Raw genomic sequence first — 72089 nt, forward strand, 5'->3', positions numbered from 1 at the left:
TCCTTGGTGTCGTCATCATCGGCTGCGGCGTGCTCGACCCCGAGGAGGTCGCGTAGCTGACCTGCCTCCCCTTCCCCCATCTCTCTATGTTGACATTCTGTGGGCCTCGAGATGGCCTGGCCCATTGGTCATGGCATGCTTTTTGAACCAGCCCGGTATGAAAAGCGGCCCGACAGGCTATGTCTGGGCCGTTGGCTAGGCCCGTGGCCCTAACAGGCACGGCCCGAGAGGCACGCCATGCTGTGCCAGCCTGACCTGTATCGGCCCGGCCTATTGGACATCTATAGTTCCATGGTTCCTTGTAGGCCCGTGGCCCTAACGGCCCAGGAGGCACGTTGTGCTGTGCTAGCCTGACCTGTATCGGGCCGTGCCTGGCACAGGCCCATGCCAAGCTAGATCAGGCGGGCCCGTTGGACATCTATAGTTCCATGGTTCCTTGTGGAATGAGACACAAGTCATCTTGAATCGCGTCCACTTCAGCTATCAATGCCAAGCCCACAGGGCTCAGCCACCGGGTTGATGTTGCAGAGAAGTTGCCGCTGCTATCACAGACCACAGCCCTGGCTGCTCCATGCTCCAGTACCGTGATCCTGCAGGAAGGCGCCATTGGAGTTGATCTTCAGCATACCTAGAGCCAGAGGACTCCATCGTGTTGACAGTGGCCTTGTGTTGTCGCTGACGCCACTTCCACCTAGAGCCCCTTGATCATTATTCTGTGTAAGCAAGTCTCTCTAGTGCCCAGTTAATCGCCAGACAATGATCAAGGGGTGTTTTCCCATGTCGTCATAGGATTATTCCTCGGTCCACCTATAGGCAATAGAAATTATCTAGCTAGGAGATCTCTTGTCCAAGTCTCCGGGTGGAGACGCTGGAGCTTGAGTGCTTGACGACGTTAGGGATTTCAGCATATCCCAAAAGATGCCTGCTGTAGTGCACTGTGTAAGAGCAGGAATGTGGATTTATATATCTTCGTGCCGCAGAAGTAACAAGTTCCAAATGGTTCCAAGTGTCGACGGTGAAGGTTCTCACAACATGGATTAAAATATGAAATCATGAGATACTCGCCACCCAAACACTCTCACCTTTGGAGGCACTTTAGGCCCTGTTTGGTTCCCCTTGCTAAATTATAGCTAGCTAAATTTTAGTCACTTTAGTAGCTAAAGTACCAAACACATTGACTAAAAGGTGCTAAAATAATTTAGTCCTATTAGTCATCTAAGAGTAGCTAAAATAATTTTAGCTAGCTAAGTCATTGCTGGCCGGTGAGTGAGCAGCCCGGCCCGCGCCATCATCCCTTTCTTGCATATCTAATTTGGCCAACATGCTGTAGGCTGATCGGACAGAGTATAGTCCATGTCGTTCGCCCGACCATGCATGCCCCAAATTCATCTTGTCTCCTACCCAACGGGATACATTTGACAACCATAGCATCCATGAACAAAAGGTTCTCGTCTAGCGTTGCCTCATCCCATCTTCTTCCATCTGCTACAATGAGCTCATCACTGACACGGATTCTCGAGGCACATGGTTTTAGACAGATCGGCTTGCCACCCATAGCACTCCATATCCATCGATCCTCCAAAACATTGGTACTTTCACCATCACCAATTCAGCGGTTAAGACTGCACTGCAGAGCCTTACGGCTCACGATGCAGGCGGGGCGGGTTGTGGCCAACCGCAAACCCACAAAGCTCGCCGCAAGCAAATGCCTGCGGGTTTTGTGGCTGTCCGCAAACTAAATTACATGAGTAACAAAGTTTTGTGGGCTTTGTGGCAGCAAACGTAAGTCCCATAGAGACCCCCAAGGTGCATAACTACGTCTATAATAATGCTTTGGTTGTCGGCCGCAGTTAGCCTCATCTCCATAGAAGTTGAAACCAAATCGCCAAATGAAAAAACCGCAGCCCTGATTAGGCGTCTGCATCCTGCAGAAGCAAGCAGCAAGCACTAGGATGGCAGTATCTGCCATGTTGTTCTTATCCTCTCCTGCCTACTACTCTTCCTCCACTTCGGCCATGTCTCCAGCGCCTGCCATGGCTGCAAGGCCCGCAATTTCATCTGCAGGACATAGCGCAAGCACAAGGAGAAGCATATAGGAGGGCGACACCGACAACACCGGTGGTTGCGATAGGGATAAGCAAGGAGAGGCCTTTCTTGCGGGTTTTGTGGGTTCTTTACGGACTACAAACAATGTCCAGTGGACTTTGCGGGTGAACAATGTTTAGGCCACAAACAACTTGCAGCTGGGGCACACGGTGACCACGCAAACCATGATTCTGCGGGGCAGGCTGGTGGGTAGCGGTAACGACCCGCCCCGCCTGCATCCTGACTTACGGCCATCTAAAATAGCATGCCAGGTGTGGGATGAATTTCATTAGTTCCTCGCTGCCATGAAGTCTCCATTCGGAAAATATTTTCCTTTAAGCAATCTGGAGGCATAGTGTATCTGGCGATGTCATCAGTTGCATTGCCATCCCTGTTTTTCAAGCATCGCCAAATTAAACAACTTGATACCTTCGGAAGCCCATCCCTCCATGACACTTCAGAAGCCGTGTGATCTATTACAATTACTCTACAGCTACCCCGAATTGTCACCTCCACATATAGATGACATTTACTTGGGCCACACCAAAAAATGCACTCAGAGATACATCCTAAAAACATACACACCAGATCATCTTGAACTCATTCCGTCTCCTTACTTCACCAAATCCAACGGCCATTGTTCAATGTGTCTCCCAATTCACTAAAATTACCCACCTGCCACTAGTTACAAAGGTAAAAATTCATTTTCACCCTCTACCCCCTTGGTGACACCAGAGAACACACGCCTTCCCCCAACATGGCTAGGGTTCCCCGGGTGCGCGCCGCCTCATCTGCTCGCTGGACTGCCTGCCGTGCTTTGGCGTAGGAAGGAGTTTGTTCATGGTGGGTGTTGTTCATCCCTCATCGTGGCCTAGCTCAGGGGCTGTTGCGGATATTTGGCTGCCACAGCCTTCCATCTCGCCCTACAGCAAGCGGCATCGACACCACCCTCCACCCCCGGCAGCAATGTTGGTGGTGGTTCCTTCTACCTATTATTACCTCGAGCGCCGGCAGTTGGGGCTCCTGCACCCCATTCTCAGTTGTCTACTTCATTTTTTTTTGTGAAAACTAAACTGGACATAGCACAACAGAACAATCTCTGCAAAAAGGGGACAAATCCGTGAGATCCATGTACTAGACTACCACAGTGCCAGGTGTTGGAGCAGGATCACCTGGGAACGTCCCAGCTCGACGACGTCGGACGACGGCGTGGTGACCGCGGCGAGATCCGAGTAGATTCAAACGAGATAAGTAAAACTGGAAAGCCAAGAATATGATTGCTGCCAAAATCGCAGCCCAATCGGTCCCTTGATACTTCTATTTATAGTCTCAAGATTACAAGACTCCCACGCCGTCACGAGCAGGTGCGCGCCACCGTTTCACCGCGGGACGCGCCACATGCGCCGTGCGCGCCACGGCGTGAATAGACCAGACACGGACTCCAGGCCAGGCGTGATCGAGCATGCCTCCGATCACAGCCTCCTGCTATCCTAACTGACTCTGGACTCTAACTATGACAAAGATTACATGATGAGATATCGCAACAATTAGCTAACAATTCTCCCCCTAAGTTGTTGCACCTCAACGACGCCAAGAGCGCTCCTGAGCTCCACGAACCTGACCCGGCCGAGTGACTTTGTGAAGATCCGCAAGCTGATCCGCTGTTCCAACATGCTCCACCTCCACTTTGCCCTCCTCTATGCACTCACGAATGAAATGATACTCCGTATCAATATGCTTGCTGCGATCGTGATGCACAGGGTTCTTGCTCAACGCTATTGCAGACATATTGTCCATTAGCAACTTCACTGACGCCGCCTTTGTCCCCAGTATGTCAGCTATCAAACGACTCAGCCAAACACCTTGACAGGCCGCTGCAGCCGCTGCAACATATTCAGCTTCGCACGAAGACAGCGCAACAATCTTCTGCTTCTGCGAAGCCCAGGTCACCAGACTACCACCGAGGAAGAACACAACACCCGTAGTGCTCTTGCGATCCTCCACGCCTCCTGCAAAATCACTGTCACTGTAACCCAGCAATATTGGCGACAGTGCAGTCCCCTTGCCATACTTGCAGCCGTAGCCTATAGTGCCCTTCAAGTATCTTAGTATGCGCTTGACAGCTGCCCAGTGAGCTTTTCCCGGGGCTTCCATGTACCTGCTCACCATGCCGACCGAAAAAGCTAAGTCCGGTCTAGTGTTAACAATGTAACGTAGGCTCCCAATAATGCTCCTGTAAGTTGTCGGTTCAACCACCTCCCCCTCCTTGGTCTTGTAGAGCTTCAGCCTTGGTTCCATCGGCGTGTCACAAGCATTGCAGGTCACCATCCCTGCAGTCTCAAGGATTTTTACTGCATAAGAACCTTGACTGATTACAATCCCAGCATCTCCTTGCTTCACCTCTATTCCCAGATAGTAGCTTAGGAGACCGAGATCGCTCATGCTGAACTTATTTTTCATCTCAGCTTTGAATTGCACAATATCTTGCACGTTTGGCCCCGAGATAATCAAATCGTCAACATAAACCCCTACAATGAGTGGAGAAGTCTTGCTGTTTCTCTTGTATACAGCATGATCCATGTTGCTTTTCACAAAACCGAGGGCTAAGAGCTCTTTATCAAGCTTGGCATTCCAGGCTCTTGGAGCCTGCCTCAGGCCATACAACGCTTTCTTCAGCCTTAACACCTTGTCACTGTTGCCGACTATGAAACCGGGAGGCTGCTTGACAAACACAGTTTCAGACAAGTCTCCATTAAGAAAAGCACTTTTTACATCCATGTGGTGCACTTGCCAACCTCCCTGAGCTGCTAGTGCCAGTAGCACTCTGACTGTCTCAATTCGAGCAACTGGTGCAAAGACCTCATCGAAGTCCACTCCTTGAACTTGAGCATAACCTTTAGCCACGAGTCTTGCTTTGTGTTTAACCACATTGCCTTCAGGATCCTTTTTCACTTTGAAAACCCACTTAAGGCCGATTGCCTTGTGGTTCCTCGGAAGATCACTGACCTCCCAGGTCTTGTTTGCCTCAACTGCCTGCATCTCAGCTTTCATGGCATTCCTCCAACAGAGCTCTGACAAAGCTTGATCAACTGTGCATGGCTCCTCAGCTGCTACTAGGCACACCCCGCTGTACTCGAGCTGATATGGTTCGGTCGACTCCAGCAGGTCAGGTATTGTTCTGTACCTCTGAGGCACCCCTTCTGAATCCACTTCGCCACCAGTAGGAGGAGTTGCCCACTGGATTATGTTTTCTTGATTTGATCCGCTGATAGACTATCCCGGAGTGTGTGGTGATGCATCGCCATGTCCTCCGTGGGGTGGAATTGAATGAACAGGTGACCCCGGCTCAGAATGTTCCGCCGGCTCAACTGCAGCTTCGGGGTTTTCAGAAAAATCCCCATCAACGCCTGTTGTCGGATGCGCTACAGTAGCCTGTTCTTCATCAGGGTAAAACACACTGAAACTCGGTTCCGTTTCAGCTTCAGCAGGCCCGCCCGCAGTTTCAGCTGTTCCTTTCTCCCCCCAATTCCAGCCCTTTCTTTCATCAAAAATGACATCACGAGAGATGATCAACTTCTGTTTAACTGGATCAAAAATTCTGTAGGCTTTTGAACCTACTTCATACCCAAGGAAAACACCAGGAGTCGATCTGTCTGACAATTTCGACACCCCTGGTCCGAGCTTCTTCGCATAAGCCAAACATCCGAATGTTCTCAGATGTCTCACACCCGGTTTCCTTCCGTACCACGCTTCATAGGGTGTCTTGCCCTCCAAGCTTTTCGTCGGTGCCCTGTTTAACAGATAAACCGCCACAGACATTGCTTCTCCCCAAAATCTCCCGGGGACCTGCATACTCTTCATCATGCACCGTGCCATCTCCACGACTGATTGGTTTCGGCGCTCAACGACGCCATTCTGTTGCGGTGTCCAGGGAGCCGTCGTGTTGCGCTTCACGCCTTGCTCATTGCAATACACCGTGAAGACACCTGAGTTGAACTCACCCCCCTGTCAGTTCTGAATGCTTTCAGGCGCTTGCCAGATTCAGACTCTGCTGCTGTTTTAATTTTCTTGAAGTGTGCAAAAGCTTCATCCTTCGTCCTTAACAGTTCGATCCACATGAAACGACTGTAATCATCGACGATTAACAAGAAATACAGCTTACCACCAGGAGTTGCCGGGGTTATAGGTCCACACAGGTCGCCGTGCACCAGCTCCAGGCCCGTGGACGCCCTGTATGCCGATGCGCGTGGAAACGGGGCTCGGTGATGTTTCCCAAGTGCGCAGCCGTCGCACACTTGTTCGCCGTGCTGGATCAGTGGAATTCCCTCCACCATCTCTTTTCGACCCAAATCACGAAGTGATCTGAAGTTCAGGTGTCCGTAGCGTGCATGCCATAGCCACGCCTGGTCATCCATCTTCGCTGTCAGGCACACCGGAGTTGTTAAGTTGACTTGCATGATGTACAACCTCCTCATCCTCTCCGCCCTGATCAGAACGTTTAAGTTCCCGTTGACGCGCTCGAACACCTTCATCACGCCATGGTCCATCTCGACACGACAGCCAGCCTCCTCCAGCTGGCCAAGGCTCACAATGTTACAGCGGAGCGACGGTATGTAGTACACTTCTGTGAGCACACGATGGTCTTGATTCTTGCCGGCGATCGCGACTGCACCGATCCCGCAAATCTCCACCTTCGACCCATCTCCAAACCGCACCGCTCCCCTTACTGTCTCATCCAGTGATGCCAAGGCTTCACGGCACCCTGTCATATGGTTCGTGGCCCCGGTGTCAAGAACCCACGCGCCCACGTCATAAGATGATGGGTACACGCGTTCTTGGTTCAAGAACACCTGCTGCGTCGACACTCCCGTGGATCGGACCACGTTACAGACTTGGGCAACCAGCAGCGCTCCATTGTCACCGTCGGTGTTAGCATGATGTGCAACCTCATGACGATCCTTTTGAGGTTTGTTCTTGCACTCCTTGCCCCAGTGGCCATAAACACCACACTTGCGACACTTTCCTTTTCGGCGTGGCGCACCCGTGTCAGGGTCACGTCCGTCTCCGCCACCATTGTTCTTCTTCTTCCAGTGCTTGTCCTTCTTGACATAATGTCCACCGCCTCCACTGCCCTTCGTGACAGATGACGACGATTCAGACACCATCCGAGCCTTGTTCCTTTCGGCCCACTCCTCCTCCGTAAGAAGAAGCTTGGAGGTTTTCTCTGTCACCTGCTCCAATGCAGGCTCAAACCTCTCCTCGGCCGCGCGCAGGTGGCCGATTAACTCTTCCATGGTCAGAGTCTTCAGCTCTTTAAACATCTCGATGGCCACTGCCACTTGGCTGTAACGAGGTGGCACCACACGTAGGAATTTCTTCACCACCCGTGCATCGGTGACACTCTCCTCCCCGAGGCCGCGCAGATCAGTGACGAGCTTGGTGATTCTTATAGCAAAATCATCAATCGTCTCGCCCGGTTTGAACGTGATCGCCTCGAATTCAGCCAGCAGCTTTTGGGCGTTTACCTCCTTGACACGATCCGCGCCGAGGCGCATGGTTTTGATGGCAGCCCAGGCTTCCTTCGCCGTCTTCTTGTTCAAGAGCATAGAATGCATCTCTTGTGGCACCCCTCGAAGCATAGCTCCCAGCGCCAACCGATCTCGGCGTCGTTCAGCCTTGTCATCAACGATCGCGTCCCAAAGATACAACCCCTCGAGATTGCACTGGATGTGTGACGCCCAGCCTTGATAATTGGTGCGAGTCAACATCGGCCACGTGAGATTTCCCGAGGCTTGGTTGAAGGCCCACTCCATCATATCCTGTTCCTTGCTAGTTTCACCCATGGCGGCTGATTCCGGCAACAGCACAACTTTCCTTCGCTCCTCCCTGATGGATCACACCAGCAGGCTTCCTCTACTCCTTCTCACCACCGGCGAGCGTCTCCTCCTTGGCTCTGATACCACTTGTTGGAGCAGGATCACCTGGGAACGTCCCAGCTCGACGACGTCGGACGACGGCGTGGTGACCGCGGCGAGATCCGAGTAGATTCAAACGAGATAAGTAAAACTGGAAAGCCAAGAATATGATTGCTGCCAAAATCGCAGCCCAATCGGTCCCTTGATACTTCTATTTATAGTCTCAAGATTACAAGACTCCCACGCCGTCACGAGCAGGTGCGCGCCACCGTTTCACCGCGGGACGCGCCACATGCGCCGTGCGCGCCACGGCGTGAATAGACCAGACACGGACTCCAGGCCAGGCGTGATCGAGCATGCCTCCGATCACAGCCACGTGCTATCCTAACTGACTCTGGACTCTAACTATGACAAAGATTACATGATGAGATATCGCAACAATTAGCTAACACCAGGCGGCCAGATGCAGATGCACCGGCTCAGCGTGGCCTCTCCTAGAGTCTGGCTCGGTGCGGTGCCACGTGAACAGATATAGTGCACGTACTATGCTCCAAGTCTTCACCGCACTGCTCCATGGTCTGCTGGAGCTCACTTGATCCACGCTGCTCTGGTGCTTCTAGGTCGGCTTTAGCTCCTGCTCTTGCCGCATCACCCCTTGCACACCGTCATCGGCGGCCAGTCACCGCAGGTAGGGTTAGGGTTTAGCGAGTAAATGTGGGAGTGGACGAGTGGGTTGGGTCAGGTGGGAGTGGGACAAGGGTCCAGGGAAGAGGGAACACTAGGGTTTGCTGATAGTTTGGTTTTCTCATTTTTACAGTACTTTGGTTCCATGTGAAATTTGAAACCGAATGCAATGGCCAAAGTTCTATAAAATTCAGTTTGGTTCGGTTTGGGGAGAAAATTGCCTGGCCCTAGATAAACTCCATCTGTATCATCCATCCAACTTGTGCGCATATATATTATTGTTGGTCATCAAATCGTGTTTTTCCCAGGCAAATGTTACATATAGAACTGACTTGGAATAGGGGTGGTATTATTGAAGTGTTTCCACGTCGTCCTTTCTTTTATTACAAGAACACGAATGGCTGGCGGACAGTAAACCAAATTAAAGGCAAAGTGAGACAAGGAAATCGAAAGGGTGAATCAACAACGCGGAACACATGCATGCGCGTACCATGCATCCTGTCCAGAACGAACTCGATCATCAATTAAGATGCATCAGCAACGAAGTCCCTTACGACGGTCCGAACGGCGATAGGGATCCTCACCGAGTGCTTGCCATCGTCCAACCATGTCAGGCTCCCAAACGCGTAGCCGCCCTGCACTCTCTGCTTCGCCATGAACGTCACCTTAAATGTCGTGTTCCTAGGGCCACCTTTCTGGAAGGCGATCACCGGAGGCTCCACGCTCATCTTCACCCCCGCCGGCGCCTCCACCACCGCCCGGTACGTCGCCTTCGCCGGCCCGACGTTGGTCACCGTGCGTGTGAGCGTGACGGACTCCTTGAGGTCAGGCACGGCGATGGATGGCAGGTTGAGCTGTTCAATGTCGAGGTCGTCGTTGTTGTAGTCGTCTGGTTTGATGTCGTATACCAGGCCAGGATCCATGGCCCTGTCTGGCTGTATGTGGCCGCTGCCGAAGTCGAAGGGGTCGGCCGGTTTTCTTTGCACTGAGTTGGCTTGGATTGGCAGGCCGAATCGATCCGTCACCGATGCTGAAGGGGACATGTATAAAGTGGTAGTAATAGGCTGCTACTGGTTAGTGTGGGGATAAGAGGTTTCTTGGTTGAATCAATCAATAATTACCTGTGGTAACGATGGCGGACTTGATCATGGCAGGCGACCAGTCCAGGTGAACCGACTTGAGCAAGGCAACGATCGCGGAGACATGAGGGCATGCCATGGATGTCCCGGACATGAGCTCGTACGAGTCACCCTTGGCTGCCAAGATGCTCACTCCAGGGGCAGCTATGTCGGGCTGTCATCCAAACACAAACAGAGAAGCCAAAGATGCTATCATTTCATTCAGGACAAAGATCGTCAATGCATCACCCAATCAAGAGAAGGTATATACGCATATCACCTTGAGTATACCAGGGAACTGTGCACTCGGGCCCCTGGAGGAGAACGTGGCGACTCTCGGTGAGGCAACCTGTGCTCCGACCACCGTCGCCGCCGGAGATATCTTGGCTACCACACTGGCAAAAGTTACACAGACAGGAACACAGGGGAGGGTATCATGAGAAGAGGCCGGAACAGGAGAGGCCATCATTGGAGGACTAATAACTGAAGAAGAGTGAATTAGACGTACCTGTTGTTACTTTGGATGATCCTGAATATGGTTTCTTTGTCCACCACGACGCAGGGCATGTGGCCTTGGCAGTACAGCTGGTAGTCGAGGATGTCGGTGCTGTACTGCTCGAAGATTATGCCCTTCGCCCCGCCGGCAATGGCGGCTTGTGTGGCCTTGACAAACTCCGCCCCTGGAGAATAGGTGGACGGGATTGCCGGTGCAAAGCATACAATGATTTTCCCGGTGATGTTTCCAGACCCCAGGTTCTTCCTGTCGCACCTGATGCCGGAGAGAATGTGTTATTTAATTTTCATTCTCTCTATGTACTATGTAGTAGTACATCATTTTTGTTATGTAGAAAGATACAAGTTATATATTATGTATCTAGAAAAATAGAACACATTATAATTTAAAACGGAGGGACATAAAATATAATTAAGAGTCTTTGACATTTAATTTAGTGCCATATTAAGTAGGGACTACTACTACATAAAACCTTTACCATGGCCTTTTGTTTTGGCCCTCGGAGGCGGGCAGCGCCTCGGTTAATTCAGGTCGGGCTGCCAGCCCAGCAAATGTCTCGGTTAAAAAGTTAACCGAGGTGGTCACTATAAGACAATCGCCGCGATTAATAGATTAACCGAGGCGGTTGCCCTAAAGCGCGCAACCGTTACACTTAATTGATTAACTATGATCTTTGATCCGAGGTGGTTACTCTGCCTGTCGCGATTAAAATTACTATAGTGGTGGGCCAAAAACCCCTCCTGCTCACCCAAAAAAATAGTGCAACTACAACTTACTATTACTACTAAGATAATTCTTTTTAGGGCCTCCACCATAATTCTCTCGAGAGAGTTAAAAAATAAAAAAAGTAGAAACTCTCTCAAAAGTAAAAAGAAAAGCATCCGATCATCAATTTTGTATGTTATAATCTACTCATCATCATAAAAAAAATTCTCTTAATTCTAAATTATTAGACTTTTGGCTTTTCTGGATATGTCACTGGAGTCCAATTTTAGCACTTCAACTCAAAACCAGATATCATATCGACCATCAAGATTATTTTAAAGCTAGATTTAAATATTCCAAAAATAAAATTCATTTTCTAATCTCTAATAAAAATTCATGAGAAAATCATTTTCACCACAAAAATATGACTCCAGTACCATTTTTTTTCCTAATAAAGTCTCACCCGTTCCTTGCTTAGATTATATATATGTATTCTTTTGTGGCATAATAATAACATAATTTACGAAAGCCAAAGTGCATGTGTTACCCAGTAGCCGCGAAATGGAGCGAAGTAAAGCCGTTGTTGCTCTTGGATGCCGCTGAGCGGTTGTGGTAGTACAATGATTGACCCTGCAAATGACTCAGGATTAATTTTTTCCCCATCACGGAAATCATAAGAAAATCGCATATATAATAACAAATAAATATATACAGTGAATGAAAGAAAACAAAAAAAAAACGTCATGATAACGACTGAGTGCTTGGTAGATGGTTAATGGTAGGCGTACGAACCACCATCTTCTGTCCGTCGCCGAGTGTGATGACGGTTGGGAAGGAGCGATCCACGGTGGCGGCGGCCACCGTGATGACCCACGGCAGGGCGTTCTTGACGGTCTGCTGCACGGGGCCTTCGTTCCCCGCAGCGAACACCACGGTGATCCCGGCCGCCACGGCGTGCAGCGTCTCGGGTTTCTCATTGACGCCTCCCAGCGACAGGGACAGCACGTCGACGCCGTCCCCGATGGCGTCGTCGAGGGCCGCGAGGACCGACGCGTCGCCGCAGCGCGCGTCGAGGCCGACGGCGTGGCACGACTTGTAGATCGCGAGCCGCGCGCGCGGCGCCCCGCCGCGCACCAGGCCGGCGGCCAGGCCGCTGCCGGCGTGGCTCGCGTCCCGCACCGGCGAGCCGGCCACCGTCGACGCGGTGTGCGTGCCGTGGCCGTTGGCGTCCCGCGCCGACCTGTACTCTCCCTTGAGGTCCTCCTCGGTGGCGTCCCCGGCGTACCACCGCGCGCCGATGACCTTCCGGTTGCAGTTGCTCGCGTTGAACGCCTGGCCGGTCTCGCACACGCCTTTCCACCGCTTCGGCACAGGGCCATACCCGGTGTCGTCGAAGCTCCGTGATTCCGGCCAGATGCCTGCGTTGCGCAGCATGTCACCAAATTTTGAAGCCTATCGAATGAGTCAAATTATCAAAATCAGAACCTGTGTCTATGACGCCGACGATGACATCCTCGCCGTACTTGGCCTTCCTAAGGAGCCGCGACGACGACGACAATGACGATGGCTGTTGGCCGTAGCTGATGCCAAGAAAATCCCAACTCCGAGTCGTGTGCACTTGGTGGTAAGTGTTTGGCTTCACGCTCACAACTCCATGGTGTTCTAGTGAGACATTATATGTTGCAAACAAACTCGTTACTTAATTTGATCAGTTCATACCTCGAATACTACTTGCGAACAAGAACATTATTGCAATATTCATGGAATTTTGTTGGCTCGGTGAGACTACACACTCTTAAGCTCCTCCGCTTGGGGCTCGGTAAGCTTCGCCGCGAAACCGGAGAATCCGTGCTTATAGCTGTAGACTATGGACTTGCGTGCTTCATCCTTGCTGCTCCAATGATGACATGAATGGCAAAATCAAGGTGAGCTAGCTGAAAGCCAGCTTACATATATTTATATAAATGTACGTGTGCAGAGTCATTGTCACCTTGAATGAGCTAGATGGGTGATTTTATTACTAGTAAGGGAAAGTACCTCCCAAGAATGGAGGTCAGCGCGGCGTGGTGCGATGCCATGACCACGGAAGGATCATCGTCCTTCCTCTCACCCATGTACACAACGTAGATCGTCGTCTGGGTTTTTCAAGAAACAGCATCAGTGGCAAAGCTCCTTCGTTCATGGAGAGACAGAGAGATACATGAAGCTTCAGAGGAAGAGCAACAGGAAAACAGAGTTTACTTGGCTTGAGGATGCATCAGCAGACAGCAGGGCCAGCAGTAGCACGAGGAACTGAAGGAGTAGTACCGATGGTGAGACAGACACAGCTTGTGATCTCGAGCCCATCTTTGTCATATTCTTTCTGATGAGTGCACATCCTCTTGTGCATGCCTGTGTATATATAGCAGTCTTGGCACATTAAGGTTCTTTTTTGTTGTTTTTTTTTATTTTAAAGGAACGTGTTGCATCACTGGCTCACTGAATGTCTGATTTCACAATAAGCAGACTCAAACTGCAGAAATCTTTCAGCTACTCATAAGCTCGGCCACTGTGAGGGTATCCAATGCAAATAGGCAAGCCAGTAGGTGCACGGGGCCCATCTCGCACCTCTCTGCAAAAATGGGAATCATTCGGTTGCTGTATTTGGATTGTTTTGCATTGGTGTGCTCTTTCAATAATTGAGCCTCTCAGATGTAGTTAGAGTGAGAGATCAAGTGATACAGGAGAGGAAGTGAAAGAGGTCATATCGTGCACCGTATCGTAGAAATAGCAATTAGTAGAGGCTGGGTAGGAGAGGAATTGAAAGAGGTCACATCGTACACAGTATCATAGAAATAGCTATTGAGAAAAATAGGCTAGTAGAGAATTGCTTTATAAGAGTTTAAGATTTGAAATGCAATTAAGTCGATATGATGTGAATAGCCTGATAAAAGTTTGGAAGTTAGTGGATGACATAACTACTAGTGAAGATGACGTGGATAGTTAGTAAGGATGATGTGGATGTTAGAAATAAAAGCAATTTAGCGATGCATAAATTAATTCCGACAACAAGAAAAAGGCTAACAACATGTATCACAGATATATGAATCGAAACTAGCACTACGATTTGAATCAAGTTCACGAGATCTAATGCTAGCAACAGAAAGAATATGAAACCGAATAACAGAGAGAGGATAGACATCCTTACAGTGGGGTTGTCGGCGCGAAGGAAGAAGAAGAAGAAGAAGACCGTCGATGGAGATCGGCGAACATCGGGCGTAGTGGGAAGAAGACGTCCAGCGAGCAGTCGCGACGGCGCTTCCCAAAAACCTGATACGCCCCCTACCCCGTGCAGGGACGCGAGGAGACGTAGGCTTCGGGCCTGCTCTCCCGACACCGATGGCACGTCGGCGACGGGATGGAGAAGACGGCGGCAGCGCAGTAGTGTGGCGAGGAAGAGATGAATCTCATGTACAAAGGACGACGTCTTGCCCCATATTTATACACGCGTCGCACGTAGCAAATAGGCAAGCAATCAATCACCGTATTATAGAAACTTTACCTGCCATTTACGCACTTGCCATAATACAAGAATAATTGCTTACCAAATAGGCCAGCGCAATCTCCTCCATGCATGCAAAACTTCCAAGTAGCAAAAGGAAGCCGCGCACCCGCAAGGGTTGAAGCGAGAAATCGCCGGACCATTCACGCGCATGTCGTGCATGCGCGCCCATTGGCCCCGCCCCGCCCGGCCCGGCCCGGCGAGGCGAGGCGAGCGAGCGCGCGCGTGTGGTTCTTCCTTTTCCTCTCCTCAATTGCTTCAATAAGATGGAGATAGCTCAACTTTTTAAGTTGGCCTCACTCCACTTGAAGTAGCAAGGTGGGGCTAAAGTCCCCCACCTTTCCATATATACATGCATGTATGAGTGGGTCTTTGGGATTTATTTGGAATTATTTGGCCCAAGGCTCTATTCAGTAGAGACCGGTTAAGGTTGAACATCCACCTAGAACAACAAAATAGACCCATCCGCAACTGCTAAATGGACTAGGCCTTGAATTGGCAGTTTGGTGCGAATAGGCTTCACTCAAAGTCTTGATTGGTACTAGGCTGCCATAGCCAACCCCGCGAGTGGAGCGTATAAGTCATACTCCTAACTCACGTCATGAGCCTATTAAAGAATACCTAATTCTTATAAACTGCGACTAACAGTTGGGCCCACATAGGTGTGTTCTTACAAGAATACTCTGTAGGACAGTATCTTGCTATAAAGCCTCAGAACACATTAAGACAAAGTCAACCTGCCTTACAGAAATGAGAGTACTGCATCTCCAACGGAGTGGGTTAAATGAAACGGTTGTACTCTCCCATTAACCAACAACTTGTTCTTCCCAGGTCCTAATTCACGGGATCTCCAATCACATAGGTTGGGTTACTGCTGAGGTTAACTCACATGGGTCTCAATCCCATCTCCTTCGATGCATTGTCAATCACGGTTCGTGATAGTCCCTTTGTGAAGGGATCTGCCAGGTTTTTAGCTGTCTGGATGTAGTCCACAGCTATTACTCCGGAGCTCTTTATTTTCCTGACAGACTTCAGTCTACGCTTTATATGTTTACTGGACTTTTTCCCATTATCCTGACTATTCTTCACCTTTGTGATCACTGTTTGATTATCACAGTTTATGAGAATAGCAGGAATTGGTTTCTCAACCAACGGCAAGTCCATCAACATATCTCTTAGCCACTCAGCCTCAGTAGAGGCTGTATCTAGAGCGGTAAGCTCTGCCTCCATTGTGGACTTTGTAAGTATTGTCTGCTTACAAGACCTCCAAGAGACAGCACCACCACCCAGAGTGAATATGTATCCACTAGTGGCCTTAAGCTCATCAGCTTCTGAAATCCAGTTTGAATCACTATATCCTTCAAGTACCCCTGGGTACCCTGAATAGTGAATTGCATAACTCAATGTACCTTTTAGGTAACGCATTACCCGATCAATACCACACCAATGATCACTTCCTGGATTAGAGGAAAATCTACTCAACTTGCTTACAGCAAATGAGATATCAGAGCGGGTTGCGCTAGTTAGATACATCAATGAGCCAATAATTTGAGAGTATCTTCTAGCCTTTTATTCTTTCGAAGTATTAGACTAGGATCGTAGGGTGTTGGAGAAGGTTTGCAATCCATATAACCAAAACGGTTCAAAACCTTTTCCACATAATGAGACTGCAAAAGAGTAATCTCATTCTCACCCTTATTAAGTTTAATATTGAGGATCACATCGGCTTCTCCCAAATCTTTCATGTCAAAATTTTGGGATAAGAATGATTTAACATCATTGATCTCATCGATGCTCGTCCCAAAAATTAGGATGTCGTCAACATACAAACACAAGATTACTCCTTTGCCCCCACCATAACGGTAATACACACAAGTGTCGGCTTCATTTATTGCAAAGCCAGCAGAGGTCAACGTCTTTTCAAACTTCTCATGCCACTGCTTTGGTGCTTGCTTTAAGCCGTACAAGGATTTGAGTAACCTACACACCTTGCCCTCTTGTCCTTGTGCTATAAATCCATCAGGCTGATTCATATAAATTTCTTCCTCTAACTCTCTATTAAGGAAAGCCGTCTTCACGTCCATCTAATGGACAAGAAGCTTATGGGAAGCAGCCAATGATAATAGCACTCGAATTGTAATTAATCTGGCAACAGGTGAGTAGGTATCAAAGAAATCCTCATCTTCTTTCTGTGTAAAACCTTTAGCAACAAGTCTTGCCTTGTACTTTTCAATAGTACCATCAGGCCTGAGTTTCTTCTTAAATATCCATTTACAGCCAATTGGTCTGCAACCCGTTGGTTTATCTACTACTTCCCATGTTCCATTTGTAGTGATGGAGTCCATCTCACTACGGACTGCATCCTTCCAATAATCTGCATCTGGTGATGCATATGCCTCTGTAATGGTTGTGGGAGTATCATCTATGAGATAGACAATGAAGTCATCACCAAAGGATTTTTCAACCCTTTGTCTCTTACTCCTTCTAGGAGCTACAACATTGCTATCCTCTTCAATACCAAGTGGGTCTATAAATGGCTCTATCGCAGGTGTGGGCTCAGGAATAAATTCATTAGACGAACTCGGTAAAGAATAAGCAACATTCATCGGGAAAATATTCTCAAAGAAAGTAGCATCCCGTGACTCCAACAGTGTATCAACTAAAACATCAGGCGCTTTAGATTTTATCACTAAGAACTTATAAGCCGTGCTATGGTGCGCATAACCCAAAAAGATACAATCAACTGTCTTTGGTCCAAGCTTGCGTTTCTTATTAATTGGTACGCTAACTGTTGACGGTCCTTAAGTATCAAATTTAATTATCAAATAAATAAAGAAAAGGATCCAAATGAAATCAACATCCAGACTTAGGGTTTTTTTTAGATCAAAGGTATTCACCCGGCTTTATTAGAAAGCGTAACAAACACCCCCGATCCGAACCTGGGGTTACCAGTTTACAATAAAAGCAGCACCAAAACAAAGTACCAACAAAAGAGAACTCAACAGAGTACCAGAAGCTACTAACAAGTTTCTCACAACCCACTCAGCAGGACTAAAGAACTCTACTAAGAACCAACTAGCGAGCAGAGGTAGCATTCGCTGAAATTAAGTTCATCACATCGTCAGCCATTGGTTTCATCTTTGTCTTCAACAGAGGGCTCCAGGACTTGATCAGCATCAGCGTCTTGTGGATCAGCAGAGCCGGCGACGCCATCACTTTCTTATTGAAGACTAAATCATTCCTGGATTTCCAAAGAGACCACAAGGCACCTGCAGACAGAAAAAGGATTAGCGTTTGTTTCTTACCTCGAGTTTTTTCCACGATCTCTAAGAACAGCGACAAACAACTTGTCGGAGCCACGTCCCAACCCAGGGAATCTCGCAAGAAAGCCCACAGGAAAATAGCTAAAGGACACTGGAAGAGAATATGATCAGAAGTTTCAAATTGATCACACACAAAACATTTCTCAGGGCCAGACCACTTTTTCTTTTTCAGCTGAACTCCACATTGGATTCTATCATGCATAGCCATCCAAAAGAAGATTTTAACCTTTAAAGGCACTGGGCTTTTCCAAATTAGCATAGCTCTAATATCTTTCACACCTCCAAAGGTCATAGCTTTATATAATGAACTTGTACTATATTTTCCAGATTTTTCCAATGCCCATCGCACTACATCAGGACCATCTGAGAGCTGGACCACATTCAGCACAGCCAACAGTTCTTGCCACTCTTCACACGAACTGCCATTAAGTTGTCTTCTGAATGATATCTGCCATTGACCCTGTACAAAGGCTCTGCCGACCTCTATATCCGGATCAGAAGCAATCCTGAACAGGTTGTTGAATCTAATCCTTAGAGGACATTCACCCAACCAGCAATCATGCCAGAATCTCGTTTGTAGCCCTGCTCTAATCTCAACTATCCTCCCCATTTGGTACCATTGTCTCATGTCCAGCAAAGATCTCCAGAATTGTGAACCTTTCCTATTCTTGATTTGAAAAATACTTTTCTGTCCCAGATACTTCTTCCTTAACAATGTACAACACGGGCTAACATTCCCCCTTTCTAACTTGTCAATCCATTTCACCAACAAACATTTATACATCACTCTCACATCTGAGAAACCCAAACCACCAAACTCTTTTGGTCTGTTGAGAGCTGACCACTTAACCATGTGATATTTCCTCTTCTTACCCGTGCCCTGCCAAAAGAATCTAGCTCTAATAGCATCGAGCATTTGATAGTTGCCCTCGTAAAGCTCATATACCCCCATAGTATACATAGGGATGCTGGATAAGGAAGAGTCAATCAAAATGGATTTACCACCTGAGGAGAGGTCTGACAGAATTCCACGAGTTTTGGTGTTTGTCTATTTCTGTAGGGGGTTATCAAGAAATACGGAAGAAAGGCCCACACGTCGGGATTACATAAAGATATTAACGTGCCGCGCAATTATCTTACATCTAGAAGACTCCAGAAGCCACGAGACCGAAGCGGAGGCGAAACGGGGCCTGACCCTGGGCGCCCGCCCAGGTGATCAGGGCGCCCGCCCACCTCCTGAGTCCAATCAGGACTCTGCTTCGTGGGAGATCTCCACCGACCTAAAGGATGAATCTAAACCATACAATCTAAGTCGGTTTGATCCAATGGCCCATATTCACTTGAAGGGACTATAAAACCAGACCCCCTGGCCCCTGGAGGAGAGAGCCTCTCAACCCTAATTCATTATTTCTCAAGGGAGAAGAAGCCTCTGATCAAGATTAGAGCCACCACATCAATTAGATATCTAGATTAGCATAGCTACATAGGATTAGAACTAGAAGGAGTCAATCTTCGATTGGTTTCCGGATCTGTCAAGAGGATTCTTGGTAATTCTCTAATTGTGCTTCTAATTACTTTCTAATTATCTTCGTTCTTCAATATTATGAATATGACTTTGTTCTACTTCAATATATTGCTTATGACTTTGCTCTACTTGCTTATATTTAAGATTATATTGTTCTTAGTTTATCATAGTTATGTACTTGGCTTAGTTAGATTCGATCTATATACATGCTTAGGATCGTATAGCGTTTATCCATCGGATCCATGGGTAAATGATAGATATTGTGTAGGCGTGGTGCTTATACCGTATTTATCTGCGATTGTACCCAATATGCCAGATCGTGGGGTGGTTCGTGATAGTGACAGCTTCATTGATTCTTATATAGTCCCCCTCTCGTGTATTGGGCTGGCAGAGCAACATTATTACAGGGGAGTGATTGCTATGTTTCTCATTTACCTTGCTAATATCACTATGCATGGGCGTAGTCTTGTCTCGCAATGATTGCTAAGTATGCTTGCACTAACTATGATAATGCTAGACTATATAGTTGAGAATAACTTAGGGAATATTCTTGTAGTTCATTCTAATACCATGCTAATGGCTTTCTAGAGTATCTAATTGAGGTGCTTATCATATTTATTATGTGGCTAGATCAGACTAGTTATCCTTGTCACTATTCGTTATTTCATATATCTTTTATGTGACACTTATCCCTGTATGAAGAGTTAGATATAATGTTCTCAATTATACATGCAATGATAGATGCTCAATCTCATATTCTATTCTGTAATCAATATTGATGATTGTTAATCCCTTCCCAGTGGTAAAAATATAAATAACGATACCTGGAATACTTCCCGGTTAAAATGCTGCATCGATATTAATCTGTGCGCTTGCAGATCCCATTCATTATTTATTTAGAAGAGCAATTGCATATTTCAATACCGCGTCTCTTATATCATGCTGGGGATGACAACTTGGCTTAAGTGGTGTGAGGGATAGGTTTGGCATTTTTGGCACCGTTACTAGATTTAGAGAACTTAGTCTACTTTTGGTAATGATGTTAAGAATACCCAACACTAACCATGGCCAAACAGCCCCACGTACGCAAGTAATGGAGTGATGGTTTCCTTCCTTTCCATCCTTCATACGGAGTAACTTCACTATTCTTAGTTGGAACTCTATTTAGAACATGACATGTTGTTAAAACAGCCTCCCCCACCATGCTTTAGCCATACCGGATGTTCCTAACATAGCATTCACCAAGTCCATTAATGTCCGGTTTTTTCTTTCGGCAACCCCATTAGATTGGGGCGAATATGCTGGTGTCCGTTCATGAATTATTCCATTCTCCGCACAGAGAAGATCAAACTCATTGGAAAAATACTCCCCACCACGATCAGACCTAACACGCTTGATTTTCTTTTCTAATTGGTTCTCTACCTCAGCCTTATAAGTCTTAAAACATTCAAACGCCTCATCTTTAGTTTTTAGAAGAAACACATAGCAATATTTAGTTGCATCATCAATTAAAGTCATGAAGTATCTTTTTCCTCCTTTTGTCAACATACCATTCATTTCACAAATATCACAATGTATGAGCTCTAGTAATGTTGTGCACCTCTCGTCTACAACCTTGTGAGGCATACGAGGTTGCTTCGCTTGCACACATGCTTGACATTTAGAGCCTTTGACAATAGAAAAGTTTGGAATTAAACTCATACTGGATAAACGCGTCATACAACCAAAATTAATGTGACACAAATGTGAATGCCATATATCAGCCACTGAATTGTTTGAATCACACACATGGTTCACAACTTTATTACAGAAATCAGAGAGTGAAAAGCGGAACAAGCCTCCGCTCTCGTAGCCTTTGCCAATAAATTGGCCATACCTCGAGACGACTACTTTATTTGACTCAAACACCAGCTTGAACCCATCTCGACACAAGAGGGATCCACTAACGAGGTTCTTCTTTATTGAGGGCGCATGCTGCACGTTCTTGAGCCGCACGATCTTTCCCGAAGTGAACTTCAGATCGACCGAACCAACACCAAGAATAGAAGCATGCGAGCCGTTCCCCATCATAATGGTTGAACCTCGTGCGATCTGGTAAGATGAAAACATAGAAATATCAGTACAAACATGAATATTGGCTCCTGTATCAATCCACCAATCATTAGATTGAAATATAGAAAATGCACTAGGTAAATAATTACCGTACCCAGATCCGCTAGGATCACCAATAGTCACATTGGCAGATTTCTGCCCCTGCTGATTCTTCCTGCCTTTGTGGTTCTTGCACTTCTTGGCGAAGTGTCCATTCTCACCGCAAACGAAGCACATGTCACACCCATATTTTAAGAACAAAATAGGATGCATAAAAGACTCATATGTGCCCCAGAAACAGTCGCATACATAAGTAGACAAATCTCAAATGTACCATTACAGTGTTTATTACATAGCGGAATATATTATATCACATAGTCTCATACAAAAATGATAACATAAAGTGAACAACGCTCTCGACGGAAGCTCCACATAGGGACACTGCTGAATGGTTGACTCCAAACCTAGTACACATAACGATAATCCTCATTCCAATCATCTTCATTATCATATCCTGAGGTGTTGGGAAATTGCAAGAGTGAGCACATATCGTACTCAACAAGTATAGCAAGGGGTTCATGAGGCTCAAATAGCTGACACTGGTGTGACTGCATTTAGCTTTTAATAGTGGATAGTATGTTCATAATTATATAACGAAGGTCAAGGTAGCATAAATAATCCATTAATCCCATGATCAAGTGTAAGCATAATTAATTCATAGCATAAACGATAATCAAATGAACATAATAACATAATAAGCTCATCATCTTAATATAGATGTCCCCAAGGCCGCTCCTGACCGTGAGCTCGGCTAGTATACCAGTTTTACACTCTGCAGAGGTTGTACATCTTTACCCATGAGTCATGATTTACCCTTTCGCCCGAGATAGCTAATCTCTTAACCCCCTTCCTAGGGAGGTCGGCAGGGATCACTATGAAGCCTTTCAAAAGTTCGTCTAACATGTTAGGGTCGCAAGGTTTCCTTTGCGAGCAGATATAGATACCCCCTTCCGAATGGTACAATGACGCGCAGCCTATACACATAGGGACAGGGGCTCGCACTATACCCGTGTCGGTTCAGCCCCTCCGCCCTTTCGGGTAACTGCTAACAAGCTAGAAAAGGTCTCCATACTGAGCTAAAGCCAGAGCCATTATAGCCCTCATGGTTGCACTGTTATCTCGGGTGATCACGTACAGACAAGATCTCATACAGTTATTTGTCATTCTTTTATGTTCATTGCATAGCTATTAATCATCTTACAAGATCATAGATTATATCAAGCACTAGCACATCTACACCAAATGCATATCAAATAGGTAGCAAGGAATCCAGATAACAATCATCTATTATTTTGCTAAGGTCGACAAGGTGATACCATGCATATGATATATATGTAGTTAATAGTGAATAGGTAACAAGGATGATCCCAAGTTATACTTGCCTTGCTCAAAGCTCTCCTGAGCCCGCTGGTCTTCAAAAGCTTGGTCTTGATCACCAACGTACGGCTCACTGTCTATTCCCAAACATCAATCAACAACACGCAATCTAATATAGACAATCATACACAAAGCAAACAAGCTATAATTAGAACATTACACCAACAGTGAGAAATCAAAGATAAAAGTTTATGAAAATATTCTACGCAGCGCTACGATCACGCGAACGTAAAGTTCACGAAAATCGGAATTAAAACGAGAAAGATATGAATTTTCTAAGATTTCCTATAGAGAAATAATTAATTAAATAGTACTGCAGAAATAAAAAGTTTCAAAACAGTAAACTAATACTTCTAACATATAGAGATCGTAAATATGAATCCAACAAAATTTGAATGGACAAAAACGGAGTTAATATGAATATTTTATAAGCAAAACAAATCTAGTGGCAGTTCTGTAATTAACTGAAAACGTATTTTAGATTCAGCCGACCATAATACGCTTTCTGAAAAGGGAAACGTAAACTTGAAATACGTAAAGGATGACGGGTTGAATAGCAAAAACTCCAGGGGCTCTTTAACAATTTTTCCTGGCGAAGAGGTATGTTTTAATCTGGGCCCTTGATCTTCAGATGGACGGTCCCCAGGCCACCAGGGAGGGGCCAGGCGACGGCCGGCCGTCTGCCTCCTCTCCGGTGCGGTGGTCGCCATGGACAGAGCTCCTGAGCTCGCCGGTGTCGACGGGCTTCTCGATTCCGAGCACCGTTTCAAGAAAGAAAAACACCGGGACGCGGAGAAGCTTCACGCGAACTCACCTAGACGCTCGGTTCGCGCTGATTGGAAGGAGATAGTGCTCGTCACGGTGAAGGATGTGCGCGGCTGTCGGTGAGATCCAAATCGCGTGGTTTAGGGCGGCTAGGGCTCGGTTTCGTGATTAGGATGCAGAGGAGGGTTCGCTGCGGCGCTTAGGGCTTAAAAGGGTGCCGTTTAGCCAAACTTGGCAAGAAATCCCGCTTCCCAGGAATCGGTTTCGGTGCTGGGAGCTTTCCCAGCCGAGTTCGGCTCGACCACGCTGGGGAGAAGAAGGAAGGCACCGCCAGGTGGGGGCCAGAGCGTCAGCCGGATAGGGAGAGATAGGGAGTCACTGCCAAGCGGGACCGAACGGTCAGTGGCTCAGAGAGCGGGCCAGGCTAGACAGTGAGAGTGAAAGAGGAGGGGGTGCGCTGCTGGGCTTTGGCCTGCGGTTTGCTGGGCTGCGGGGGAAAACAAGCAGGCTAGGGAGGGGGCTGGGCCGAGGGGTGAGAGGGGGGTTCGGCTGGGGTTTTCTTTTTTTTTCTTTTTTGTTTTCTTTTCCAAACCCTTTTTCAAATAAAAAAAATCTTGAATGCAAATAAATTCAAACAAAAAGGCAACATCACAGAACTAAATATGCTCCAGCATGAAATGCACCAACATTTTTATTGAACCTATGATAAATTTTTATTTTCCACAAAAATTATTTAAGTGCTAAATTTAAATGCTCACAAAATTACTTAATTAAATCAAATTAATCCCTATTTATTTAAAACAGATTTTTGGGTGTTACAGCACACAACTTCATCCATGTTCATCTTCTTCTTCTTGAACTGAGTAGTCTGAATAGCCTTCTGTTTGTTCTTGCCAGCATGCTGCATCACATTGGAACTAGACTATTCTGGGGCTTTTGGTGGAGCATCCTTTGCCCGAGCCTTCTCTTCAACATCAAGACCGGCCAACAGATCCTCAACTGAGATCTTCTGTCTTTTATGTTTCAGAGCTGTGGCGAAGTTTCTCCATGACGGAGGCAACTTGACAATTATACCACTAGCCACAAACTTGTCTGGCAAGACGTGTCCGAGTTGTTCAAGTTTCCTCACAATAAGTTGGAACTCATGAGCCTGTTTCACGACTGAACGGTTTTCAACAATTTTGAAGTCGTGATACTTCTCCATCACATACAACTCGTGCCCAGCGCGTCTGCAGCACTGAACTTATGTTCAAGTGCCTCCCATAGTTCAGCAGCACTTTTGATGTTCATGTAAATATCACACAACTGGTCAGAGAGAACGCTAAGAACGCATCCGACGAAAATCATCGTAGCCGCAGTAAACTCCTGCACCTCTTTCTCAGATCCGAGAGGTAGTGCGGGAGGATTACCCACGATCCAAAACACGCCCATAGCCGTGAGCCACAACTGGGCCCTCGTCTGCCATCTCTTGAAATTCACACTACTGAACTTCTCCGGTTTCAACGCATCAGTATATCCCTTAGTCATCGCTAAATGCCTATCAGGTTTTTGGATTGTTGGAAATAAAAGTAATTTAGCGATGCATAAATTAATTCTGACAGCAAGAAAAAGGCTAACAATATGTATCACAGATATATGAATCGAAACTAGCACTACGATTTGAATCAAGTTTACGGGATCTAGTGCTAGCAACAGAAAAGATATGAAACCGAATAACAGAGAGAGGATAGACATCCTTACAGTGGGGTTGTCGGCGTGAAGGAAGAAGAAGAAGAAGAAAAGAAGACCGTCGATGGAGATCGGCGAACACCGGGTGTAGTGAGAAGAAGACGTCCAGCGAGCAGTCGCGACGGTGCTTCCCAAAAACCTGATACGCCCTCTACCTGTGCAGAGACGCGAGGAGACGTAACCTGCTCTTGCTGGACCATTCACGCGCATGTCGTGCCCATTGGCCCCGTCCGGCCCGGCGAGGCGAGGCGAGCGCGCGCGCGTGTGGTTCTTCCTTTTCCTCTCCTCAATTGCTTCAACAAGATGGAGATAGCTCAACTTTTTAAGTTGGTCTCACTCCACTTGAAGTAGCAAGGTGGGGCTAAAGCCCCCCACCTTTCCATATATACATGCATGTATGAGTGGGCCTTTGGGATTTATTTGGAATTATTTGACCCAAGGCTCAAAACATCTAACAGTGGATGGCTTGCATGTTGAGATATGTAATGACAACCAAAATTGTCCAAAGAGCATAATGGACAATATCATCATGTTTCTGTCATCAATATGGCAAGAAAGCATACAAGGATCATCGTATTCGGCGCTTGGGTGAGGTAAATGACTTTTCGTGACGTTTGATCAACTTCCACAAATGCAAGAATGGACTTCAGCATCGAGTTGACCAGATTTGGAGTCTTGATGAATTGATTATGAATTTTAGAAACTTTTCGCTGGAATTTCCAGCAGCTAGTCGGCTTAGTTGAGTCCCCTAGTCGGCTAAGCCGACTCTCCCTGTTTTTAGCCCATAAACAACATCCCAGACTCGTGAAAGTTGGCCAAACTGACTTGGGAGTTGGAAAAGGCGACTTCTGTTTGTTTTCTGAGCCGGTTTGACCTACAAGTCAGGTTTTGACCTATTTTTGACGTGGAAAACTTAAAGATGAAGTCGTGGATATGTTTCCTACTAAGATAAAGACCATCCTCTTGTACCCTCTTCTCCATCCCCTATGCTGTTCATCCCTTGATCTATGATCAAGGATGGCGCCCTAGGCTTGCCAACCGACCTAGGGCAACTTGGCGACTTCCTTGCCTCTCGGGTGAGAGTTTTGATAGGCGGTTGTCTTAGAAAATCGTTATGTTCTCAATTAACCGCTAGTGGAAAGATCCATTTCCACTGGTTTCCTAGCGCTGGCGGTTCTGAGAAATATCTATAGAAATGGTCCTTTTTCCACTTCATGCTAGTGGAGTCTTCAAGTATTAGTGCCAAATAGTACGAATATTTTTTGAATTATGGAAAGTATTAAATCTCAGCTTTCTTCACCTTTTTTCATGGATGTAATTATAACAATGTGTTGGGCAATCTGGTCTTTGCGCAATGATAAAATTTTTAGAGGCTTTCACAATTCAATTCGCCGCTGCAAGGAGATCTTTAAAAAAGAGTTTGCTCAGGTTATTCTAAGAGCAAAAAGTGATATGCAACCAATACTAACGATATGGCTACAAGCTTATGTATAATTTATTTTATTTTTTTCTATTCTTTCTTCGTCTTTTAAGTGAGGCTTGTAACATTTTGTACATTTTATTTAAATTTTCAATAAATTCCAGTAGGGGATAAACCCCCTCCTGTTCTCTTAAAAAAACATGACACAACTGTCATCGTATTCCACACAGCCAGAATCCGCCGCAATCTTCTTGTCGCCAAAGCCGAATTATCAGAAACATTACACGGCCTCTCTTATCTTCTTGAGGCGCCTTGGTATGAAACAATGTACTAGTAGCCAATAATAATGCAGCTTCAGACAGACAGCAACTGCTGAGATGACGGAGACAGATGAGAACAAGCCTACTAGAGGCCGAAGTGCATTCCTCCGAAAAGGAAACTGATCGAAGAGCTCACGGGCTAAACAGCCATAAGGCCATTTGAATTGAAGCACGCCCCGAAATCAAAGTACTGCAAATTCATGCAGGCAGACAGCGTCCATATATATAGTGTCTAATGGCTCGATTTGACGCCCTAAGTGTCTCTTATGCCATTTGAATTGAAGCAACCAAATGTAGTGGTCACGACCTGTATAGTACCCTAAATCATAAAAACACTCAAGGGCTACTGTAGGAGTTATATAACCGGGGTAACCCAAAGCACGGTCATAAGAGACACTTACGGTGGTCTAGCTAAACATAGCTAGATACAACCTACTCAACCTCTCTTGACGGGCCATATGAGCCATGCCTCGACATCTCCCACCTCTCGACCACGCACCATGCGGTGCCCCTGAGCCTTAGCTTCTAAGGAAGGGACGATAGGAGGGAGGACGCATTAAATGCCTCAGCACGGATGGGATGCGCATACATGCACTCCACCAGGTACAAGAAAAGATGTTAACCCTCTGACCGCCAAGTCCTAGGGTAGAGCGTCTCCTCAACTAGCACCCTGCTGACAGACAGACAACATAGGACTCAACTATGTCACCTCTTGCATGGCTCAGCGCTACCCAAATCCTGTCTAGCCTGATGGATAGGCATATGGTCACACCTACTATGGTATGGGAACCATGATCGAGAGCCAACTCTCCCATTGTTATTAGATCCTATGCCCTTGACCTAACCATAGGAGGTTGGGGCAACGAACCCATGGCCGAGGGAGCAGGAAGCCCGCAAGGGACACGTGACATCCTCGTACATTGACATCACGACCTGTATCGAAGAAATGGGTGCTAGGACTAAGGCCATGACACCCACAATGAGCCCGTGCTGACTTGGGTAGTTGTTGAACAACCACCACTCCCATCATGCCACATCAACATAGTGTTGCCACAACTAGCACATTGCCACCATCGTACGCCAAACCTTGGTGTGTAAGGAGCAAGCTTACAATGACCTTGCCTAGATCATGCTGACTCAGGCCTCCCTTGGGCTCCTAGCTACTCAGGCCAGGAGAACCCCAAATTTCTGCATGTAACCTAGCTCTCGTGACTATATAAGGGAAGACATGCCTTCTTCAAATGATCGATTTCCTCTACCTCGATCTCTTCTACTACCTATAGAACCATAACTTGCAAACCTCCTATTGTAAGCCTTTCGAGCACTTGAACATTGAGGAACTTGGACTCATAGTCTGTGACACTAGACGTAGGGCTTCGTCTCGAACTAGTATAAACTCATTGTGTCTTGAGTGCTAGCCATCGATTCTTTTGAGCAGCGTGGAGCTAAATTTAGTCGTTGGTTCTCAAAACACCGATACACCGGCTTTGCGCGGCCGCTCCTAGCGTCTTGCTTGCCATGGCAACGCGCGACCAAATATAGATTTTTCGGCGCTGCCCCTTCTCCAAGTCCACTCGAGCTGCACAAATGTGTTGGCACCGCATAGCTCCAAGGTCTGCAGAGTTCGGTTGATCCATGTTGTTCCGGTTCTCCTAGGACGGCTCAGCTCCTGCTCTCATGGCACCACCGCCGCATGTAGGGTTAGGGTTTAGTGAGTAAATGTTGGAGTGGACAATGCAAGTGGGTTGGGTCTGGTGGGATGAGGGTCTACGAACACTAATATCAATTATGTCCGTGGGCTGCCAAGTCGACAGGACACTATTGGGTTGGTTCAATGGTTTGTTGATAGTTCGGTTTTCTTATTTTTCGATTTGGTTTGATGTGAAAATCGAAGCCGGAGCTAATGACTGAAGGTCTATAATGCAGACCCGAAATTGAAAATGAAAACCGAAAACTTCGACTTGTCTGCTGGGTTCGGTTTTCGTTTCAAAAGTGCCCGGCCCTAGACAAACTCCATCTTTGTCATACATACAACTTGTGCACATTTATATTTCAGTGGTCGCCAAATCATGTTTTTCCCAGGCAAATGTTACATATAGAACTGATTTCGAATGAGGTATTAATTATTGAAGAGTTTCCACGTCGTCCCTTTCTTATTACAAGAACACGAATGGCTGGCGGCTTGGACAGTAAACCGAATTAATTGCAAAGCGAGAAAAGGAAATCGAAAGGGTGAAGAATCAACAACGTGGAACACACATCCTGCCCAGAACGAACTCGATCATCAAGATACATCAGCGACGAAGTCCCGGACGACGGTCCGAACGGCTACAGGGATCCTCACCGAGTGCTTGCCGTCATCCAGCCATGTCAGGCTCCCAAACGCATAGCCACCCTGCACTCTCTGCTTCGCCATGAACGTCACCTTAAACGTCGCGTTCCTAGGGCCACCTTTCTGGAAGGCGATCACCGGAGGCTCCACGCTCATCTTCACCCCCGCCGGCGCCTCCACCACCGCCCGGTACGTCGCCTTCGCCGGCCCGACGTTGGTCACCGTGCGGGTGAACGTGGTGGAATTCTTGAGGTCAGGCACGGCGATGGAGGGGAGGTTGAGCTGTTCAATGGCGATGTCGTCGTTGGTGTAGTCGTCCGGTTTCAGGTCGTATACCAGGCCAGGATCCATGGCCCTGTCTGGCTGTATGTGGCCACCGCCGAAGTCGAAGGGGTCAGCCGGTTTCCTTTGCACTGAGTTGGCTTGGATTGGCAGGCCGAATCGATCCGTCACCGATGCTGAAACAGATGTACAGTAGCTTGTTAAAGTTAGGCTGACATGGAAATATAAATTGGTTAATTAGTGTGGTGAGGTTTCGGTTGAATCAGTAATTACCTGTGGTAACAATGGCAGATTTGATCATGGCAGGCGACCAGTCCGGGTGAACCGACTTGAGCAAGGCGACGATCGCGGAGACATGAGGGCATGCCATGGATGTACCGGACATGAGCTCGTACGAGTCACGCTTGGCTGCCAATATGCTCACTCCAGGTGCAGCTATGTCGGGCTGTCCAGACAGATCGAGTGCATATATCGTGTACTAGTCAGCTACTAGGAACCAACAGTGGACTAGTTGGTAATTATATATACAATCACTGCGTAGCATGCCGAGATGGGCCACCAGATGGGCAATTATTATCTACGAAGGCGGACCTCGTAATTTATGCCACAAGATTCGATGTGAAGGGAAATCTTGAAAATTTTTTGGTTTTGAGGTAGAACTAAACAAGGCCTTGGCCTGCCTCTGCCTAGCTACACGCCTACACCCAATGGCAGCGCTCTGCAAGTGCAGACCAGGCCACGACAGAAGGCGGCAGCACTAGCTAGTGAGCAGGATGCGGCAGCTGTCTCGACCCGCTCTAGCACGAAGCAGGACGCAGCCACTGAGTGCTCATACACGCGATGAGCGCCATGAGGCGCCGATTTGGTCCGGGAAGAATGGATCTATGTGACATCGATTGAAGAAGGCTGGTTTGCATGTTAATTATACGTGCATCAAATCATTGTACTAATTTTTGGTTTCGGACTGGGAATTATTTTTTGGGAATTTGTTGTTGGGTTATTGCTTGATTGCAATTGTATTCTATTTTGTATTGACGTCGGACTAAGACTTGAAACGGACCAAAATCAGGGGAAGAGAAACTAAAATTAGAGAGGGAGAGAGAAATTTTATCTTTTTACTATTAGGTATGTGTAGAAATTAAAATTAGAGGGAGAGAAACTAAAATCAGAGAGGGTGAACATGATGGCTTTTTTCCAAAGATATTGTATTAAAATATAATAGGTGGATCAAAATTCTTCAATTTATGAGATGTTGCTAGTATATATTATTATTAAAATACAAATACATATATATCTTACATGTTCTTTACAAACAAAAATGGTAACGTTGCAAGTTTCTGTAAGGTTTGACCGTTTGGCTATTTTTTTTTCTAATCCATATCAATATCCACACCTCTTATAATCCTAAACGTTACTAGCGATATATCTCAACATGCAAGTTGTCCCCCTCAGCAATATGCACTATCAAATGTAATTAAAATCCACTAGCACATACAATTACGATATCCATATACCCAGCGCTAATCACAAACAATATGATGTATCTCAACATGTAAGCTATTCACCTCAACAATACAATATGAGATGCTACTAACATCCACTAACACATATAACTGTGATGTCCATAAATATTAAAAAGACACATAAGCATTTTGTTATTCTATCAACATGCCACGCAATCCAATTGACATTAATTAAATCATTATAATAGTTTATTCATTCATACTAATTTTATTCTAAATCATCTTCGGTTCCTGCAGCATGTACCTGTAATTTATTTATGAATTTATAACAGCAGAGAGAGTACAGGTACCAATCACCTTGAGGATAGAAGGGAACTGTGCACTCGGGCCCCTTGACGAGAACGTCGCGACTCTCGGTGAGGCCACCTCCGGCCCGACCATGGTCGCCGCCGGAGAAATCTTCGCCATCTTGCTGACAAAAGTTAATTACACGGCAGGGGATAGATCAGATCAGACATCACCGTACGTACCATTATATATATTACTGAATGAACAACGGTGTAGTGGATCGGAGCATGCAGATTGTGCGAGACAAGATGATGATCGAGATGCATGTATATGGCCGGCGCCGGCCGGATCACCTTCTGCTTTCTAAGATCCTGAATCTGGTATCCTTGTCCACCACAATGCAGGGTATGTGGCCTTCGCAGAACATTATCTGGGTGTCGAGGGCGTCGGTGTTGTGCTGCTCGAAGATGATGCCCTTGGCTCCGCCGGCGATGCCGCCTAGCGCAGCGCTGGCTAACCCCGCCGACGGTTCAATGCATACCACGATTTTTCCGGTGATGTTTTCGGACTCCAGCTGCTCCTTCTCGCAGCTGATGCAATGCAGAGGAGTGATGATGAGATTGAGTTATTATATATTCAATTAATCCAGCTTGTTTAATTTGGCAAACTATGGGGTACATATTACTGAGATAATTCCTTTTAGTGCCACCACGGTAATTCTCAAGAGAGCGTCAGAAACTGCAATAAATTTCAATTTATACAGCTATATGATCTGTTCTATTCTTTTTTACAGGAAAAATTTAGCATTTTGTGACACATGCATACATAGCTATGTTATCTAATCTTAAAAAAAATAACACGATGGAAAATTGCATACCACTATGTCCAATAGAGTACCCTTGGTGCCCAGACCTAAAATGGATGTTCGATGGTTCCAAGAGACCCATTTTAGATAGTAGGAGTGGCACAATATTAAATATTAGCATTCTCTCTGGTCCTGTTGTTAGGTCCACCATTTGGTAGGCCTTCTTTAGCGACTTCAGGTGCTATTTGAGCTGTTTTCTGCTAAATGGGCTAAAATAAAATGGCTCCACCGATAAAGCCTTTAAAAACATGCTCTCGTAGAGCTTTAGGATGGGAAGAAGCTAAAAATAGTCGCTTTTCCAGCTTCATCTCGTTCTACATGGCTTTCTGTGAGAGCATATTTTGAAGAAGTCTACATGTAGAGTTGTTTTACCAAACAACTTATCAAAACGACTCCACTGGTAAAGCTGTTTATGAAGCTGAAGCTCAAAAAAATGACTTCACTGATGAAGTGGAGCCGTGTCAAATAAGGCCTTGGATAAGACTAAAAATAAGTATTAAACTCTTTGACTATAGCGCTACCAAAACGTTAAATGTGTTGTGTATTTTAGGTGCGTTGTTGGAGATAATCTTACCCGACCGTGAAATGGAGCGAACTAAAGCTGTCGTTGCTCTTGGATGCTGCTGAGCGTTTGTGGTAATACAATGATTGACCCTGCAATGAAAGTGACTCTGCTTTAATTCTTTTTCACATCACACTTTGTTGTATCATATATTATATTCAGTGATCGAAAGAAAACAAAAAGAAAAAAAAGGTATGGAATAACAGTGACGACGAATGCTCGGCGTACCACCAGCTTCTCTCCTTCGCTGAGTGTGACGACTGTCGGGAAGGTGCGATCCACGGTGGCGGCGGCCACCGTGATGAGCCACGGCAGGGTGTTGACGACGGACTGCTGCACGGGGCCTTCGTTCCCCGCGGAGAACACCACGGTGATCCCGGCCCTCACGGCGTGCAGCGTCTCGCGGATCTCGTCGCCGCCTCCCAGCGAAAGGGACAGCACGTCGACGCCGTCCCCGATGGCGTCGTCGACGGCCGCGATCACAGACGCGTCGCCGCAGGCCGTCTGGATGCCGACGCGGTGGCACGCCTTGTAGATCGCGAGCCGCGCGCGCGGCGCCCCGCCGCGCGCCGTGCCGGCGGCCAGGCCGCTGCCGGCGCCGTGGCTCGCGCCCCGCACCGGGGAGCCGGCGACCGTCGACGCGGTGTGCGTGCCGTGGCCGTGCGCGTCCCTCGGCGACTTGTACTCGTCGACGCCGTCCCCGGCGTACCACCGCGCGCCGATGACCTTCCGGTTGCAGCTGCTCGCGTTGAACGCCTGGCCGGTCTGGCACACGCCTTTCCACCGTTTCGGCACGGGGCCGTACCCGCTGTCATCGAAGCTCCGTGATTCCGGCCAGATGCCTGGAAGTACACATGCATGCATGTCGCCAAATTCTGTGAACTGAAAATCCGTCTCCGTGAGAGATTTTACATGAAGCTGAAAACTGATCAAAACCTGAGTCTATGATGCCGACGATGACATCTTCGCCGTAATTGGCCTTCCTAAGGAGCCGTGACGACGACGACGACGACGACGATGCCTGTTGGCCGTAGCTCATGCCAAGAAAATCCCAGCTCCGAGTCGTGTGCAGTTCATGGTAAGTGTTAGGCCTCACTCTCACAACACCAGGGTACTCTACAACATCATTATATTGCAAACAAATTCTTTATTGTCAGTTCATACTGCTAACGCTTGCGAGTAATAATATAACATGACTTTAATTTGTTCAGGCTTTTATTTTGTTGGCTCTACGCACTCCGAAGTGCCTCTGCCTGCGCCTCGGTGAGCTTCGCCGCGAAACCGGAGAATCCGTGCTTGTAGCTGTAGACTATGGAGTTGAGGGCTTCATCCTTGCTGCTCATCGATATATATGATGATACATATCAATGGCAAAAGGTGAGCAGAAAGCCAGCTTGAAAATATATAAATGTGTGCAGACTGCCAAGCCATTGCCAGCATGTTTACCTCCCAAGAATGGAGGTCAGCGCGGCGTGGTGAGATGCCATGACCACGGATGGGTCATCGTGCATCTTCCTACCCATGTACACAACGTAGATCGTCGTCTGAGTTTTTCAGGAAGCAGAGCATCAGTGACAAGCAAGGCCCCTTATTAATGGAGAGAGACCAACAGAGACACCAAGATTCAGGGAAATGAAGAGGGAAAGGAAACCACACAGCTTACTTGGCCTGATGATGCATCAGTGAACTGCAGGGGCAGCAGTAGCACGAGGAACCCAAGTAGTAGTGCAGGTGATGAGATTGTTTGTGATCTCGAGGCCATCTTTGGATTATGATTACTGATGAGTGCACATATTCATGTGCCTGTGTATGCTGCTTGCAAGTGTATATATAGCTGTTTTGGACCAATGGTGTATCAGTTGTGTCATAATCTGTCTTATGAGCATAATGTATGGTTTCAGATAATGTGATGGAGACAAAGAAAAAGGAGAGGCAGAGGTCATTGTTCCGCAAAGAATTTTGGACTATGAAACTATTCTGCATGAACTCACAACATTCATTTTGTTTCAGGGAAAGTAATTGTGGGATTTGAATTGTCTGATCGTCTCAAGATTTGCATCACTGCATAAAGCAGCCTATTTTGCAAAATATATGTGAATCAACAAAGCAGTTACTAACTTATTACAAATACGAGGACACTATTATTCCCTATTCTTTTCAGCTGAAACACCTAATATTCCTAGTAAAGGCTAAAGGCATGAATGATGTGTCCCTAGCACTATAAAAAGCAATTTATGGGGGCATCTGGTTTAATTTCAGGCGGAATCCTAAAATGGACCATCTCTCAATATAAACCAATTTTCATAGGTGGCGTCATAAACAATGGCCTCTATATACCCTATTTTTAGAGATAGGTGCTTATGTGGTCTGCCTTGGAAAATAGGCTTGAGACCCAACTAACACAATCAACCCCACTGTTAGACTTGATCAACATAAGCAACGCTATGGTTTGTCACTCCTATCATCCACTGTCCCCGCTCCATTCTCTTTGTCTCTGTCTCTCCCTCAATCTTTGAGCAACATTGCCGCTCCCTCTATGGCTTTACCCTGGCAAGGTCACCGACGATAGTGTCTCCCTTCTCTATGTCGCGAAGACTATGTGAGATAGGTCGATGAGGCGAGGGCCATACATCGCTAACCTCATCCATTCCCTCGTCAATGTAGCCAGAAATAGCATGTCCTAACCATCACAGTGTGTCAACTAAGGAGAATGCAACGTCAAGGAGAAACCTACAAAAGTAATCAATTGGGTATATATGCACAAGGATGGCCCACACACACACACACTCTCTCTCTCTCTCTCCTCATCCTCGCTTCTCAATTGGATTTATAGCTCAAGGCTCAACCTTGCTAGGGACCTCCTCAAAGTCATCCACCTCGGTGCCATCACGCTCAAGTACTCCAAGGCCTCATCAGAGCTGCCTACTTTAGGGTTCAACATTGTGGCGTGCCGGTTCAATGCCCTGGCAACTAGGATTGACATAGTGAGGCCCAAGATTGATGCTGCTAGAGGGGCCTCGCCATGAAGGCTAGGATCAAATGAGCTTTGGTGGCTGCTTCTCTACCTATGGCGACAATTTTTTTATGTTTTTTTATCGAGACAGGTTGCTTCTCCACCTATGGACCCTAAGTGAGAGGCGTGTAAATATGTTTTTGCCAACTCTTTAAAAGATTTTTGTAGTAGTATAAATTAGCGGAGTTAACACTAGAATGGAGCCTATGCAAAGCTTTAGACGCCAATAAGATCATGTGTTTTGAAGCTTCAAAAAGAAGACACTACCACTAAGGCCTAAGTGCGCATCGACGCTAGAGCCCGGGCCAACAATCCTAGGTCTACCACTGGCATTATAGTAAAGATTGGAGTAGTTAGTACTTATTTTTGACTTTAAAAATCGCAACTTAACCATAGATCAAGATCTATTAATTATTCCCCGCATTTATTTGATGTATCTTCGCGAAAGGCTAAATTAACATCACTCAAAACTTTTTGAAATGGGACAAGGCTATTATAGTCTATTTGCACCAAGTGTACTCAAGAAATCTTTAAGGTGCTCAAAATCTCTAGGACTAACAGGGTATCCAATGCAAGTAGGCAAGTTTGGCATGCGCCCACCAAAAACTTAAATGGTCATTTGGTCTGCTTAAACGGTGTTTAAGTTGTTTAGATGGTAATTAAAAAAGGTGCACCCATGTTATTTAGTCCCTATACCATGAATTAAATAGTTGGACTATTTAAAACAATTAAAAATTGTCTAAATAGTCAAACAGAATCGAGTTGAACATGATCACATGAGCTAAATTGTCATTTAACTCACCATTTAGTCAATAGGAGAATTACACCTACCACATTTGGCACCCAACTTATTAACATTATAAGTATGTTAGGTGAGGTGGGATTTCATTTTCTTTAAAAAATTTTTGGTACAATAATGTATATTTTCTATTTTATTTTATTTCTACATATATAAATATGTATAATTTAGTGTTACTATACCAAACCATTTAGGCTATTTACTCCATTAAACATTGTCTGAACGGTTTAAACAAATGGTGACCCACCGTTTACGGTTTAGTGGAGTTTGGGGGGGAAGGAAATCTTGATAAAATCTATTGCTCAAGCTGTGCCAGTTTATGCTATGATGGTATTCAAAATTCCTAAAAGAATTTGTAAAGGAATAACAAGTGCCATTTCGCAATACTGGTGGGGTGATGACAATGACCATAAAAAGATTCATTGGCAAGAATGGTGGAAATTATGTATGCTGAAAGGAAAAGGGGTTATGGGTTTCAGAGATTTACAATCTTTCAATCTAGCAATGTTAGCAAAGCAAGTTTGGAGATTGCTACAGGAGCCAGATTCTCTATGTGCAAGGGTTCTTAGATCTAAATATTATCCAGATGGCAAATTATTGAATGCAAGACTCAAAGCTGGGAGTTCCTATACCTGGCAAAGTATATTGGCAGGACTAGAATGTTTCAGACTTGGATATATTTGGAGAGTGGGTGATGGTACACAAATCAATATCTGGGAAGACAATTGGATTCCAGGAAGCCATAATATGAAAATCTTAACTCCAAGAGGTAATAATATAGTAACAAGAGTGAATGAGCTGATAAATCTAGTGGACTCAACTTGGGACACTAATCTGATCCGGTCTATCTTTGGAGGCATTGATGTCACACGTATTCTGCAGATACCGATTACCCCAGGTAGAGAGGATTGTGTGGCATGGCACTATAATAGAAACGGATTTTTCTCGGTAAGGTCAGCTTATCATGGACAATGGAAGAAAAAGTATGGAGCCAGAATTTTTGGAGTCCTTGGAAGTGGTACTAGTAATCAGCAAGTCTGGAAACAGTTGTGGAAATTTTTGGCTGGAGGGCCCTTAATGGCTTGCTGCCTTGCAAATCAATCTTGGCAAATAGGCATATTAGTCCTACTGGAGGGTGCCCAGTTTGCAATAATGGTGCTGAAGATATTAAGCATATGATTTTTTTTGTGTGATAGAGCCAGATTGGTATGGAATTCGATGGGAATTGGGCAGACCATCAATGAGCTATTGGGGACTGATCGATCGGGGTCTATTGTTTTAGAAGAGGTGATCCGCAGAGGAGAACAAGTTCAAAGTTTGGAGGTGGGTTTGGCCGAGCTTATCTTAATAGGAGGTTGGTGTTTATGGTGGGAGAGAAGGCAATTGGTGCATGGTGAAGCTGTCCAACGCCCACAAAGATCAGGCCTCTCAATTATTTCTCTAACAAAGAATTTCAAGTTGGCAGCTGTAAAAGGATCAAAGATACGCCAAGGATGGAGGAAACCCCCAGAAGAATATATCATGCTAAACATTGATGCGTCTTATGATGATGATAATGGTTGTGGAAGTACAGGTGCAATAATCAGAGATAGCTCCGGAGGGATGATTGCAGCAACAAACAACCATATTCCTCACCTGGTAGATGCTCCAATGGCGGAGGCATATGCACTGAAGGAAGGGCTGATGTTAGCCCAATATATTGGAGGTAACCGTCTTATTGTTCAATCCGATTGCATGGAAGTGGTTGAAATTATGAAGAATGGAGGATTCACGGCCAACTCGGCGGCGGCGATATATGATGAATTGAACATTGTGTGGGCGGTTTTCAAGAGATTTCGATTGAACATTTAAGTAGGGAAGCAAACCAGGTGGCTCATGAATTAGCTAGGCAAGCTTTGCTCACCAAAGTTTTTTGTATGTGGGACAATGATCCCCCCTAGTTTTATTGTTTCTCTTCTAGCAAATGATGTAACTTTGCTCAATCAATAAAGCTTGCCTATGGGTTTGATAAAAAAAAACACAGATTGCGCATTCAATAAATTATCCTCGCAGTAGTTTGCATGTGCATATAATTTAATAAAATAATGTCATTGCATTTGTTTATATATAAATGCCTTATCCGCAACGGATTTTAGATTGGGCATTTGCGCCGCACTGGATTAGCAACATCTAGAGCATGTCGGCTTAGTATGTATAATGGAGGTTGATAAGGCAGTAGTTTGTCAAAAAAACAGGTTTTTTTACTATATCCTAGCACCCTGGTGTTTATAGAAGGTGGATAAGATGTCTAAGTTAGCACGACTGTTTAGTAAGTGTTAACAAGATGACCGAGTCTATCTAGGCACATGTTTGCATCGTAGGATTACGAATTAGCTTCTATATACCATATTTAATGACATGGCAATATTTTTTTCTTAAGCCCCATACCTTGCAGTATACCTGTCCTTAGCTGAGAATCTCGGATGCATGGACCCCCTCTTGTTAGACCCTATTTAGTTCCTCTTGCTAAATTTTAGCAAGCTAAAATTATTTTAGTTACTCTTAGGTAACTAGTGAGACTAAACTATTTGAGCATCTTTTCAGTCAGTGTGTGTGAAAATTTAGCTACTAAAATAAATAAAATTTAGTTGGCTAAAATTTAGCAAGAAGAACTAAACAGGACCTTAGTGTTAGTGGCAGGTAAGACAGTTACCCACTCGACGAGGATGGTAGTTGAGTGGAGATTTGCAAGAAGCAGCATAACCTTCATACCTGTTAGTGATGGAGTGGTCCTAGGAGAACGTGCTCACAGGTTCCAAAAGTGTGCACAATATCAGCCCCATATGAGCATATATACCGCACATTAGCAAAAGCACTACACTGCCACAAGCATATACCTTTATGAGCATTTTAATAAAAAATAACGACAACAATGGAGAGAGACATAGAAAAAGACGCATCATTAGATGGGTATGCTCGGGCTAGGAGAAAGAGAGGGAAGAAGAGGTCAGGTTTTACACATACTTTAGCTAAAACTCTACCAAGTCTATCAAAACTCGGACAACAATATTGTGCTACCGCTACCGGTTCATGCCACGGATTGACACAGGTATATCATCGTTGGGTTGTGACTATATATACCCAATATATGTTTAGGCTTACGATCCGGCAGGTGAAGCTGGATCATTGCCGATTATTCTAGCACATCCGGATCCGGCAAACATTGTTGGTTCTACGGTACTGACATCTCAATACATATTTCTTTTTAAAGACTGCACCTATATATATAATACCTTGTGCATTAGTGTTCTAGTTTCATCCTCGCGGTCTAATTCGTTCAGATTAGGACCACCTTGCTAGTCCCCTAAGTGTGGGACATGCAGTTCATAAACCTTTGTTTTTCCAAAGGCAGCCCAAGAGGCCGGTTGACTAACTTTCTAGCGGCTATGACGAGAGCAGTATTTTTATTCGTTTATCTCTTCTAGAAACTTTATAGCGATATATGAAGAGAAGATCTGGTGTGAAATTAGAGATCTGACGATTGCGACCTCACATGTAGAAACATTGGACCCAATAATGCAACCTCGGCAGACATAGACATGTATACAGACAATGGGACAGCACCTAGTGCGGCCGAGACGAATCTTGTTTAAGTTTTCAAAATTTTTCGTCACATCGAATTTTTGGTCGCATGTATGGAGCATTAAATAAAAATAAAAATAAAAACTAATGACACAGTTTATCTGAAATTTATGAGATGAATCTTTTGAGCCTAGTTACTCCGTGATTGGACAATGTTTATCAAATAAAAACGAAATTGCTACAGTAGCTAAAAAACCAAAATTTTGCCAACTAAAGAAGGCCTGAGCTCACGGGCCACAAAGCCATAAATCCATGTGAAGCACAAGCACTAGCCTGAGCCTGACTCCCTGAAAAGTACTATTGCAAACCCCAGGTCGTAAGGGCATCTGCAGTGGCCTTCGTCAAATCGCTAGCGACTGGCACACAAATCGAATAAGGCCTTGGCTCGTTTAGTTCACCTAAAAACCAAAAAGTTTTCAAAATTCTCGTCACATCAAATTTTATAGCACATGTATAAAGTATTAAATATAGATGAAAACAAAAACTAATTACACAGTTTGTCTGTAAATCGCGAGACAAATCTTTTAATCCCAGTTAGTTCATGATCGGACAATATTTGCCACAAACAAACGAAAGTGCTACAGTACCGAAAACCAAAAAGTTTTCGAAACTAAACAAGCCCATTTACTTCTTCCAAAAACCAAAATTTTTAAAGATTTTTCATCATATCGAATCTAGACGTATGCATGGAGTATTAAATATAGTCGAAATGCAATAGCCCGCTAGACCAGTTGGTCCGGCGTTGAGCCTTACACCCTGGTGGCCACGGTTCGAATCCCCTCCGAGGCGAATTTGGTGGCCGAAGGTGGCGTCGTTTATCTGCGCGTTGAAAAAAATCCCCTCGCCTGTCCCACGGCAAAGCATAGGTCTAAAGCCAGCCTAGTCTCACGTGAGCTACGATGCCGCTGTGTATGGGTAGAGCGGAGGTTCGAGGGTTTTCTCGACTTGCGTGAGAAAGTCTTCTTCTTCTTAAGCACAATGCCCGGGGGCTGTCTCCCCCCGCGGGTCGGTTTTTTTTTAAAAAAATAGATGAAATTAAAAACTAATTACACGGCTTGTCTGTAATTTACGAGATGAATTTTTTAAATCTAGTTTGTTCATGATTGAATAATATTTATTAAATATAAATAAAAATGGTACAGTATTTCGAAGAAATTTCGTTGAGGAACTAAACACGGCCTAAGAAAGAGAAGCACCGAGAGGCAAACCAGAGAGAGGTAGACACAGGTTTTATGCGAAGGAGCAGCACTGACCACCAAGAGTACACATGCGCCATCTCTCTCTCTCTCTCCACATACGAGTATATCGAAGACTTTTTATCGTGTGTTTCTTTAGTGGTGTTGGACAATATAATCTAGTCCATAGCTGGAAAAGCAGTGGCCTATGATTTCTGTGTGTTATAACTCTTATAAAACTAAACTCTATTAGTTATTTCTTTTGACATTTAAGATATCTACTTCAGTAGTCCACTATCATTTGTCACTACCTATTTTTCTTGACATGAATGGTGTCCACCTCGATAGTCTACTGTCATTTGCAATTAAAGTTTACTAGCACAAGAATTATGATATCCACGTCATATCATCCACATACAATCTCCATGGTTATGCTAATAAATAAATCTATACCATAAGTAAAAAGCTACTACCACCGTTCAAAAAAGAACACAATTCTAAGTGTCTTCTCGATTAAAGTGTATGAAGAAAATATACATTAAAAAATATTGATATCTGTAACGTCACATGAAGAATCTAAACATACCTAATAATACGATCAATATTATTAATTTTTTAATATTAATTTGTTTAAACTTGATCTCGTGTTCTAAAATGCTTTTTAGTATGGAGGAAGACAGGGTGTATATTATTAGCCTTGTTCTAAGAAGCATTTGTCATACCGATTCTTTCTGAGAATTTATCTCCTACAACTAAAAAGACTAAAGTGTGGACACTTTTTTAGTGCGACATTGTCCATCGTCCTGCCTGCTGCGTCGTCAGCGTCCCTTGCCATGTTCAGCCCTCCCCTATGACCGCACACCGTCAATCACGCATGCGAATACGCCTCGATGCCACAGGAATGTGCCGCCCGCTTCTTGTAACCCCATCTTGATATCTGAATTTGATCCGCTCGCCTGCCCTCCATGGCCACGCAATTTGGCCGTCGTCGCTGCTCCCTCCCTAGTCCCACCGCCTCGTGGCCACACGAACGCGCCGCCCGCTCCCTGTGCTCCATCTTGTGATCCGAGTTCGATCCGCTCGCCTGCCTTCCGCGGCTGTGCAATTCGGCCGCCGCCGCTGCTCCCTCCCTGTGGCGCCGCCCGTCGCTGCTCCCTCCCTGTGGCGCCGCCCGCTCCCTGTACCCCATCTTGTGATCCGAGTTCGATCCGCTCGCCTGCCCTCTGCAGCCGCGCAATTCGGCTATTGCTGCTCTTTCCCGACACTCATCCTGCCCCCGCTTCCTGATGAACGCGAAACAACAAAACGGATCTTGCAATCTAAGCCGTCATCGCTTGCTCATTGCCAGTTTGCCACGACGAAAGGGCCAGTGTGCTCACCTCGCCGCAACCACGCTGTACATGAAGACCACTGCTCCCTGCTCCCTGCTGTGAGGAAACGCGATGTCAGGGCGGCAGGAGTGCCGAGGCAAAACCTCGCTGCAACTGATGGCGAGCGGAATCTGTGAAGTCTTTCGTCAATAAGGTCATCACCGGATATCACCAGAATCTCACACCAGGTAACAGGTATGTTGTGCCATGCTCCTAAGATCATTGGCCGTTGACCATTCGAGTTCCAACACATATAACATCCTCGAAAATAGTTCATTCACAATGCAAGCATTCATACTGACGTTTTTGGATTATGAATAGTTTTCTATGTTTGTAGACGGAATGGTCGCAGGATGAGAATTGAGAACGAGCTTTCTTTGGGTGCTAATGTCAGCAAGTTATTAGTATGTCGAACCAAAGATCACAATAGTCAGAGTTGTGGTTGGTAGAACCTGCAGCTATAGCTAAAGCAATAGCATGGCAGCATACCCACCGCATATGACCAAGTGTAGGATCTCTGGACGTACAGGAAGTGGCCTAGAGGGGGGTGAATAGGCCTGTTCAAACTTTTTCAGCAAAGTTTATCAGTCACACAGGCAAGGGCGGCAGTGAGGCCCTCCCAGGGCGGCACTGCCGGCCTCAACAGAAAAACAGACAGAAGCTTAACTGAATTGATTCAAGGTTTACCAGGGAAATTTAGATCAACTAAATTTCCAAGCTTCCTGCAAGATAGTAGAGCACGAGTACGTAGCTAGAATCCGCTGGAGCCTCTCCACCAAGTAGATCGGCCTCAAACCCTAACACAATCTCATACACAAGTGAAAGCACACAAGACACACGATTTTTACCGTGGTTCAGCTGTTGCCACAACAAGGCTTGGCTTACTCCATGTTGTTGAGGCGCCCACACCAGGACCGGCTTAGCCACACAGGCTTACCTTCTCCTCGTTCTCAAAGCAAGGATTTTACCCCTTGCAAATAGTGAAGAATGTATTAGCTGCAAGGGTAACCTTACAAACCTTCCCTTGGCTGCCACACACGTTGGCAAGCTCTAGGGCAACGCCTAGCCGGCTAGGAGCAAGCTCCAAGAGTAACAAACTCAAGGCTGCCGGCCAAACGTGAACCAAAAGCTCTTTTTGACACTGGGAATCAATGGATCTGCTCTCCAATCGTAGTTTGCTGCCTTTTCCCTCAAGATTTGATGGTTGGAATCAAGGATTGGCTTGGGGGCTTGAGGAGCAACAATGGAGGGCGAGAGAGGTGAGCTCTGGTCAGTTTGCAACGGTTGGGAGCGAGGAAGAAGAGGAAGTTACCGTTTGAATCGGTCTGAATGGGTATTTATACCCAGCTCCCCAACTGTCATAGGGTAGGGCAGCAGTGCCGCCCTTAAGGGGCGGCAGTGCCGCCCTTGCTTGAACCAGCCTGAAAACACCAAAGTGTAGAGTAAAAGATATGCTGGCTAGGCTTGGGTCTGAGGATGTTGATGAGCTTTTGAGCCTTTGGTTCACAATTTGATCAACAAACTTGGAGTCCCTCTTTATAGTACGGCTTTTCCTATACTCAAATTCAAACCGAAAATGAATTAAACCTCCTTTGGAGCTAGGAAAACCATCCTTTAGAATTGGGGGATCCTCCATGGTATTCAACAAAATCTTTGCTATATTCCCTGCTTGTAATCTCAGCAAATCTCATTAGTTCCCTAATTCGGTGGTCATCAACACCAAAACCCACAATAGGCTTGATTGCACTTACAATCTCCCCCTTTTTGGTGATTGATGACAACCAAATTAGAGCTTACAAAAGATAATAATCATAACTGAGATTTAAATGGTCATGGGCATAGGAGCTCCCCCTAAATGTATGATTGGAGTTTTGAATACTCAAACTTGACATGAAATTCAAGCTTCGTACATTTAGCAAGTGATGGAGGACCTCCCCCTATGTCGATGACCTCTGTGGGGTGCAACAAACTATGTCACAAAATAACCGTGTATGCATATGACAGTTTATACAAGCAGGACAGCATGCTGCTGTAGTAGGGGGCCTCACTGCCGCCCTGGTAGGGCGGCACTGCCGCCCTTGCTACACCAGCAAGCTGACAGAAATTTCAAAAAAGCATTGCACCGCACAAACAGGTTAACCAACAGAATTTAAACTAATAATTAAGCCTGACAAGCAGTTCACAAGTACATGTTCACATCCGAAGCAAATAGAGACAAGTAAGTAGCATTATTACAAATTAAAAATAGTTTTGAAGAAGCACTCATGCTCACAAACTAACAACTAACAGCGACTCTCATCGGATCTGAACACATCTTCTTTGCAGCTGCAGCAACGAAGAGAATTGACCCCTCTAATTTCTCTAATTTTCTCCCCCTTTGGCATCAAGTACCAAAAAGAGAAAAGAAGAGAGAGCAACTCACTCATCATCGTCATCATCGTCACTGGAAACCACGGCACGACCAGCCCTATGAGTAGTAGCTGTGAAGCGAGATGCACGCGTGGAACGTTGAGGAGCACCCACTGAAGTGCTGGCCCACCGCTGTCTAGTCTCATCCCTGAACTGCCGATAGACACTGCCTAGTGTCTCCTGAAGATCTGGATCATCATCATACCCCTGGTGCTCCTCATAGCTGCCATGTTCTTCATCAGACTCCGTGTCAGATAAGTGAGGAAGGTCTGGAAACTGAGGAGGTGGAGCAACAGGTGGAAGAGGAGGTAGACCCTGAACCTCTCTAGCTGCATTTATTGCATGCCTGCTCTCCATCATGTCATCATACTGATTTTGTACCATGTAAGAGCAAGTGCCAAAAATAGCCTTCACCCATTCTGCCAACTTCTGAAAGCGCTTCTTCTTCATTCCACCTCTCCTCTGTGGCACACTATGGCCTCTCTCACTATGGTATGAGCTCTCCAGTGCAGGAGGTGGGGCTGTTTTACCACCTTTAGTTTTCTTGATGTTATACACAGTGTGGCTACAATCCTTAGGATATCTGACTCCATTCACTCACTCAATCATAAACATCAGATAAGGAGCATAAGGAAGTGCCTCCTCCCATCATCCATAGCATATGCCAGCTCTACCCATATGAACCTTGGGATATTAAATTTGTCCCCTTCTGGAAATCTGGACAACACATTAGTAATATGGCCATTTAAATCAGTGGCATTGTCTTTTGGGTTGAATGTCATTCTGATAAGGTTGTTCATCACATAATAGAAACTCTTCAACCCAGTCCTCCTGTTGTTCACTTGGGTTTGATCCTCCCACATAAAACTCACCTCATGTGGCTCAAACCATCTCTCATTGTGAATTCGACAGTAGGCTCTGTGGTCATTTCCAAAACCCAATATCCTGCAGAAAGTGAGGAAATCAATCCTATAATGTGTGCCATCTGTCATCCAATGCACCTCATCATTATCTCTATTCCAGAAGTAGGTAGCATGAAACTAGGCAAGTATCTCTCTATTCCAGTCATATTTGAAGGACATGAGAGTGGACAGCTCAAACTTATCACATACTTTAATTGCAGCATCAAAATCAGGCTCCTCTTTTGCTTGCATAGCATCAAAGTCAATGAAATGCATCTCACAAATCTTACCCCTTCTAGCTGGTAGAATAGCAGTGGCATAGAAATTTGAATGAAAAACATTCTAGAAACGATAATCAACACCACTTATCTTGCTGTGAGCATAGGGATCCATCTCTCTAGCTTCCTCCACAGCTTTCCAGCTTGCTGCATAATTGACTAAGGGATGATCCACTGTGTCAATTGGTGCCTTGAGTTCAAACTCATCAGTGTTGTCCCTCATGCAGCTGTCATCAAACTCTATAATGTGCGGGGGAGTGCTAGGACAACATCTAGGAGAGATGGTGAAACCTGCCTGCTGCAACATTTCTTCCTGCTGAATATACTGCTGCCTTGCTGCTCTATCATCTCCAAAGAAAACTCTAGAGCTGCTGCCTCTCCCCCTGCCTCTGCGAACTTGTTGCTTGGTGGATATTTTCCTCTTTCCTCGGTCCATCTATGCCAAAAATTGAACCAAATCATAAACTGTACATCTGGCATATAGTAGAGCATATGTAGAGTCAATTGATCAAGTGAGATGTGTAGAATATGGACTGTGGGAACTCCCCCTAACCAAACTGGTCAGGTGAGGGCGGCACTGCCGCCCTGCAGAGTTTCTGCAGTACCTACTCTACACTTCATCACTTATTCAACTTACACACATGTGCACCACTGTCCATCATACAATCTCTAAGATAGTTCATAAGCAGACTAAGCCTAGATGAGCATGAGCTTAAAGAGGATGGACAAACAAACTAGGATAGATTTAATCTATGAACTTTAATCGATTCACCTTCCCTTCAACGTATTGAAACTGCAGAGAAGCAGTTGCCAAGGCCGGCACTGCCGACCTTAAGCTCCGGCATTGCCGGAGGGCATCTTTCAATATGTCGAGAGAAACCAAATTCATTTAAATCCATCCACTAAACCTCTTCCTAATTCATCATCCATCCCCTAGAAACTGAAACTTTTGCCCAAAAAGTAGACATTGCATAGATCGGGATCGGTTAGGGTTTCACCTTGCTTTGCTTTCTTGGATTGAGGGGATGAGAGAAGAATGCCCCTCCTTGGAGAGGGAGCAGCACACCCCAAAGCACCACTGGAGATAACCAAGGAGGCCTTCCCCTTTCTCCTTCCTCACGGCAGGGAAGTGGCCGATGGGAAGAAGTTCCCTGGAGCCATGCGTGAGGGAGAGAGACAGAGAGGGAGAGAGATCACAGGCACGACTATAGAAGGAAAAGAAAAGTGGGCCCGTGAGATCCTGTTCAAGGCGTTTTAGCCTGAACCGCTTAGGGCGGCACTGCCGGCCCTAAAGGGCGGCACTGCCGCCCTCCTTGATAGCAGAGGGATTAAAAGAAATTAACTTTTCTCTATTGCTTTAGACATGAACACATACAACCCAAACACCATGACTAGACACAAGGAAATAATCCAACTATAGTCATGATATTTGAGACAAATTTTTAAGAGGTTTTGAAAGACATAATTAAATCTTTTCAAGCATTTTCTCCTATGCATGCTAGTTATTCAAACAAGGTGTGTGCTGGAGTTCAAACCACGTTACGAGAATCCAAGATATTCAGTTCACTATGCAAAGCACAAAACCTTGACTCATCTAGAGGCTTAGTGAAGATATCGGCTAGTTGCTTTTCGGTGCTCACATGGCTGATTTCGGTATCTCCTTTGGCTTCGTGGTCTCTCAAGAAGTGATGTCGGACGTCTATGTGCTTTGTTCTTGAGTGGCTTATAGGGTTGTTTGCAAGCTTTATGGCACTTTCATTGTCACACAAAAGTGGGATTTTGGTGAATTGACATCCAAAATCACGAAGGGTTTGCCTCATCCAAAGTAATTGAGCGCAGCATGCACCGGCTGCAATATACTCGGCCTCAGCTGTGGAAAGGGCTACACAATTTTGCTTCTTAGAACTCCAAGACACTAAAGACCGTCCAAGGAATTGACATGTCCCCGAAGTGCTTTTTCTATCTACTTTGCAACCGGCATAATCAGAATCTGAATAGCCAAGTAGATTGAACTTGGAGCCCTTAGGATACCACAAGCCAAGGTTAGGAGTGTGTACTAAATATCTCAAGATTCTCTTAACAGCCACTAAGTGGCATTCTTTCGGATTAGCTTGAAATCTAGCACACATGCACACACTAAGCATAATATCAGGCCTAGATGCGCACAGACCGATCATGGAGCGGTATACCTTGATGTCCACGGCCTTCCCTTTATCATCAAGATCAAGATGTCCATTAGTTGGCATGGGAGTATTGATAGGCTTTGCTTTCTCTATGTCAGACTTCTTCAGCATATCAAGGGTGTACTTGGTTTGACTTATGAAAGTCCCTTCCTTCAATTGCTTGATTTGAAACTCGAGGAAGTACTTCAGCTCACCCATCATGGACATCTCAAATCTCTTTGTCATGATCCTACTAAATTGCTCGCAAAACACTTGATTAGTACTACCAAATATTATGTCATCGACATATATTTGGCACACAAATATATCATTGCCAATTTTACGAGTGAAAAGAGTAGAATCAGCTTTGCCTATTTCAAAGCCTTTCTTGAGCAAGAAATCCTTAAGGCATTCATACCATGCTCTTGGTGCTTGCTTAAGCCCATAGAGCGCCTTTTGGAGTTTATAGACATGGTTTGGAAACTTGGGATCTTCAAAACCTGGTGGCTGCTCAACATACACCAACTCTTGTATAGGGCCGTTGAGGAATGCACTCTTGACATCCATTTGGAACAGCTTGAAGTCGTGATGGGCAGCAAAGGCTAAAAGCATTCGAATTGCTTCAAGCCTTGCCACCGGTGCAAAGGTCTCCTCAAAGTCCAAGCCCTCTACTTGAGTGTAACCTTGAGCCACCAATCTTGCCTTGTTCCTTGTCACCACGCCATTCTCATCTTGCTTGTTGCGAAAGATCTATTTGGTGCCAATCACATTGGTATTAGGCCTTTCAACGAGAGTCCACACTTGGTTTCTCTCGAAGTTGTTGAGCTCTTCTTGCATGGCCAAGACCCAGTCCTCATCTGCCAACGCCTTCTCTACCTTATCTGGTTTAATGGAAGACACAAAAGAGAAATGTTGACAGAAACTTGCTAAATGTGAACGTGTCAACACTCCCTTTCGAAGACTTCCACGGATGTTGTCGGCAGGATGATCTCTTTGAATTGTTTGGCGTAGTCTTGGATGCTCAACACCGTCTTGTTCTTCATCTAACTCTTCATCAGCTTCAAGCTCAAAAACTGGTGCAAGATCCAGCCCTTGAGGTGTTGAGGAGGTTGCTGCTGCTGAGGAGGGGCGGCACTGCCGCCCTGGACAGCCTCACTGCCGCCCTATTGCTGAGGAGCAGGTGTGGCTGACACATTTGCATCGAGTGCATCAGCGGAAGACTTGTCAGCTACATCTTGGGGATCCTCCTGAGCAGTGGCTTTTTCTTCTTGTGGCCTTATGTCACCAAGAGCCAATTGCTTGATTGCCTCACATGGTGGATCCTCCTTTCCTGCAACACTTTCATCAATATGCTCTACTTGAGAGCCGTTAGACTCATCAAATGAGACATCTACAGCAACTTCAACTCTACCAGAGGTTTTGTTGTAGATGCGGTAGGCATGCTCATTTGATCCATAACCAAGAAGAATGCCTTCATCAACTTTAGGTGCAAACTTAGAGGTTTTGGGCCTTTTATTGAGTATGAAACACTTGCACCCAAACACTCTAAAGTATGACACCTTTGGTTTGTTACCGGTTAGCAGCTCATATGAAGTCTTCTTGAGTTTCTTGTGTAGGTAGAGGCGGTTGATTGCATGGCAAGCGGTGTTGATTGCTTCGCACCAAAATAGGTCCGAAGTCTTATACTCATCAAGCATTGTTCTTGCCATGTCAATGAATGTTGTATTCTTCCTCTCTACTACACCATTTTGCTGCGGGGTGTATGGAGTTGAAAACTCATGCTTGATGCCTTCATCATCAAGAAATTCTTCAACTTGGGTGTTTTTGAACTCGCTGCCATTATCACTTCTTATTTTCTTGATGGGCAGCCCAAACTCTCTTTGTGCTCTTCTCACAAAGATCTTTACTTTCTCTTGTACCTGAGATTTCTCAAAGACAAAGAATACCCAAGTGAAGCGAGAATAATCATCAACAATAACTAATTTATATTTGTTACCCCCGATGCTTAGGTAGGCGACCGGTCCAAAGAGGTCCATATGTATCAACTCCAATGGTTGAGTGGTCGTCATGATACTCTTTGGTGGGTGTGGTACACCTACTTGTTTCCCGGCTTGGCAAGCAACACATATCCTGTCTTTCTCAAATTCAACATTTGTTAGTCCAATGATGTGGTTGTCCTTTTGGAGTTTGGTCAAGTTCCTCATGCCAACATGTGCTAGACGGTGATGCCATAACCAGCCCATGCTAGATTTTGCCATTAAACAAGTCTCAAGCTTGGCCTTACTTTTGTTGAAATCAACTAAGTAAAGCTTGCCCTTCAAGCGACCCGTAAAGACAACAGAGGAATCCTCCCTCTTAAAGACTTCCACACCTTTCTCCGTAAAGAGACAATTGTAACCAGCCTCACACAATTGTGAAACTGATAACAGGTTGTATCCCAACGGATCCACATGCAAGACATTTGAAATGGAAGAATTTGTTGTGATAGCAACCTTACCAAGACCGACAACTTCCCCCTTGGAGTTATCACCAAATATGATAGATTCTTTTGAATTTGTAGTTGGGGAATATGTTGAGAACATACTCTTCTCTCCGGTCATATGATTTGTACAGCCGCTGTCAAGCACCCAACTTGACCCACCGGAGGAGTATGCCTGCAAAACAAGTTTAGTTCCTTGGTAAGTCCCCAATCTTTCTTGGGGCCTTGCATGTTAGTCACAAATTTTAGGAACCCAAATGGAAGTGTTAAGATACACATTTCTGCCCTTGCCAACATATTTGGCAATCACTTCCCCTTTGCTGTTATTTTTCAACACAAAGGAAGTATTCACAATTGGGCATTGTGTCTTTGCCTTTGGTTGAAAGAAACTTTTCTTTGGAGTCCCCCTGTTCTGCTTTCTGGGTTGCTGGGACTCCCCCTGAGGCTGGCATACCTTCTTTTATGCTTTCACAGGCTCAGGTTTGAGGTTGGTAGCCTTCCCTTGTCTGGGGAGGGCGGCACTGCCGCCCTTTAGGGCCTCACTGCCGCCCTTGGCTGGCCAGTGGGCTCGGGGCTACTTTTGTGCCCCCTTCTGTGCAGGCTGCTCTGCAGCAACCTTACCTTTGCTCGTGAACTTAACGCACTCAACGCCATTCACCAGGTTTCTTCTATTTATCTTTCCTCCTTTTGTGTGGCCAAGTCCATCTTTGACTTTGGGATTTCTCCCATCCTTGTAGTTTGGCCTATTTTGCTGAACTTCTTTACCTTGTGGTTTGTTCTCACACTTGGTGTTCAACAGATGTGTGAGCCTCGTGATCTCCTTTTTCATAGCCTCCATGTTTGCAAGATTAGTGGAATACATGTTTAAGTCAAGATTATAGCATTTTCCACAACTTTCACTAGTGGAGGGAGTACTAGTCTCATTTGACTTAGAGGACTGTGAGGTACTCTCCCAAAGAAGATTGTATTGTTGCTCAAGTCCTTTATGCTTTTCATCTAAGCCATAATACTTTTGCTTGAGTGCATCTACTTCCTTCTTTGTGAGAGTGTGGCTTTCTTTTTCTTTCTTTATACTTTTCTTTAGTGCAGCCACCTCACTCTCCAATGAGTCAATTTCTTTAATTTGAGCCAGATTTTTCTCAGCTTGCGCCTTGATGTCATCATTTCTTAAATCAATTTCATTATTGAGATCTAGTTCTTCCTTCATTAGACTAGAGATGTAGACTTCAGTTTTATGATCACACTTTTTAGTCATTTCATTAAATTCATCATCACTAGAGTCATCATCACTAGAGGAGTCACTTAGTTCACTACTAGAGATTTCTTTGGGGATTGGAGAAGATTTGGATTTGGTTTGTACCTTCCCACCCTTTGCCATAAGACAAATGTGGGGGCTGCCATCTTGCTCATCATCGGTCATGTTGTCGAAGAGCCTTGGTGAAGATGTGGACTTGAGGACAGCCATGGTAGCCACCTTCTCATCTCCACTTGAGGTCTCTTGAGTTGAGTCCCATTCATGCCCGATGTGTGCTTCTCCAGTCCTCTTGTAGTTCCTCTAGTTGTCATGCCTTTGTTCCTTCCTTTTCTTTGCATCTGGACATTATGCAACAAGATGCTCGGTGCTACCACAGTTAAAGCACAATCTCTTCTTCTTGTTTTGGAACTTCCTTGGAGTAAACTTGAATCCATGTTGCTTCAGCCCCCATCTATGCTTGCTTATGAAGAGGGCAATATCATCTATCTTCTCATAATCACCATCATCACCGTCACTATCACTAGAGGATGAAGATGGATCACATTCTTGAACTTGCTTTGCTTTCTTGGGCTGACTTGTTGATACTTGCTTGCTGCTCTTGGATTTGCTGTAGCCACCTTGCTTGTTTGATTGCTTTGCCTTGAGTGTTATATCATTGACCTTCATGCCTTCTAACTTGGCTTGCAGCTCGCTGTTGACGGTCCTTAATTACCAAATATAATCATCAAATAAATAAAGAAAAGGATCCAAATGAAATCAACATCTAACTTAGGGTTTTATCTGATAGAATTCCACGAGTTTTGGTGTTTGTCTATTTCTGCAGGGGGTTATCAGGAAATAAGGAAGAAACGCCCACACGTCGGGATTACATAGAGATATCAACGCACCGCGCAATTTTCTACCATCTAGAAGACTCCAGAAGCCACGGGAACAAAGCGGAGGCTGAAAGGGGCCAGGCCTAGGGCGCCCGCCCTCTTTCCCTGGGCGCCCGCCCTGTCCTGGACTCCGTTCGGGACTCTCTTCGCACACGATGTTCCACCAACCTAAAGGATCAAGGTTAATGTAGTACCACATCGCCTACCGACCCAAAAACGCATAGAGGATGAGGACTATATAAGGAGACCCCCCTGGCCCGTGGAGAAGACAAGAAGTTATCATAGAGTTGAGGGGTGCCCTCGAAGGAAAACATCTTCTCTAAATAATATTTCTTTTTAGGCTTAGCAACCAATGTAAGTAGAAATAGATCTTCTAGTTTCTACTAGATTGAGAGAGATAGAGTGGAGGTGTAGATCGGAGGAAGGCCGACCTGTCGCTGTCTACTCCGAGTTGTACCTGCGGGATCAAGTCTCCTAACCCGAGTATTAGAGTAATCATTGCTAGCATAAACGTGGTGTTTAGGCTAGGGTACTCATAGATATCCCCTGACTAGCTGGACCGTGGTAGTAGCGAGGAACGTGACATTTTCGAGTTACCTTTGTATCCCATATCTTGTTAGCAGGACAGGTAGGTTTATAGGTGCGGGTCGAACATCCTTTGTGGTGTCTAGATTCCGTAAGCTTCCCCAATAGAACAGTAGATCATCCTTACCAAGGTTAGAACGAGACTATAGTTGCAGTCTTCTCTATACATCGCTCACATCGAGAAACATTCTTTGTAGCCTAAAGGGATAGTAGCAATAGATTTGGTTAGTCAGATGCACCCTTTCTCCCAGTGGTAAAAATATAAATACGATACTCTGGAAAACCTCTCGGGTGAAATGCTCACCGATATCCGTGCGCTTGCGGATCATTTTCTAATTGCGTTACCAAATATCAACAAACATTTCTGGCGTCGTTGCCGGGGAGAAAGACAGTTTGCTGAGATAACTTTGAGTCTTGCTATTATCTTGTATTATACTTTTATACTTTTATTCTTTTATCTTTTTATTTTTATCTTTATGGATAACTCAAATTCCACACCTATTATTGAATTATTTGCATCTTCGGAGACCATCCATAGACCATGGGAGTCAACAAGTCCTGCCCCTAATTATGATCTGTGTCCGGAGTTGATAGGTCAAAACCAACCCTTTTTATAGCTGAGGTCCTATCTTTTAATCAAGAAAATGCACTTTTAGCTACACCTAGGGAATCTGTTAATCTTTCTATAAATTCTGGTTTAGACCTACCCCTACAAGACCATGTTTTTTCTCGATATTTTCACATTGGTCTTAATCATATAACTTTTGGTAGAGCCTTTCTTTCTTTATCTATTAGTAAAGGAAGGTATGTCTTCATTTGTGGACATCCTTCTTATACTAGTCTTCATAGAAAAATCTTAGAGATAGAGAAGGAATCATCTCCCAGACAAGGAAAGGAAGTTTTAATAGCCAATTTCCAAACATTTCAATCCCATGATTTGGCTATCCATCCCATCTTTGAGCTTAATAATTTCTACTATGCTCTTTCTCTTGAACCTCCCGATAATCCTATGAATCTCTCTAGACATCCCATGCATAAGAAGGAGGATCGAGAGGAGCAACATCGATGGCTAGAGGGCATTAAAAATCCATGTGCTATCACCATTGAATGGATAGATAAAACAAACTTGAGAGACAATCCTAGTGGAATTTTAAGCATTCATGAAGAATCATCCTTGGAGTTTGAGAATGAGAGAAACAACAGTGAGCATGGAAGTTATTTCATAAATAACTCACCCAGTCCTTGCTCATATAAACATCTCCCCAATCAATTGGTCTCTCCAACATCACCACATTTGAGATCTCCAACCCTCTCTTCTTTTCTATTTATAAAAACTTTAAAAGAGTGGTTGTCGATGCATATGTGTAACATCCCAAAAATTCACATTCAAAAATCACTCGTATTAAAAAAAAAATTATTTTCAAAATATATTTCAAAAACTATAAATCATTTGAGCTCTATAGTATCTCCATCTAATTCCTTTTCCATCCATTCTAATTATCCATCTTTAAATATAACCTGCACCGCATGGCATGAGCATCATATGTCCGCTACTTATCCCTCTTGCTCGCTCGCTCTGCCCGATACCCGGCAACGGCGCGTGCGCCGACCCCACAACCATCAGCGCCGCAGTGCACTCACGCCCGGCCCCCTCGCCGAGCGCACTCGCTCGCGCGCGCACCGCGGCATGCGGGCCCCACCTCTTGCCTTTTTCCCGCGCCTCTTTTGCTGTATAAAAAGATAGCAAGTACCAACAAGTTTACATGCGAGAAAACATAGCAGTGCACCTACACGAATATATATCTCATGCATGCATGCAGGACATGCCACCGACCATTTGCATGCACCTGCATGCAAGGACACGGTGATTAGGCACCGTCCATTTGCATGCAACATGCATGCAAATGGGACATCGTCCTTTGCATGAAAATTAGGGACCGTCCACCGTCCTGTCGTCCTGTGTAGCCATGCACTACAGTAGCAATTCTAATGGCACGAAGCTGAGCACCAGAGACATAACCTCACTCCTCTGGCTATAAAAAGCCAGCCTCGGGTGCTCACTCTCACCACCCGAGAAACACGTTCACTCACTCGCTCACTCGCTCTCACTTCGCGTATACCGTATACGGCCATACGCATAAGCCGAGCTCGACTGTCGTCGCAAGACGAGGTGAGCAGCTCATGAGCATCTCCTTGCTCTTCTCTGTCTTTCTGTAGTATTATTCTGTTTTTTTTCCTTGTATTTGTCTGTACCGATTCACTGCCAAGAACTCCACGAATAGAACCATGACATACAGAAGAGCTCTAATGACCCCTGCTAATTTCTCTCTAACCATGCATGCGTGGGCCATAAGCATTAACTCCAAATAGTACATGCATGCATGCAACATGCACTACCAGCCAAAATTCATCTCGTGAAGCATGTATTTCTTAATCATCGTTAGCCTTTTTCGCATGATTAAATTCTGGCCATTTCACAAATACCACATGCTAACTCTGATTTTAATAATTCTTTTTCCTAAATTCATCTAAAATCATGATCTACCTTCCATATTAATTTCATGATTTTTAGAGCTTATTTGAATTTATGTGATTATTTACCTGTGCTTGTTGTCTGTGTCGTTCGTCGCGTATTTTAGCTGACGGAGTGAACGAGCCGGAAAACGAGAACGTTGGAGACGAGTACCGCGAGTTTGACGCCGAGGACCCGGACTGTCAGCAAGAGTTTGCTGAGGACGCCGACGGAGGCAAGTCCAACCGATCCCTTTTGATGCATATTGATCCTATTTTTAAACACAACCCGTAGAAGCCGTTTTAAATATTGCATGTACGATATATGTACGAAGTATTTTCGCTGCTTAGTTAAAACCTGTTGAATAGCCATCCTTGAATTGATATTACCCGGTAATTGTCTTGTTCGAACCTAGGAACAAATAATATGCTATGACAGAAATATTATTATTTAGTATGCTTAGGACTTGTTACTCATCCTAGATACTCATCGCTATATTTTTCAAATATAATGATTTTAAAAGTAAAAGGTGTGAGTGGTGAAAATAAATTGTGGGTTTTATGAAAGGGTTAATGAACAAGTTATAGATGTGATTACTATAGAGATGGGGCGGATGGGATCTCTTTTGGGGATGCCCTGGTGTTGTGGCTTATACCTTGCGGGGTTAAGCGAGAAGATATCCGCCTTGTCTCGATTAAGGACCGAGTTGATGATTCATCTTGCCTAACTCATTTATCGTACAACCACTCGCCTTGCATGGGAAAGGCTTAGTCTAAATCCCTCTAGTTAGTATGGCAATCACCTGGAGGCAGGTGTGCAACGGGACACTAAGTGATGTATGTGAAATTGTGGAAATATATGAAAAGAGCTTTGTGAATTATTGTGGTATCATGAGATGTGGCCTTAGTGTTCCCGTGGTGAGCGCCATTACTTAGCTATGGAGGGTAATGACTTTGATGGATCTGTGCTTGCACGACGGTGTAAGTTATGGTATCCTACTTGTGGGAAAAGTGTACAACCTCTGCAGAGTGTAAATCTATCTGGATAGCCGTGTTCGCGGTCTCGGACGGGTTATGGTTTGGTTTCAACAACTAGATGGGTTGGTATGAGTGAAAGCATGTGAGAGAGTGTGATTTTGGAAATAAATGGTTGACTGCCATTGTGTTGTGGGAACAAGGGTTCAACAACACTTAAAATTGTGGTCAAACCCCCATTTTCAGAAATACTATCATATGTGGAAAAAGAGGTCTTTTACAACAGTATTTGTGAAATGAAACCTTGCATGTGTAAAAAGATAGCTTTATGCAATTAAAACTAAGCCTCATCCTTGATTTATCCATATGCATATATACTGTTATCCCCTTCCGTAGGGTAAGGTTGGATTTGCTGAGTACTTTGTACTCACCCTTGCTTTATTAAACAGAGGAAGATCCGGACTTCGATCCCGAAGTGGCGTTCGAGTAAGGTCGTGTCTGCACCCAACTAAGCCTGTGGCATTGGGACTCGTCAGATGTTCCATGGCGATATCGTTTGTTTCTGGGTCCTTTGGACCTGTGTTGTATTTTGGTGTCTTATTATTATAGCGTGCCTTCCGTGTCCACGCTTTCCAAGACTACTGCGCTGAAACTTATCTGATGTAATAAATGTGTTACTAGCCTCCTGGGACTAGTATTGTATCACATTTGAGTTCCTGGTTTACCAGGGGCGCTTCAATATGTCTATAATAAATATTGCAGATCTCATTGAGTTGATCTTGATATAGGTCAGCGTTGGAGGGGAAGCCACTTCGCCGACATAAATTGATGGTTTCCCAAGGACAAGCTTAGTGTCCTAAAACAAGCACTTATCAGATCGTAACATGAACTTCTAATTATTTGCAACATTGCCTTGTGTATTGAGCATATAAAGATAATTGTAGAAATATTCCTTCGGGTATTCTTGCCACTAACCTTTCCAGGATTGGATCAAGAAGATCGGATGAATGACAAGCACAAGGTATGTCCAACCAACCAGCACACAACATTGAATTAAATTCATCCAAACTTGAATTTTGCAAAATTCAAGCTTGGGGGAGTACTTTACATAAAAACATCTTTTGCCATGTTGCTATGTTGGTTATCCCTACCTTTGAGACATGCTAAATACTAGTCACACTACTTCATCTCCACTTGAGTAGATCTCTATAAATGCTGTCATGCTACCTTTGTCTATTTACTAGCAAGTGTTGGTTTGGAAGTACTCGACATACTTCCATTGGCATTTACATTAAGCATGGTGCTTAGGTTAAATAGCCTTCCTTAATCAGATTAGACATGGAGTCTAGTTTGGTTACTGAAGTAAAAATTGCTTGAATAGATATTGGTATATTTTGTCGGACTAACCCCTGTAGGAAAACTTTCAATATCAACCTGGGAAGTCCTGAGATAAACTCACATTGGAGACAAGGAGAGGGACACATGAAGTTTAACAATTTACACAAGGAAGACGTAGCTCATAAGAGATGATCTATGGAGGGTGCCACAAACACGATGCACAACCGCTAAGAAAGGAAAGCTTCCACAAGGTGATACTGTACCGTTACTCTTCAAGTAAGGTAACACCTTAAGGTACTTGACTATCGCTTTTATAAGTTTCTCCTTGGTTCTGGCGTTCACATAAATAAAGAGACAAACATGTATGATTTATAACTCCAAATTAACCAACCCAATTAATTCAACATGATTAGTCCTTTAATCTTTGTTCTTAGTACTACCTTCGTGATCCCACACTCCTAATCATATAAGCTAAAATGTTGCACATTCAATCTTTGGAAGATATAAACAAAACATAAATATAGATAGATTATCTTTCCATTAGGTTGAGCCATCTGATCTAACAAATGTTTTAAATGCTACACTCATGATCCATCAACTTTGTCTTGCTCACTATGCTTAAGGTTAGAGAAGAACAAATACACTTTTGGTTCTGTTGGTGTTTTCCACCAACAGAGCCCATGCACTTGATCTCTACCTTGTCTCTATGAGCAGGACACATTTTGAGAAACGTGAAGGAGTTTTACAACTCCCAGACTCCACCAAGTGAAGGACCTGGATCTACGAGCACAAACACACTGAGCAGGATATTGCCAACACCGCACTTCGAACTGCTAGACAAACAAAGAACATGGGTAACACCGTATCAAGAGGTGCAGACGTCAAGGTCCACACCTAATCAAATGATGCACCTAAAAGATGAAGACGGTGAGAATTCTTGTCGAGAAGACTTAAAACATTGGATCCTTGTCGGAGGAGGTCAAGATCGTCGACTCAAGTCGCCCTTCCTGATCAAGAAGGACGACCCTGGTGTTCCAAGCATCGAGTGCACAATCAATGGATACTCTTTTCAGAAGACACTCTACGACACCGGATCTGACGACAACATAATGGCCACAGTCACTTATCAGCTCCTGCATGGAACCATGCCTCTACAACCAACATACATTCAGCTCCAAATGATTTTCAGATCATTGACATGGGAGAAGACGAGTACGATCCACCCATCATCCTTGGAAGACCATTCCTCAACACTATCAAAGTTATCATCTACATTGGAACCGGAGAAGTCCACGTGCACTTCCCCACTCAGAAGGTATGCCACTACTTTATGATTCTAACTATATAATTGAAGATTCTAAGCAGGTCAGGACAAGAAGAAGACAACGCAACCGCAACCAGAGGAGGCAAATCATCAAAGACGGATGGGTAGACTACGAAGGAGAAGTGATAAGGTCTGAAGACATATAGCTTGAACAGAACTGTCCTGAGGAGACCGTAGCACCGAGTCAGGTGTGGAGAGAGAAGATAGTTATACACGAAGAAGAGGCGCCGCCTGAATCACCGACTACGCCACCTAGCGAATCCCAGGATGACTTAAAACACAAGGAGTCCCGTTCGGAGGACTTAAAAACACCGAACGCCTTGCCCAGAGGTAAACTTGGTAGTTATCTTTTTCCCTTCAATTATTTAAAATAGTTTGCTTACTTAATCAGGTTCATACTATCTTAAAAAGAAAATAAAAATGTTAAAAAAATAGTAAGCTCCATGTGAGTATGCTCATGGCATAAAACCCATAAGTACATTCACTGTGGTGGCATAAAAATAAAATAAATAAGTTTTCATCTTACAATAAAAATATAAAAATAATAAGTGCATAATCCTGCTAAATAAGTAATATTTATTGAGGAGGCTCAACATGATAAAGGCTAGATATTTATGCTAACACTTAACCAGTTCCACAAAGCTTTGTTGTCTATTTGAGCTCCACAGGATTCAAGGATAAAAAAAAAGACTAGCAGACGGAGGACATCCTAATCGCTGTCAGGGTGCTGCCGACTTTCAAATACACCTCCATCACCTGCTAGCTACATCAGAAAAAAGTACGTCAAAATCCAGCTTGGGGGAGAGCATCCCCATTTATCCAGCTAAGTGTTTCTACTCACGTTTATACTTTACTCAAATAATAAAAGATGCATAATCATGAAAACCCAAAAAAAGATTTTGTGCTTTTATATATATATCTTTGCTTAGTTTGCTAAATAAATAAATAAATAAAGTTTGCTATGAACCCTCATGATAAACTCTCACATGGAAATGATGAATAGTTACTCTGCCATGACTAGTTCTTAAAATTGAAATCTCTCTCAAGTTTAGGCATGACTGTTATGAAGTAAGATTTGCTCTAAACCTGAACTTGTGGGAAGAGTACTTGATCTAAAGTCTAAGTTGTTAACGGATATGATATGGGAAGGTTGAGCTGCTGTTTATCTGTTCCTAGAGATGCTAGAATTCTGGAGAATTTTATCTTTGAAAACCTTTAAAATGACACATGATGAGTTCCTGTATGATGAGAGTTTAAATTCCTACCACAGCCATATATACATGCTTGCTAGATTTTAAGCCACACATTTATTTTTTACTGCTTATGAGCATTGAGTGTGGTCAAGCTATGTAGACCCTTAGGAGCTTGTCATGTGGTTAAAATCAAGATTCACTTGCACGTTCACTCATATATGCTACTTCTACTCCGAAAGTACCATCCACATATATGCACTCATTTCCATCTCCAGATTCACCTAAAATTATTCTACTCCTATCCGGAAGAGAATAGCCAAAAATATTTTCCTATCCCTGTTATTCCCTGTGAAATAAATGCTCCAGTTATTTTGGTTACTACCACTTGCTACATTCTTTCAGGAGATGAGTGCTCTAAAAAAAGAGAAAAAAAATATAATACGAGGAAATAAAAAGGGGCAAGTGCCCGGAACCTCGAAGAAAAAGAAAAAAAAGTGAGACGAGAGGTAAAAATGGACAAGTGTCCGACAGTAGAATTAGGGGTACAAGATACCCACCTGAGAGGTATCTCATTCTCCCCAAAAAGCTTCAAAGTGCAAGAAAGGTATGTATCCCTTTAAAAGAGCAAAAATAGAATTAGACTTTCACCATTGTTATCACCATCATCACCATACACCATTCATTCGCCACACATGTACATCTTGATTTAACTTATTGACTTGTTTCTCTGGATCCATGATTTGACTATGCAATAAATGTCTTGTAAGTATGTATTAGCTGTCTCCCACCTATGAGCTCCAGATATCAAAACCTTATTAGAGTAGGGTGAGAGAGAAGGCAATATCACTATGCCTCATACCACAAATACTACATACTTTGAGAGAAGGCATATATCATTACTGCCCTGGTAAGGATCCAGAAATACCACAAAAGAGAGATTTGAGAGAGTCATACAAGGAATCTCTGAGTTTTATTTAAAAATCTGCAAAAACTCTAGAGCTATAGCTGATCAAGAATAAGAGACATGGCGCTTGACTTGACCGTTCTATCTTTTAACTGCTCAAGACACAAGTGACGGTTACAAGCCCCATGGTGAAAGGTAAAATGAGTAAGTTTTAAGTCTTAACAGTTTATTCTAACTCAGAGATGAGATCTTGCTTGAATGCGTGTGTACTTTTAAGGCATGAAACCACTGCAGAAACTCTTAAGTCCATCTTTGCTCAGGGACCAGCAAGAGGTAAGCTTGGGGGAGTTGTTGACGGTCCTTAAGTACCAAATATAATCATCAAATAAATAAAGAAAAGGATCCAAATGAAATCAACAGCTAACTTAGGGTTTTATCTGATAGAATTCCACGAGTTTTGGTGTTTGTCTATTTCTGCAGGGGGTTATCAGGAAATAAGGAAGAAAGGCCCACACGTCGGGATTACATAGAGATATCAACGCACCGTGCAATTTTCTACCATCTAGAAGACTCCAGAAGCCACGGGAAGAAAGCGGAGGCCGAAAGGGGCCAGGCCCAGGGCGCCCGCCCTGTCCTGGACTCCGTTCGGGACTCTCTTCGCACACGATGTTCCACCGACCTAAAGGATCAAGGATAATGTAGTACCACATCGCCTACCGACCCAAAAATGCATAGAGGAGGAGGACTATATAAGGAGACCCCCTGGCCCCTAGAGAAGACAAGAAGTTATCATAGAGTTGAGGGGTGCCCTCGAAGGAGAACTTCTTCTCTAAATAATATTTCTTTTTAGTCTTAGCAACCAATGTAAGTAGAAATAGATCTTCTAGTTTCTACTAGATTGAGAGAGATAGAGTGGAGGTGTAGATCGGAGGAAGGCCGGCCTGTCGGTGTCTACTCCGAGTTGTACCTGCAGGATCAAGTCTCCTAACCCGAGTCTTGCTTCTAAGATTCTTCAGTAATTCGACTTCTAATTCTAGTAAGTTCTTGTTTTATTGTTCTTTGGTTTATGAGTTTACTTTAATCCTCTTCCGGTTGAGTATTAGAATAATCATTGCTAGCATAAACGTGGTGTTTAGGCTAGGGTACTCATAGATATCCCCTGACTAGCTGGACCATGGTAGTAGCGAGGAACGTGACATTTCCGAGTTACCTTTGTATCCCATATCTTGTTAGCAGGACGGGTAGGTTTATAGGTGCGGGTCGAACATCCTTTGTGGTGTCTAGATTCCGTAAGCTTCCCCAATAGAACAGTAGATCATCCTTACCAAGGTTAGAACGAGACTATAGTTGCAGTCTTCTCTATACATCGCTCACATCGAGAAACATTCTTTGTAGCCTAAAGGGATAGTAGCAATAGATTTGGTTAGTCAGATGCACCCTTTCTCCCAGTGGTAAAAATATAAATACGATACTCTGGAAAACCTCCCGGGTGAAATGCTCACCGATATTCGTGCGCTTGCGGATCATTTTCTAATTGCGTTACCAAATATCAACACTCGCCAAGCTTTCTTCTCTCATTAGCCTCTTCTCTTTGCATGTCAAATGTCAACAATCTTCCGAGCACATCACTTGGGGTGAAGTGCTCGAAGTTCTTCTTGTCTCTAATGAGAGTTTATGATCATCAAGGTCACCCCCATAGCCTCTAATTTTTCCAACTAGCACCATCAACCTATCAAACATTTCTTGTGGCCCTTCATCACCAACAATCACAAACCTATTGAGCTTGGCCATCATCAAATCAATTTTGGCCTTCCTCACTTAGTCAACACCTTCATGAGCCAAAACCAAAGTATCCCAAATCTGCTTGGCCACATTCACATTCATCACCCTGTTGTACTCATTTCCATTGAGAGCACTAAGGAGAATGCTTGTGGCTTGATTATTGAAGTGGACAGCAATCATTTCTTCATTTGTTGGATTCTCTGGATCTGCAGGTTCCTAAAATCCATCACAAACAACACCCCAAAGACCGGGGTGAAGAGCTCCAAGATAGCGACTCATCAAATGCTTCCACTTAGCAAAGTCGGTCCCATCGAAATGAGGCAACTTGCCAGCGGGCACGTTGACAAGACACTTCTTGTCTCGGTTAGACAAATAAGAATAGTTAAAGGATACAACGGAGTATTTCTTTTTGCTACTGTTGTCCTCCTTCGTTGATTTGCCCTTCTTGTCCTTCTTGGAGCGGTTATATGATTCATCATCATCACTGTTGACGGTCCTTAAGTATCAAATTTAATTATCAAATAAACAAAGAAAAGGATCCAAATGAAATCAACATCTAGACTTAAGGTTTTATCTGACAGAATTCCACGAGTTTTGGTGTTTGTCTATTTCTGCAGGGGGTTATCACGAAATAAGGAAGAAAGGCCCACATGTCAGGATTACATAGAGATATCAAGGCACCGCGCAATTTTCTACCATCTAGAAGACTCCAGAAGCCACGAGATCGAAGCGGAGGCGAAACGGGGCCAGGACCTGGGCGCCCGCCCAGTTTCCTTGGGCGCCCGCCCACCTGCCGAGCCCAATCAGGACTCTTTCTCTCGGGAGATCTCCACCGACCTATTGGATCCAGAATAACGTAGTACCACATCGCCTACCGACCCAAAAACGCATAGAAGGGGAGGACTATATAAGGAGACCCCCCTGGCCCTTGGAGAAGACATGAAGAAATTATCATAGAGATTGAGGGGTGCCCTCGAAGGAAAACCTCTTCTCTAAATAATATTTCTTTTTAGGTTTAGCAACCAATGTAAGGTAGAAATAGATCTTCTAGTTTCTACTAGATTGAGAGAGATAGAGTGGAGATGTGGATCGGAGGAAGGCCGGCCTGTCGGTGTCTACTCCGAGTTGTACCTACGGGATCAAGTCTCCTAACCCGAGGCTTGCTTCTAAGATTCTTCAGTAATTCGACTTCTAATTCTAGTAAGTTCTTGTTTTATTGTTCTTTGGTTTATGAGTTTACTTTAATCCTCTTCCGGTTGAGTATTAGAGTAATCACTTGCTAGCGTAAACGTGGTGTTTAGGCTAGGGTACTCATAGATATCCCCTGACTAGCTGGACCGTGGTAGTAGCGAGGAACGTGACATTTCCGAGTTACCTTTGTATTCCATATCTTGTTAGCAGGACGGGTAGGGTTTATAGGTGCGGGTCGAACATCCTTTGTGTTGTCTAGATTCCGTGAGCCTCCCCAATAGAACAATAGATCATCCTTACCAAGGTTAGAACGAGACTACGGTCGCAGTCTTCTCTATACATCACTCACATCGAGAAACATTCTTTGTAGCCTAAAGGGATAGTAGCAATAGATTTGGTTAGTCAGATGCACCCTTTCTCCCAGTGGTAAAAATATAAATACGATAACTCTGGATAACCTCCCGGGTGAAATGCTCACCGATATCCGTGCGCTTGCGGATCATTTTCTAATTGCGTTACCAAATATCAACAAGCATTTCTGGCGCCGTTGCCGGGGAGAAAGACGGTTTGCTGAGATAACTTTGAGTCTTGCTATTATCTTGTATTATACTTTTATATTTTTATTCTTTTATCTTTTTATTTTTATCTTTATGGATAACTCAAATTCCATACCTATTATTGAATTCTTTGCATCTTCGGAAACCAGCCATAGACCATGGGAGTCAACACGTCCTGCCCCTAATTATGATCTGTGTCCGGAGTTGATTGCAATAGGTCAAAACCAACCCTTTTCTATAGCTGAGGTCCTATCTTTTAATCAAGAAGATAATGCACTTTTAGCTACACCTAGAGAATCTGTTAATCTTTCTATAAATTCTGGTTTAGACCTAGCCCTACAAGACCATGTTTTTCCTAGATATTTTCACATTGGTCTTAATCATATAACCTTTGGTAGAGTCTTTCTTTCTTTATCTATTAGTAAAGGAAGGTATGTCTTCATTCGTAGACATCCTTCTTGCACTAGTCTTCATAGAAAAATCTTAGAGATAGAGAAGGAATCATCTCCCAGACGAGGAAAGGAAGTTTCAATAGCCAATTTCCAAACATTTCAATCCCATGATTTGGCTATCCAACCCATGCTTGAGCTTAATAATCTCTACTATGCTATTTCTCTTGAACCTCCCGATAATCCTATGAATCTATCTAGACATCCTGTGCATAAGAGTCACCAAGACCACAAGGAGGATCAAGAAGAGCAATATCAATGGCTAGAGGGCATTAAAAATCCATGTGCTATCACCATTGAATGGATGAATAAAACAAACTTGAGAGGCAATTCTAGAAGAATTTTAAGCATTCATGAAAAATCATCCTTGGAGATTGGAGATAAAGATAACATTAATGAGCATGGAATTTATTTTATAGCCACTTCGTTTACTCTATGCTCATATGCAACATCTTTCCAATCAATTTGTCTTTCCAACCTTACCACATTTGAGATCTCCAACCCCCTCTTCTTTTCTATTTATAAAAACTTTAAAAGAGCGGTTGTCGATGCATATGTCTATAATAAATATTGCAGATCTCGTTGAGTTGATTGATGGTTTCCCAAGGACAAGCTTAGTGTCCTAAAACAAGCACTTATCAGATCGTAATATGAACTTTTAATTATTTGCAACATTGCCTTGTGTATTGAGCATATAAAGATAATTGTAGAAATATTCCTTCGGGTATTCTTGCCACTAACCCTTCTAGGACTGGAGAAAGAAGATCGGATGAATGACAAGCACAAGGTATGTCCAACCAATCATCATGCAACATTGAATTAAATTCATCCAACATTGAATTTTGCAAAATTCAAGCTTGGGGGAGTACTTTACATAAAACATCCTTTGCCATGCTGCTATGTTGGTTGTCCTTACCTTTGAGACATGCTCAATTTGTTAAATACTAATCACACTACTTCATCTCCACTTGAGTAGATCTCTATAAAAGCCATCATGCTACCTTTGTTTATCCTAGTAAGTGTTAGTTTGGAAGTACTAGACACACTTCCAATGGCATTTAAATTAAGCGTGGTGCTTAGGTTAAATAGCCTTCCTTAATCTGATTAGACATGGAGTCTAGTTTGATTACTGAACTAAAAACTGCTTGAGTATGCATTGGTATATTTTGTCGGACTAACCCCTGTAGGAAAACTTTCAATATCAACCTGGGAAGTCCTGAGACAAACTCACATTGGAGATGAAGAAAGTGATACATGAAGTTTAACAATTTGCACAAGAAAGATGTAGCTCATAAGAGATGATTCATGGAGGGTGCCACAAACACGATGCACAACCGCTAAGAAAGGAAAGCTTCCACAAGGTGATACTGTACCGTCACTCTTCAAGTAAGGCAACATCTTAAGGTACTTGACTATCACTTTTATAAGCTTCTCCTTGGTTCTGGCGTTCACATAAAATAAAGAGACAAAACATGTATGATTTATAACTCCAGATTAACCAACTCAATAAATTCAACATGTTTAGTCCTTTAATCTTTGTTCTTAGTACTACCTTCGTGATCCCACACTCCTAATCATATAAGCTAAAGTATTGCACATTCAATCTTTGGAAGATATAAACAAAACATAAATATAGATAGATTATCTTTCCATTAGGTTGAGCCATCTGATCTAACAAAAGTTTTAAATGCTACACTCATGATCCATCAACTTTGTCTTGCTCCCTATGCTTAAGGTTAGAGAAGAACAAATACACTTTTGGTTCTGTTGGTGTTTTCCACCAACAGGGCCCATGCACTTGATCTCTGCCTTGTCTCTATGAGCAGGAACACTTCAAGCAAAACATGAAGGAGTTTTACAACTTCCAGACTCCACCAGGTGAAGAACCAGGATCTACGAGCACAAACACACTGGAGATACTGGACACTCAGGCAATCACTGCCCTGAGATGCTTGAGGACGTGAACTACATCAACAACAATAAACTACAACCGTCCTCAACAAAATCAAGGTTGGAATCAACAGAGGCCTAATTACTCAGAGAGGTGATCCAGGACGCCCCGTCATCCCGATCTCCATCGGCATGGTGGACTTCCCAGAAGCACTCTGCGACTTTGGCTCCAGCGTCAACATTATGCCCAGGGTTGCAGATCGGACACTTAGTTTCCCAAAGGAAATATTGAAGAACCTCTGCGTCCGAGTTGGTACCTTGTACGCTCCAGCAAACTTCGTGGTGATAGAGACTGGTACTGAGGAGAGGGCACCCATCATCTTAGGGAGGCCATTCCTAAACACCAGAGCTGTCATCTATGCTAATGCTGCCAAGATCAGTTCCTACATCAAGGGGAAGAAGGATACTTTCCTTCAAGAACAAGACTACACAAACTTCAGAGCAATCTCGACATGAACCAATGAAGAGAACCAACAGGAGGAACAGGAACAAGCAAATGTGGACCGAGTCAACTAAGATGGTCATTGCAACTCAAGGAGGGCAAGATCGTCGACTCAAGTCACCTTTCTTGATCAAGAAGGACGACCCTGGTGTTCCAAGCATCAAGTGCACAATCAATAGATACTCTTTTTAGAAGACACTCTACGACAGTAGATCTGATGTCAACACAATGGCCGCAGTCACTTATCAGCTCCTGCATGGGACCATGCTCCTACAACCAAGATACATTCAGCTCCAGACGATTTTCAGGTCATTGACATGGGAGAAGACGAGTATGATCCACCCACCATCCTTGGAAGACCGTTCCTCAACACTATCAAAGCCATCATCTATATTGGAACCGAAGAAGTCCACATATACTTCCCCTCTGAGAAGGTACGCAGCTATTTTACTGACCTTAACTATATAGTTGAAGACTCTAAGCAGGTCAGGACAAGAAGAAGACAACGCAACCACAACCAGAGGAGGCAAATCATCAAGGACGGATGGGTAGACTACGAAGGAGAAGTGATAAGGACTGAAGACATACAGCTTGAACAGAACTGTCCTGAGGAGACTGTAGCACCGAGTTAGGTGTGGAGAGAGAAGATAGTTATACACGAAGAGGAGGCGCCGCCGGAACCACCGACTACGCCATCCAGCAAATCCCAGGACGACTGAGAAAACAGAGAGTCCCGTTCGGAGGACTTAAAAACACCGAACGCCTTGCCAAGAGGTAAACTTGGTAGTTATCCTTTTCCATTTAATAGTTTGCTTAGTTAATCAGGTTCATGCTATCTTGAAAAGAAAATAAAAAAATAGTAAGCCCCATGTGAGTATGCTCATGGCATAAAACCCATAAGTACATTCACTGTGGTGGCATAAAAATAAAATAAATAAGTTTTCATCTTACAATAAAAATATAAAAATAATAAGTGCATGATCCTGCTAAATAAGTAATATTCATGGAGGAGGCTCAACATGATAAAGGCTAGATATTTATGCTAACACTTAACCAGTTCCACAAAGCTTTGTTGTCTATTTGAGCTCCACAGAATTCAAGGATCAAAGAAGAGTAGCAGACGGAGGACATCCTAATCACTGTCAGGGTGCTACCGACATTCAAATACACCTCCATCACCTACTAGCTACATCAGAAGAAATTACGTCAAAATCCAGCTTGGGGAGAGCACCCCCATTTATCTAGCTAAGTTTTTCTACTCGTGTTTATACTTTACTCAAATAATAAAAGATGCATAATCATGAAAACCCAAATAAAGATTTTGTGCTTTTATATATATATATATCTTTGCTTAGTTTGCTAAATAAATAAATAAATAAAGTTTGCTATGAACCCTCGTGATAAGCTCTCTCATGGAAATGATGAATAGTTGCTCTGCCATGGCTAGTTCTTAAAATTGAAATCTATCTCAAGTTTAGGCATAATTGTTATAATAAAGCTTGCTCTAAACCTAAACTTGTGGGAAGAGTACTTGATCTAAAGTCTAAGTTGTTAACGGATATGATATGGGAAGGTTGAGCTGCTGTTTATCTGTTCCTAAAGATGCTAGAATTCTGGAGAATTTTATCTTTGAAAAATCTTTAAAATAACACATGATGAGTTCCTGTATGATGAGAGTTTAAAATCCTACCACAGCCATATATACATACTTATTAGACTTTGAGCCACACATTTACTTTTTACTACTTATGAGCATTGAGTGTGGTCAAGCTGTGTAGATCCTTAGGAGCTTGTCATGTGGTTAAAATCAAGATTCACTTGCACGTTCACTCATACATGCTACTTCTACTCCGGAAGTACCATCCACACATATCCACTCATTTCCATCTCCAGATTCACTCAAAAATATTCTACTCCTAATCCGGGAGAGAATAGCCAAAAACATTTTCCTATCCATGTTATTCTCTGTGAAATAAATGCTCTAGTTATTTTGGTTACTACCACTTGCTACATTATTTCAGGAGATGAGTGCTCTGAAAAAAAGAAAAAAAGAAAAAAAATAATAAATACGAGGAAATAAAAAGGGGCAAGTGCCCGGAACCTCGAAGAAAAAGAAAAAAAAGTGAGACGAGAGGTAAAAATGGACAAGTGTCCGACAGTAGAATTAGGGGTACAAGATACCCACCTGAGAGAAAAGAAAAAGAAAATATAGAGCATCTCATTCTCCCCAAAAAGCTTCAAAGTGCAAGAAAGGTATGTATCCCCTCAAAAGAGCAAAAGTAGAATTAGACTTTCACCATTGTTTTCACCATTGTTATTACCATCATCACCATACACCATTCATTCGCCACACATGCACATCTTGATTTGACTTATTGACTTGTTTCTCTGGATCCATGGTTTGACTATGCAATAAATGTCTTGTAAGTATGTATTATCTGTCTCCCACCTATGAGCTCCAGATATCAAAACCTTATTAGAGTAGGGTGAGAGAGAAGGCAATATCACTATGCCTCATACCAAAAATACCACATACTTTGAGAGAAGGCATATACCATTACTGCCTTGGTAAGGATCCAGAAATACCACAAAAGAGAGATTTGAGAGAGTCATATAAGGAATCTCTGAGTTTTATTTGAAAATCTGCAAAAAAAACCCAGAGCTATAGCTGATCAAGAATAAGAGACATGGCACTTGGCTAGACTGTTCTATCTTTTAACTACTCAAGACACAAGTGACGGTTACAAGCCCCATGGTGAAAGGCATGAAACCACTGCAGAAACTCTTGAGTTCATCCTTGCTCAGGGACGAGCAAGAGGTAAGCTTGGGGGAGTTTGTTGATGGTCCTTAAGTATCAAATTTAATTATCAAATAAACAAAGAAAAGGATCCAAATGAAATCAACATCTAGACATAGGGTTTTATCTGACAGAATTCCACGAGTTTTGGTGTTTGTCTATTTCTGCAGGGGGTTATCAGGAAATAAGGAAGAAAGGCCCACATGTCAGGATTACATAGAGATATCAAGGCACCGCGCAATTTTCTACCATCTAGAAGACTCCAGAAGCCACGAGACCGAAGCGGAGGCGAAACGGGGCCAGGACCTGGGCGCCCGCCCAGTTTCCTTGGGCGCCCGCCCACCTGCCGAGCCCAATCAGGACTCTTTCTCTCGGGAGATCTCCACCGACCTATTGGATCCAGAATAACGTAGTACCACATCGCCTACCGACCCAAAAACGCATAGAAGGGGAGGACTATATAAGGAGACCCCCTGGCCCTTGGAGAAGACATGAAGAAATTATCATAGAGATTGAGGGGTGCCCTCGAAGGAAAACCTCTTCTCTAAATAATATTTCTTTTTAGGCTTAGCAACCAATGTAAGGTAGAAATAGATCTTCAAGTTTCTACTAGATTGAGAGAGATTGAGTGGAGGTGTGGATCGGAGGAAGGCCGGCCTGTCGGTGTCTACTCCGAGTTGTACCTATGGGATCAAGTCTCCTAACCCGAGGCTTGCTTCTAAGATTCTTCAGTAATTCGACTTCTAATTCTAGTAAGTTCTTGTTTTATTGTTCTTTGGTTTATGAGTTT

At 44.3% G+C, this 72089-nt stretch overlaps 2 protein-coding genes across 3 annotated transcripts; both read right to left on the reverse strand.

The window, feature by feature from the left end:
* On the reverse strand, nt 8932–13410 carry LOC8062660 (subtilisin-like protease SBT3.5). The gene is made up of 10 exons (XM_002450967.2): nt 13263–13410; nt 13059–13156; nt 12815–12912; nt 12507–12683; nt 11814–12439; nt 11569–11651; nt 10311–10571; nt 10083–10197; nt 9806–9977; nt 8932–9714 (listed from the first exon to the last, which is right to left on the reverse strand). The coding sequence occupies exons 1-10, from the start codon at nt 13374–13376 to the stop codon at nt 9209–9211; spliced, it is 2250 nt and encodes a 749-aa protein (XP_002451012.1). The 5' UTR covers nt 13377–13410; the 3' UTR covers nt 8932–9208.
* On the reverse strand, nt 29197–34782 carry LOC8071970 (subtilisin-like protease SBT3.9). Of its 2 annotated transcripts, XM_021461877.1 has the most exons (10): nt 34627–34782; nt 34410–34507; nt 34201–34298; nt 33900–34079; nt 33192–33805; nt 32976–33055; nt 31890–32126; nt 31606–31720; nt 30059–30230; nt 29197–29961 (listed from the first exon to the last, which is right to left on the reverse strand). In XM_021461877.1, the coding sequence occupies exons 1-10, from the start codon at nt 34723–34725 to the stop codon at nt 29456–29458; spliced, it is 2199 nt and encodes a 732-aa protein (XP_021317552.1). In that variant the 5' UTR covers nt 34726–34782; the 3' UTR covers nt 29197–29455. The 2 variants fall into 2 exon arrangements, with proteins under 2 accessions (XP_021317552.1, XP_021317553.1); XM_021461878.1 differs by lacking the exons at nt 34201–34298; nt 34410–34507 and having other exon boundaries at nt 29266–29961; nt 34627–34687.

The sequence above is a fragment of the Sorghum bicolor genome, chromosome 5 (assembly GCF_000003195.3).
Source record: "Sorghum bicolor cultivar BTx623 chromosome 5, Sorghum_bicolor_NCBIv3, whole genome shotgun sequence".
Classification (NCBI taxonomy): Eukaryota; Viridiplantae; Streptophyta; class Magnoliopsida; order Poales; family Poaceae; genus Sorghum; species Sorghum bicolor.

Coding starts and splice junctions, on each gene's coding strand:
- LOC8062660 (XM_002450967.2), bottom strand. CDS start 13,376: ATGACAAAGATGGGCTCGAGATCACAAGCTGTGTCTGTCTCACCATCG. Junction 10,198..10,310: donor ATCATCCAAAGTAACAACAG/GTACGTCTAATT, acceptor AACTTTTGCCAG/TGTGGTAGCCAAGATATCTC. Junction 9,715..9,805: donor GTCCGCCATCGTTACCACAG/GTAATTATTGAT, acceptor TGTCCCCTTCAG/CATCGGTGACGGATCGATTC.
- LOC8071970 (XM_021461877.1), bottom strand. CDS start 34,725: ATGGCCTCGAGATCACAAACAATCTCATCACCTGCACTACTACTTGGG. Junction 34,299..34,409: donor CTGACCTCCATTCTTGGGAG/GTAAACATGCTG, acceptor ATCGATGAGCAG/CAAGGATGAAGCCCTCAACT. Junction 29,962..30,058: donor ATCTGCCATTGTTACCACAG/GTAATTACTGAT, acceptor CATCTGTTTCAG/CATCGGTGACGGATCGATTC.